The following is a 51,383-nucleotide window of genomic DNA, read 5'->3' as shown; positions in this document are numbered from 1 at the left end:
GACCAAAGCAGGTAGTTTGTATGGACTGGTATAATCCATTTCCAAGTAAACAACATAAGAATTGACGTCAAAGTCATACAGTTCATACAGGATCGACAAAGGTCGGCAGAGAATGCCCCACAAAGAAAGCTGCTTTGGGAATTAAAATAGGAAATTGGGTCACACATATGGATAAGTGAGGTGCTGGCGGTAATGGCACTATCACGTTAAGATGTTTCTTGAATCAACTCTGCATTACACACAGACTAGCTTCATAAGTGGGTCACACAATTATTTCCTTAACTATTTCACTGTACCTTTGTTTGTTTCTTTGTTTTTTATTTTGTTTTTGTTTTTGATTTTGCTAATGGGTGTGGGAATTTTTCATCTAGATTATGAAATAAAAATAAACTCACAAGGGGAAATTACGAAGAAGAAAAAGAAAGTTAATGTGGAGTATAATTATGATCCCATGGTGGCTGATCACGGCTCGAAACATTCACACACTGAAATCAAGGAGGTTGCAAAGAACACGCTGGAGAGACTTGTTTGTTTCAAGGAAAAGGCAAAAGTTACTGCAAATTCCCAAACCAGGGAAAGAAGGATTTTGAATTCTGTTGACGGGACAGGAAAGAGATATTTAAGTTTTCAGGGTGCCTCTAAGATTCAGGAGGACTTAATAGCATTTCTTAATATCATCATCAAAATTTGTTTTTGTCATCACAGTCTTCACTGCAAAAATGGCATTTCAATGATTTGCTTTTTTCTCGTTTAATAGTCTGTGGCTGCATATATCTAACTCGAGATTTCAGAAGGTGTTTCGAATGGCGTTTACGAACGTGGTCTGAAACACGATTCTTGGGGTGTTGCGTTTATCTAGAATCATATAATGGCGATTCAAGTGTTGTCACTATGGAGCTTCCTTGCGCCATTCAACTCGAGAAGTAGAGGTCAACTGAGGCACACTTTTTTATGACCAACAGCATGTACAGTATACTGTAAGTTGACCTTGGCAGCTCGGAGAAATGTGTTTCAAAATGGCATTGCATTTATCTACTCCGCAGAATGTGATCATGGTCTAGTAAAAACGCATTTCAAATTGCCCTTTGAATGATGTTTCAAATTGGCATTTCTAAACGCGTTTGAAAACACAGATGCATTTATCTATTGCTTGGAATTGCCTCAAACGCATTTGGATTGTGATTCTGCCCCAGAAAATTTTTTAGATAAACGCACCCTCTGAGAATTTTTGTTGGTATTCACATTTCCTGCAAAAGGTTTGTTATTGTGTTTAGACTTTAGTACAGACTACCCAAACACAAAAATAAATAGTTCTGCAAATGGTATTTTGTTCAAGGAAAATGTGAATGGCAAACTCCATATTCTCACAATCAAACACTCAGCTCTCACTCAGCTCATTTCTTAATCCCAAAATGCAACTTGCCAGGTCCACAACTCAGAAGCTCTGGCTCTTCTTCTGGTCGTGCACATACACGTGCAGTCTGGAGAGTCAAGGCACTTCGAATTCATTTGGCTGCTCAGTGATTCTTTTTTTCTTTTTCTTTTTCAGCATATGAGCAGTGGCAAGTGAAATCGATATTTGCATTGCGATGCAAATGAGATAAACCCTAAAGTGTCAAAGTCTGTAAAGGCTGAAATATATTTTTGTATAAAGTTTGAGCCTAAAAGGCAAATACTGATGTGCACTGGTCTTCCCCTGCTTGCAGCTGCTGAGGAAGAAGACCACTTGTCCAAGTAAACAAATACAACTTTTTTTTTCTTTTTTTTTGTGTGCAAAAGGCTTTAGAAAGGATTCACGCCAATCTACCACCTATATTCCTTTGGAGCTCCTCAGGTATGTACAATGGGGCTTACACCAGGTGCAATGTTAGTTGTCACTGGCCTTTCGCCCTATCCACTGTCTCAGCCCTTCTCCCTCTAACCCATCACCCCTCTTCCCTCCTTTAACCTGTTTATATTCCCCACTAACGATTGGTGTGGAAGCGGTCGGTAGGGGTAATTGATTAGGAAGCGCAGCGGGGGTTTCTTCAATATTCAGGAGGCAACCTCGGCACTTGACTGGGGTGACGGACCAAAACTGATGAATATCTCATGCCCCCTATGGGAGTCCATAAGACATGTCACCTACTGCAAGGTTCCTCACTCCTGCTGCTAGCATCTCTGATAGAGTTGTAGGCAGTCAGATGTACTGTTGACTTCTACACTATGGCCCAGGGCTCTGCAGAAAAGCCTTGCTTTACAGACCTACATGTAAAGCCAGTCCAAATTCCGCTCTCTGGTATAAAAGCATTTTGAAAAAGTCCAGATACACCTTAACCCTCATTGAGTCAGGAATGAATGAAAAAAAAAAAAGAAGAAGACTAGAACAAAGGGAGAGAAAACCTTGCAACAGTCACAAATGGAAGTATATCATGTAAGTGTATCATTATAATACAAATATCACAGCATGGCAATTTTGCCACTATTCTCATCTGAATAATGCAGTGGTCATTATTTGTTTTATAAGACGACAAAAGAAAAAGATTTTACAAACACACATCATTTTGCCAGTATTATTCATGATAGACACTGAGGGCATAAAACATGACTATTCCTGTTGGATTGTCATTTAATTTTACCTGTGTTTCTCTCCCTGCAGTATTTATTTTCTTTTCTTTCTTTCTTTCTTTTTTGAGTATGGAGAAGGTGTGACTCTGCACAAAGTTCTAGTTAGATATATGATTTAACATCCTACCAATCAGATGCTATATGTGACCCGCTACAACAAAAGGATCCGAAAGTCGGGAGAGGATAATTTTCTGAAAATGGCATGACATTATTCCCTTACTTTTCTACTTTAATTTAATATATAGCACAACTCATAAAAGTACTCGGTTGCGGAGATATCGATGATTATATTGGCGCATGTCAAGTGGTTGTGGAAATCAGAGTTTCGAGTAAAACGCCTTCAAAGTTTTCGTTCCACGTTATCATGATCAAGGGGAGGGGAGACAGTTTTCACCGCTTGACAATAGAAGGTATGCTCCTAGCGACCTCCGCGATGTTCATTAAAGCTTAGCACCAGCGGTATACCGACGACTAATCAGTAATCAGGATGCCACACATTGACCAATAAGATCACTCCCTTGTTGCTAGGGGCGGAGTCTAGCTGCGGCGTGAAAGCCAAATCTTCGGACACGTTTCTGTTGCGTTGAAAGTCGGAAAAACATGGCCCAGAAAACGCTGATTTCTTGCCTTTCCTTTGATCATTTAGCTTCAAAATTTCGGCAGATGATAGACAAAACATTAGACTACAAAATTATGCCAAAACCAGAATCTGATTGTTTTGACCAATTTTGATGATGTAACTTCAAACTCGATTTTCTCGGCTCAGCGTCAGCGACTTTAGGATCCTTTTGGTGCAGTGGGTCACATATTTTTTATTAGGTAACTAAAAGAAAAAACAAAAGCTTTTCCTGACCCAATCCTTTCAAAAAGTTCCGAAGTGAACAGCTTGGCGTTCCGTTGGTCTTTTTTTCTTTTTTCTTTTTTCAATTTGTGTTCAGCTTATAGCAACGTGACACATTTCAGGATGGCAGCACAGGCTGGCACAAAGGCTACAATGTAACAATGTACTTATGATATCAAATAAACCTTCAACTGCAACCACCATCATTTGATGAACATGTGGCATTGTTTCCTTGGCATCATGTACACTTTGTAATTCACACCATCAATATTGCAGTTCCCCCATTATGAGTGTACAATATCATTTTTTTTTTCAATCTTTTTTTTTTTTTTATAGTAAAATGGCCACAGGTGATTGCCCTGTGAAATAAAGTACAACTCTAGGTAACAAAATGCTTCAAAAATCATTTGTAGTTATTACTGCCACATGCAATTGTGGGTACAATTGTACTTTGGGTGGAAATTTGATGCAATAGAAACTTCCTGCCAGACAAAAGAAAAACAAAATAACATTGGGAAATTGTATCTTGGGTTCCCAAAGAGAGGAGGATAACATTTCTTTGAAAGATGTATCTTTGCCTACCACATGTACCTAGAAAGCTATCATTTAAACTCAGTTTACTTCAGAAAACAACTAATGTTTATGTGATGCTGAATTGCCATAGACTTACATTGTAATAGAATTTAGACCATTCCTGCAGACATTCCGTTAGGGAGCAGTAAAGTAAACTACGTATAAACCTGTATCAACTGCCTCGTTTAAAATCTCATAATACATACAGTACTACCGACCGGCGAACCAACAAACAACGGTGTCTGACAAATTACAGGTTTGTAGGTCAGGTCGGGTAATTATTTGTCTCTTCCACTCTAATGCTGTCCTGCAATGCGCATGCTTCCTCAATTTACGGCCTTTTCTTCAGGAATGAGCTTCGGCGAAGGATGCTTTAATTACCCAACTCACGCTCACGCTTTTCCTCTTTCACAATAGTAAACTGTCCTTTAGTTTTAATAAGGTCCACTTGAGGCGGCTTTTGATGCTGAATTGCTCCCTTTTGCCACAGTAAATGCATTCACACTGATACGGCTAGGATGAGTCATTTTACTGCATTGGCTTTCTCGCTAAAAAAAAAAAAAAATCCAAAATTCTTCGCTTCGAGGTGCATTACCGATTTTAAAGCCATTACAGCATAATAATCAAAACATTCTTTTCTCAACAGAAATAAGCAGATTCCATGACAATGTGCGGAATGGAATACAAAGACAACTTCCAGGCACATTCATCATTTTCTCTCTCTTCCTCAACCTGTTTTCCTTTTCTTTCTTTCTTTTTTAAAGAGGCAGACAGAAAGATAGACAGACAATGTGGTGTGTGGAATTAATACAAAGTCATGAATTCATACAAATCCCTGTCCGTATTTTGATTTGATGATACCCTAATGCTAACGTATATGACTCATCACCATCCTCCAAAGTGTTTTAGAGAAAGCAGCCACTCTATGTCTAATATTGACTTTCAAAGAAAGAAAAACAGGATAGAGTAAACAAATAATAATGGTAGAAATAGTGAAAAGGAACATTAGATTACAAAAAAAAGGTAATGGAAGTTGGTGATTTCCATGTATTCATAAAAAGTGGTGTAAATGGCAACCACAAATGCCAATGGGATGAGGGAGTACTGTTCGAGCACTCTCCTTTATTTTGTGCTTGCAAGAGTTGATTAGACTGAGATGTAAAAGGATTGGATTGTTCATCCCTTTTGAAGCATTTCTTTGTATTTTAGTTGTGCTAAGATTTAGCATGCTTTCACAATCAAAACACAAAGTTGGAAGGGGTGATTACAGTTAATTTCAGGACTTCCTGACAATTTCACGAGCGGTTAAATGCGCAATTGTAGAGTACAGTAATGTATGGAGAAATGTATATTCACATGTTCATTATGTCAGGATTAGAGTTATAATTTCTTGTAATTGATAGATCAAGAAACAGAACCTGCCTCGCAAAATTCACAAAAATAAAAACGTCACAAAAATATGGCACATACATGTACAGTACCAGCACACTGGACATCAATCACATGCGAGGATTCTAAAAATTAATTCTATTCTCTATACTCTAAATAAATTCTATTCAGAGTCTTTAATATATCTATCACCTCCTCCTTTCCCTTCCTTCGCTGTTTGCATACCTTCTTTTTTTCTCAGCTCAGTCCTCTGCTTCTACATCTTGCCAAAATATTTCATTTATCAATCTTTCTAAAGCCATGCCATCTGTTACTCATCAATCAATTTCTTTACATGGTATTTTTCATCTCAACATTTTTATGTGTCATCAAAGTATTCAATTTCATATCTCCTGTTACTCCTGCTTTTTTTTTTCAACATCAGGAAAACTGTGTATTCATGTCTACAAGACCCGCAACATTCAAAGCAGTATTAGATACACTGTATCCCTAACAGAGTACGATTTACTATGTTACCACAATCTCTTCTGAAAACGAGTTAAACAGATGCAACTGATCAGTTATTAAAGATGAAAAACCTTTTCAAGGGACTTTAAGAACACATACCTTGGTCCTCTCTTTAAAAAAGTTATGATATTCACCACAGTATGCATATCGGGCGTGTGTCATATGCTTGTCGTGAAGCTACATATTTGATGAGATTGCAGGAATATCATACATATATTCCCGTCGTGGTGCACTTTATGGGGTTATTCGGACCTGTCTGGAGCCATGCTCGCACTGTACATGTATTTTCTAGCCACAATATAAATCATTCAGGGAAGAATTCAATTGAAATTCCTGCGTAGAATCCCGGGCGTCCCTCGTGCTCGCAGGAGAAGTGATTAGGCGGTCCGAGGCAGCAGCTTTCCAACCCAAGATGGGAGCATTTTGTTGCCGCAAAGCATGCCTCAATGTTCACAACATTCCTGTCGATTGTTCCAAGGGGGTACAAAAAAGAGTGAGGATCTAGCTGTCCTGGAGACAGATGCCGAGCGAAAACAAACTGTGCCATGAATCTTCAAACAGCATCTGTGACATACCGATGTTGGCAATGTTGAGAGTGAAAATAATTTGCATACATTTTTGTACTTTTAAATGAAGCCAAAACTAAGGATTACAATTTCTCATCAATGATGATGGCAAAGACAAAAATGAGAGGAAAAATGATATGTTATCATTTTTGGCAGAGATTTTAAGTATGATTGTCACTGCAGCACAATAATACCATGCAATGTTATTCTCAAGACAGTACAATCTTATAGAATAGAAAGAGGAGAGGTATACAATGGAACACTGTCCACTCTTTCTGGAGAGCCTTTTTCAAACCTGAAAGTTCGGAAATATACAAAGAAAAATGTTCGTTGTATGAATTCTCTGCACCATTACTTTCTTTCTTTTTTTTTTCTTTTTTTTTTTTTTTAGCTGACAGATGCAAAAGGATCACATGGGTCCATTTCTACATGTATCCAGAAAGTTGATGGCCTTCACGAAGGAAAGATGAGTGATCCCTATGGAAATTTCATGAGCACAAACAACAAGGGAAACCTTGGTGCTGGAAATGATCCATCAAGTATTCAGATGTCGGGAGCTTGATCGGAGAGGAGTAGCTCTCAAGACGAAGGGGGGGGGGGGGGAGGAAGCAAACGAACGGCTTCGCCCTTTTCTTAGCTACACCCGGGCCTCTTTCCATTCAGCTTGCTGCTCACGCATCGCACGAGAGCAATTTGCGGCATGGCTCATGAATTATAGACGCTTGCTCCCAGCAGAAACTGATACTGGCAACAACACCGTCAACCTGTGATTACGGCCACCTCAGGAAGAGTTTGGGCATTTTCCTCACATCCAAAAGGATTTATGGATTATCTTCCAGCTGGATTCAACAACACCATTATTCAGGGAAAATAAGAAGGTTGCACAGAGTTCACATTCTGGCGGAAACTTTGTGAAACAGCTGTTTCTTTGATTGGTTTGATGGCATCACAGCGCAAACACTTCAATCTACATCCAAACTTTTGAGTTGTCAATGTGTAATCTCCTACAGCTCTCAAAGACAAGTATCATTACTATTTTTTTATGTTATTTAAGTTTTTTAGTCTTGAATAAATCACACAGCAGGCAGCCTGAAATAAAACCTAGTTTACAAAAGGCTTTCAAGATGTGCACAAAAAAAAAAAGAAAAATACATGTGGCACTGGTTCAAAGCACTTTGACTGTGTTCTGTGGAACTTTGCTCACACATTTGAATGGACCTTATTTCTATAAAACAGATAATGCACTGTGAAAGAGCATGCAGTACAGTTGAGGGCATTTTAATACAATGCTGTGTGTTGCATGACAATGCACTATATGCATTGAATGCCGGTGGCAATTCACAGAAATTTCATGCCGAAAAAAGGCCATCAGCTCCCATTCGCAAAAATTTCATGCCACAAATACAAATTGCATCTTGCTTTGATTTGTGTATTAAAAATATATTTAAATTTATGCTACCCATACGTGTATGAACAATTCCCTGCAATGGCACTACGTGTGTAGACATATTTGGAATTGTATATCAAAATAGGGGTATTGTATCAGACCACTGCTCTGCACTGAAATATATATTGAAGAGTTTTTCTCACTACCTAATACAATCATTTTTATCAAGCATCTGTGATCACGAGGAGCCACACTGGTTTACTCACTTAGTAATGGCGGACTTCACTCCGTGTGTGTGTGCTCTACACACTAATGCAACATCTTAAGTTACGGTACAAGAGGGAAATTTGCTAGCCATGAGGGGTAGCCCAGTGCCTTGCATCTCTCCACACAATTACATTGGGAGTATAGCGAGTATTCAAAACAATCTAGTACCTACACTGTACTCATTATATCAAAGCCCTTCGAAAAATATGCAAACTAGTTTTATTTTGTCAGTCAATTGATTATCCCTCAAATGCAGTCAGTGTAATATACATGTTCAATGTATTCTTCGACTTCTCTCTGTTCATAGCACTGGCTTCCTCTTCTTCTTTCCATTCCATACTGAATTCTGAAACCCCTATAGACTTGACACACAGGCCATCAAGTTCCCATAAGGAATTGGTTAATACCTTCGGAAGTCTCTAATTGTCTGTACAGCTCGGGGTCGAAGGTCATAATGTATCCACTTTATACCTTCTGCATGATAGAATGTCAGGTATTCTATAGAATACCTGACATTTGAAAAGCAAATTAATGAATTCTTGCATTGAGATGTTTTTATTAAAACTGATTGACAAATTGCCCTTCATCGATGCAAATAGCCCTTCATCGATGCAAATAAGCCTCGATTATACACTGTTGACTCCAACCAGAGTACCGTGTGTGTGTGATTTTTTTTTCTTTATTTTTTGGACATGGCTACTTCTACGAATGTACTTCATTTACGTCTATGAAGGGTAATTTGTCAATCAGCTGCAATTTACAAATAATGCAATGTTTGAACTGAGTGAGTGATGACTATTTTGTCTGGCGTTAGTATACATTGCAGATTGAGTGTGGGTTCTATTAATTTAGAATTCATTCCATGAATGTCCGTCTTTATCAATCACATCATGTATATATACACACATACATTCACATACACACACACACACACACACACACACACACACACACACACACACACACACCAGGGGTGGATCCAGGAATTCTGTAAAGAAGGGGCAATTAACAAAATTAAAGGGAAGGGGGGCACACACACCCTTCCCCCATTTTCTTTTATTTCGTTTGTTTTTAACAAAACATACAAGGGGGTGGGTGCATGTCCGGTGCGCATCCCCTGGATCCCACCACAGCACACACTCACTCCCTCTGACATACAAACGTGACCTTTGACCTGTGTAACCTGACCTCTGTCTTACCTTCTCTGACTCCTGCAGAATGAGCGAAGGAGGAGGCGAATCTCTGCCTCTCACTCTCGGACACCAATTCTCAACCTGTAGGATATCAAAGAAAGAAGAAGAGATATTACAGTAAAAGACAACAGACCCGCGGGTCTAGCGATCACCTGAGTATCGCAAGTTCACCTTTCATGCGGTCACTAATCTAAATTATTCACAGCTCTACTAAAATTTGACCAGGTATTCTCAAGTAGAAGATGAAAATGTACAATAAAAAAAAGGCCCCAAATTTTATAAGATTCCTTAATTTTGGGGGGATTGGGGCCCCCCTGGGGCCCTCTGGGTGGGGCATGGTGCCTATTTTGATAAATTGAGATCCTGACCCCCTAGGGATGCTACCTGCCAAGTTTGACGAAAATCCATCATGAGGGTTTTCAGAAAGAAGATGAAAATGTACAATTTCAGGCCCCCATTTGGACCTTCCCAACCCAACCCCCCCCCCCTCCCCCGCCCCCAAGAGGGGCACCCCTGGATCTGCCATGAACAAACTTGAAACTACAGTCATTAATGTGCTCACTCATAGTATTATCTTAGCTCTATAACTTCTGATTCTAGAGAAGATTTTTAAAGATTTCTTCATTTTGGGGGGTTTGGGGCCGCCTGGGGGTCCCCTGGGTGGGGCATGGTGCCCACTGTAACAAATTGAGATCCTAACCCCCTAGGAATGCTACCTGCCAAGTTTGGTGAAAATGGGTCATGGGGTTCTCAAGAAGAAGATGAAAATGTACAATTTAGGCCCCATTAGGACCGCTCCCCACCCCCCTCCCCTGGGTCCCAAGGGGGGCACCCCTGATTCTGCCATGAACAAACTTGAAACTACAGTCATCAATGTACTTGCTCATAGTATTAACTTAGCTCTATCACTTCTGGTTCTAGAGAAGAAGATTTTTACAGATTCCTTAATTTTGGGGGGCTTGGGCCCCTGGGGCCCCCCTGGGTGGGGCATGGTGCCCATTTTAACAAATTGAGTTCCTAACCCCCTAGGGATGCTACCTGTCAAGTTTGATGGAAATCGGTCTTGGGGTTTTCAAGAAGAAGATGAAAATGTAAAAAGTTTACGCACGACGCACGATGCACGAAGGGCGATCGCAATAGCTCACTTGAGCCTTTGGCTCAGGTGAGCTAAAAAACCCTGATTCCCAATAGAGTCCAACCCCAGTAATCCCTTCTCCAAATCTTTCTGTCATCAATCCAGACATGGACTGGTATACAATTGTCTATATTGCATATTAAATGTGAAACTTTACAGAAAGTGCTAAACAATTGAATCCTCGTGAATATACAAGGAAATGAAGAAGTCAGGATTAAAATGGCCATCACAATGGTATGATATACACACTGCATATTTTACATCAACCAAACTATTGTTGCTGGAAGGAACATAGATTTACAGGAAGGTGCATTCCCACTGACATGTCACTTCATTTCCATATCATTTGAATTATAAGACATGCAAAATATTATGTAAATCATAGGTGAATAGTAAATCAACAATGCTCTTAAGAGCAGACCTTCAATACAACCTGTTTGAAAATGTTGTGTTTGAGCATACAGCTGTATCTCCAGATATGGCTGATGGAAACTTTTCTTCTTTCCATCCATTAAAGTTCCATTTTTGATTCTTTTTATTTTCACTTCTCTTCCTGTCATGGCTAATACAACACTGGTCTGACTTTTCATGGCAACATTTTCTTCTCAACTCTTTTAGTCTATGGCTGGGTTGGAACATTTCTCAATCAGGTCTCTATTATCCTCATTTCTTAAACATGACCATTCTTTCAAAGCATCTTCATTGATTTCACATTGCACAGAAACAGTTTAAATTTCAAAATGCTATCATTTATGGTTGCCTCAGTATGTACATTGTACCTACAATGGTATTCATTGTCACTTTTGAAGTACCAGTACAATTTATTTTATGATCCAGTCTTGAAGGAATAAACAATGCAAAGCTGATTTAGGAATGACGCTGAAGCAAAGTCATTTCAGTCATGAGACCATGATTAAAGGAGACCTCCGGATGATTTTCAGATTTTTACATTTGAACAACTATAAATTAGTTATACTGAGGACAGAGTTTCAGAATTCGTGATAATTGGGATGAAGAGTAAGAATATTTTCAAAATTTAGAACAAATTGCAATGAACAAGGATGATGGCATGGCAGAGTCACCATAAGAATGCATGAGTTGGGGCTCAAGGAAGCAGAACAAAAGAAGAAGGCATGCATAGATTATACACAGGTGAACTCGCAAGCAAGCGGTATTGTAATGGAATTACACTGCTACCTTTCCGAAATATGTGAACCTTCTATGTCATCATCCTCTTCAGTGTAATTTGTTTAAGGTTTTTCAAAGTATTGTTTCTCTGCTCAAGAACCACAATAAATTCCACAAATCTATACATGGAGTTTTCGATTTATGTACTACATAATGTGAAACTATGAAAATCGTCTGGAATGTCCCTTTAACCCGTTGAAGACGGACTGATTTTGCTACAACACGCATTTCCCATAGACACCTGCCCGAGTATACTCGGGACTCGTCCTCAACGGGTTAATGACTACACTTTTACAAAACAATTTAATACCTTTCAGTTCTGACACTTTTTTTAACCCGTTTAGGACGGTTTGATTTTGCTACAACACGCATTTCCCATAGATACCTGCCCGAGTATACTCGGGACTCGTCCTCAACGGGTTAATAGAATCTGACACAATTTCTTGTTTGCATTTCACGTACTCTGACCCAACAGGATACAGCTTCTTCAACACATAGTGTTAAAGGTCCAAACCAGTAATCAATCATAGGGTACACTGAATTCAGATATAACCCGTTCCTTACAGGGACCTGGTATACCAAGTTCCTGTGGCGTCAACTGATATAGAGGAACCTGGTATATCAGGTTCCCAAAATCTAGACAGGACTGCCTGCATTTGTGGTCTATGTTCATTTTAATTTGCTGCCCAAACTATTTTGCTGGGCAGCAAAACACAAATTAACATCATATCAAAATAGCTTTGATAGAAAGATTAGAGTTCCTTCTATTATTATGTTTTCTTTCTGTATGAAAACTGCATGTATCGCCAGGCAGTACTATTTGCCTTTTTTCAAATACAGTGTGCGCTTGTTTTGCTGTAAAACTCGTATAAGGATGTACACAGCAATCATGGGTCAACCCAGTAGATACGTTTATTTGATTTCGCTGAACCCATTCAGGTGCGTCTTTTGTGTATGACAAACAAGTTTCTGAGCACATCAGCGCACGCTCTATTCATACATAGGGGCTACCTTCTGCCCCATCAATATTTCCATTGTTCAACGGCACGTATGACGTAGTTGACCGCAGAAAGGGGGGGGGGGGGGGTAAATGTACCGCTTGACTACTTTTACGAAGGTGGATTACTCTCTGTCGACCTGCAAAAAGAATCTTGTTTCGGAGCACTGAAGGCGCTCGGAGAATTGCGGGAGGAACGGGATAAATACAAATTCCATAATTTTTTTTTTTTTTTTTTTTTTTTTCAGAATTGGTTTCTTTGAATGCGGGTAAAAGAATGGCTGATGCTAAAATGCACCGCACTGTGTTGCAATACAGAGAGTGCAATGACTAATACAGTATCTAAACACACTTAATACAAACTTGATGCAGTGCAAGCTTAGTACTGGGAGCTGTATTGTACAGAGTACATGTAATATAATCATACACTAGAACATTGAACAGGCTGTATACATTGTACAAATTATATCAAAAACACACAATTTCCCATGCAGCCTGTCCGGCAGGCATCAATATCTGGTAGTATTGCAACATGGGTATCCCACAATGCCGTGCCTTTTTCAACAGTGTTTATGATCACTGCATAACTCACCTCGCTCAGGTACACCCGGAAGGAACACTCCGAGCCATCCACTCCGTAGTGAGCGTAGCACGGGTCCGATTTCCACATGTCACGCATCCACTGTCGGGCAAATGAGATATTTAAAAGAAATGGCAATTACGACTCAAATATGTGATGGTTTCATGACGTTTCCACGGAAACCGCAAAGATGACAGTGATTAATAAATTAAAGCAATTCTACATTCTTTCCTTTAACGGGACTGTACACTACTGGTTGAGGTGGGGATTCATGCTTTGAACATTCCCAAGTGAGATAATGAGAAACCTCTTTTGAAATATGAAAGAGCATGTAATTTTAAGAAGGATTCAATGTTTATTTGATGAAAATTAGTTTTCAAATGGCTGAGATATCCCAAAAAATTGATAATAATAAAAGGCGACAGGCCACGCCTTTTATCAGGATCTCTTTGTTTCACCTTGTTTTTGGATATCTCAGCCATTTCAAAATGGATTTTCATCAAATAAACTTTTGATACCCCTTAGAATTGCATGCTCTTTGACATCTCATAGAGTGGTTTCTGAATATCTCACAAAATGTAAATTCTCATCTCAACTAGAACTGTACACACCCATTAAACAGTGCAAAGTAGAAAGTGTACAATGTGTATGTCAATATTGCTGTGCTTTTATTACATGTTGTGTGTGTGTGTAATACTGTTTATGACCCCTGCAGAGAATATTTGTACATGAGGACAGCAAAAGCCGTTTTGATTTGGATACGCAGCATGAACATGTGATTCTAGTTCAGTTCAAAGTGCACTGTGCTCAAATTCCTACCAGATTTCACATGCAGAGAGTGTATCTTATACATGTAGTATTAAATACGGATTTTTATGAATTTACAAAGAATAGTAGCATTCACACAACATACAATACGTAAGCTTCAAAGTTTTAAACTTTGATGATTAGCTCACAGTTTTAAACTACTGATGCATGTCCACAAGACATCTAATTTTCAAGACTGTATTTTTGAGTTCAACTTTGTGACTAAATCACTGAAAATCACTAAAAACTGGAAGAAGGTCGATCTGAAAGCTGTCCGGAATAGGATTCCCAGAGAGATCACGCTAACTTTCCCAGAGAGGTCACGCTAACTTTTGAGTTTGTTGATTATATTATCATGTCCACAAGACACTAAACTACGAGTTGGACCTCCCCCTCCCCCAGCCCCACCCCCCCCCCCCCCCCACGGATTGTGGATAGAGATTACCTTCTGTTTGCCTTGTGAAATCATTGACAATTAAAATCTTTAAGACTGCATTAAAACTTTTGAGTGCATCTACACAGGGATAAACCACAAGCTACTCATCAAAGATCGAAAAGTAGCTAGCTACATGTAAACCTAAACTTGAGGAGCATTGTGTGAAGGAAACTACTGATACATGGGAATCTGACACAGTATTATGACATTGTATTCATCGCCTTTGGACGGCTCATTTTCATTGCAGCTTTCTCCTTTTACAATTAAGGAAGTGTAATGAATGCGAACTAGACACAAGAAGGAAATGGCAGTAGCAGTGATGAATGTTTCACATAGCATGAATACATGACATTGGGCTCAAGAAGGTATTATACATAGTGTAGATCAGAAACACACAAGATTTGTGCGGAAAGAAAGAAATAACAACAGATAAACTTTGTACAGAAACAGAAGGCAATCCATGAGCTTTCACAGATCACCTTAGCCACATTTAGTCTACTTAACAGCGCGATTTTTAAAATCGCGATATTTTTGTTCCACTGTTTACACCTGAGCAAAAGCATGGATTGCTAAGTTTGAGCTTCACGAAACATCACAATTTTTTGGTCGGTAGACGAGTGGAAGCGTGGGCTATTCATATTCACTGCAGTGCAGTCTACACTGTATTTTGCTCACAGCTAGCAGTTGGTTGGAACGTTGAGCCATTATGGCTTTTTATCAGTCCAATGCATACATAAATTTGTGTTTCTCTCAAGTGTAAACTTACGGTAAAACTATATAGCTTGCTACATTTGTATATGGGCAAGTCCAAGATAATGTCCCCTCAGATGCTCAAAATTCATCTTGATTTTACCAAAAAGTTCTTGATATCATGTTGTAGCCAAAGAGTTAAATCATATATTTCCAGCAAAGAAAATATTGAATTATGCAAATTTATGCAAGAAATATGGCCTTGATTTGCATAAATCAAAAACAAACCTTACGTATGGGACAAATTATAAATATTCATCTAAAATCAGTTGAATTTGTCCTTGACCTAGTTCCTTTATGGACATGACCCCTGTATGAGTTAGTATAATCTGCAATTGGTAAGACAAGGTCAGCACATTAATTATGCAAATTATGCACTTTCCCAGAACATAGTGTCCCATACGTAAGGATTTGAGTATGTTTTTTTAAGTTTTTCTGAAGATTTGTAACATTGACCAATCATACTTTAGGAAGTTCTAATTTATTCATTTCAACTCCAGATTAGCAAAACTAAATGAGGAAATTTAATTAGTCCTTCATCTTATAACTAATTAAAGTCTGCTTACGTATGGGACAAATGCCTTACGTATGGGACATTACATGCAAAGTGAATGGGAAAACCGCCTTTTGACATGGATGCTATATGTCCTTACATTTGTTTGGTTAATGGTTATCTTTGCACCTACTCTGAAGGATATGTCTATATATCTGCCTCTCCTACTCAGTTGACCTCAGGGAGAGTGTAAGAACAGCATTATTGAGTCATTCTATGATTAAGAAAGGAAAATAAAGAATATTCATTTATACTTGTATTTTCTTATTTTCATTACAGGCTGTGCAGCTGGTCTTAAATTAACATTCCCCGTTAACATTTTGATATTGGACATTTTCTTAATTTAGTTATCATTTTCAACTTTACCTCTCTACAAAATGACTTTGTCCAAGAATGGGATTCTCTGAGTGTCATTTTAGGTGCAGTACACTGTTCAGCATGTACCACAGGTTGTACAGCCTCAAAAGCGAAATCAAAACAATTGTGCTTATGGCGCGCATCAATGACAACATTATAGGTCTTACTGAAAAGAAAAATCACTTAAGGTGTGAGCAGGTAACTTTGTCAGTACTAGAATTGATAGCAAAGGAAAAACCTTATGAGAATACTTTTTATTTTGATATGATTGTTAATATTTCAACTGCTCACCCTCAGAATATGTCATGACTTATCAAGGTCATGAACATGATTTCTGAAAATCCTGTAAAATGAAGACTATAGTTTACATTTGCTATAAACCACAATATCAATACTGATTCTGTGGTTGGAGTGCTAAAAACACAAATTACACAAACAAATAGGGAATTCAATTTTCTTTTCTATTTTGTGTTTGAAGAGACAGATGTGCTCTGAGACACCTTCATCAACTCATACTTACTTTGTACCCCACATCTACACAATTATCAACATACATTGCAATCTGGTAGTGTATGATCAAATGAGGTTATTAGAATTTATTCAAAATTGTAATTTGCAGATCAGTGAGTTACTTAAGTGTTTCAAATCTAGATTTGAATGTGCAAATGATAATCTTTCCTGTATCACTACACAAGCATGTATGTATGCACAAAGTAACACAAATTTTGTCGTCTTTGGTTTCATAGACACGAAGCCAAGCAATTTGAAAAAAAAAAAAACAAAAAACAAACAAACAGCATTGGTACATACATTCTTCTATCTCCTTAAAATCTAAAACTTTCATTAAAATTTGATTGATTTTGCAGTTCAGCTAAAATTCACATGGCAAAACATGATGATTACAGAGCAAAATGAAGTACTCTTGTTGTTGTGTTTTGTGCTGCATTTCAAACAATTATAAAGCTTTATAAAAACTTAGACAACTTGCAAGGTAAGCCTAGAGCTACTGAAAGTACCCACTTCAAACTGTATTTGCAAATTACATTGTACATGACATTTGATTCTAAAGTTGAAATTATCAAGACTACAAATTAGTTATTGTACATGTACATGTATGCTATATCAAGGTCACAAGCTAGAATTCGCTTATTTTTTTTTCATTTGATGAAAAAATATTGACTAGAGTAATTACAAATGGGCTAGAAATAGAGTGTCAGTATACTGTATCTGTATGTGTAGACATCATGAGGACAGTGTTGATGCATGAGGGAATCCAAACTAAGACATTTGATTATAAATTGGTAATTACTTTTATTTGTTTTATTTTAGCTTTTGCTAGGTACCTGAACCGGGAAAGTACCCACCTAGAAGTCTATTTCATTTGTTACATGTTGTAGCATGATTTGTGGAACTGAATATGACACTATGGGGAAATTTAAAGTCAATCCCATGAATGCATTTGTGCACTAAAGACAAATGTCCCATACGTAAGTTGAGCCATGTCCCATACGTAAGGTGTACTTTCGTTGATTAAACCAACTTCATGAAAATATGCTTTATTCTTTTGCAGTGAAACTTTGCTGAAAGATACTTCAGTATTGTACCTTTCTTCACTTCCAAACAGAACTTGATCAGTAAGGTACTTTCAGAGAATTTTCAGTTCAAACTTTATTTTGAAAAATCCAGTTTTTCTCTGGTCCCATACGTAAGTTGGCATATTTTTCTTAATAAAACCATCAACCCAAGGTCAAATGACATCAAACTTAAACACAATATTCTTCTCAGGGATACCAGTCCTCCTGATGATAAACAATAAAATCCAAGTGCTCCTTCATTACTTTTCAGAGGTTTGAAATCTCTGAATGTCCCATACGTAAGGTGCGCGATATCTTGGACTTGCCCATATCAGATCACATACGTAGCAGGTGTGTAAAACTTCAGCTTAGTATGGGCAAGTTGATGAAAGTAGCATTCAGGAGGATCATGAAATTTTGCCCATATGTCGAAAGTGAGAAGTAAAAGGTTCGTTTTTTAGGACTGGTATTTCATCAGGCGACAGCAAGAACTCACCATTGTTTTACCGACAATTGTTACGTACTCCTGTATTCTACAAAATCAATGTATACCGAGAGCAGTATGGGTACTCCCAAAATCAACGTATTTCTGGGAGAACATTATTTTGTTAAGTTGTTATGGGGTGATGATACGTGGTTGGAGAACTTCAGGTTTGTTACTAGTTTTCATATAGGCCTACAATATAGTTTCATCAGGGTGGTGAGAGACCACGAGCCGAGGATCGGCCGTTTACCTGTACAGCATGTACCCTGTACTCTGGGCAGCGGCAGACGTACTCTCTACATGTTCCAAAGAGGGATTGGGAGCGCGCGTAAAATCCCAGTGCAAGCCGATACCAAAGGTCACGTGATGAAAAATTGCGATATTTCTACAGCTTGGGTTTACACTTGCTTAGCAACTTGCACCCAAATGTTGCCATTTTAGAAAAATCATGATTTTTTCCAAGCAAGTGTATAAATGGGCCTCTTAAATAAAGTGTCTTGGATACCACCTACTTACTGTACAGTGTCAATCCACCTCACCCGGCACTGATCCCACAAAGATTTATGTTCTGTGTGAACATACAATGTCCAATGTACAGGTGTACATTCAGTATTACGGGTTACAACACTCTGTCTGTATCATTCAGTTTCATTTTCTACAAGGTACAGTTATGCAAATACTCTGTACGAATGAGACCAGATAGATTAATTACCTGATATTAGTGTTCCTTAATGAGCCTTGCTCTTAATCAACTTACACACTGTAATTTTACCTGAGAGAATTCAGCAGGTACCTTTAATATACAATGTATGTAATGGCATTCACGGTCTAGTTTCTTGTCGCATATTTAAACATTTATATGTGACCCACTACAACAAAAGGATCCGAAAGTCACCGACGGCTGAGCCGAGAAAATCAAGTTTGAAGTCAGATCATCAAAATCGGTCAAAACCATCAAATTTCTGTTTTCGGCATAATATTGTACATAGTCTTGTGTCTCCTCTATCATCTGTCAAAATTTTGAAGCTCAATGATTAAAGGAAAGGTAAGAAATTAACGGTTTTCTGGGCCATGATTTTCCAACTTTCAACAGAACAGAAACGTGTCCGAAGATTTGGATTTAGCGCCGTAGATACACTTGTAAACTCTGTCCCTAGCAACGAGGAAGTGATTATATTGGACATGGTCTCATAAAATCATCAATATCTCCGCAACCAGGTATTTTTCTGAATTGTTTTATACATTAAATTAAAGCGGAAGAGTAAGGACACAATGTCAAGTCGTTTTCAGAAAATCGATCTCCCTTGACTTTCGGATCCTTTCGTTGTAGCAGGTCACATATATATTAAAGTCTACTGATGCTAAACTTTACTGAAATATTACATCTCAAAACACAGATCTGCAGAGCACTATCAGGCCTACACTGGCTACATTTCTTTTTTATAATTCACCTTCTTTGTTCTTTGAAAAAAAGAAGAAAAAAACACTTACCTTCATTTTAGCTTTGCAGCTTGAGAACCCATCCAGCTCGGCATCGGTAACTGCACAGTCCATGCCATTCACTACCAGTTCTAGAGTACCGCAGATAACGAGACAAAAATCACACTGAATTATCCCCCATTGTATAATGAATGTGTGGATAAAGTAATGCACTACAGACGCTGTATGTGCATTTCAAAGAAAGCTTCCAGGTATTACTGCTGAAACATTCATCATGACAATCTCAAATAACAATAACAACAATAATAATAATAATTGTGATATTGATAATAATAATAATAATAATAATAATAATAATAACAATAACAATAATAATAATAATAATAATAATAATAATAATATAATAATATAAATAATAATAATAATAATAATAATAATAACAATAATGATGATAATAATAACAATAATGATAATCATAATAATAATATATTGATGTAGATTTTGATTCATCCAGGTAGTATGCTAAAAGCGTGTAAATTAAATCTGTTCGACTGGACTTACTTGTGAAAATCACGGAGAAAACGGAGAAAAGAGTCAGGAAACTGTTTTCTCCGTGATTTTCACAAGTACAATGTAAGTCCAGTCGAACAGATTTAATTTACACGCTTTAATAATAATAATAATAATAACAATAATAATAATAACAATAATAATAATAATAATAATAATAATAATAATAATAATAATAACAACAATAATAATAATAATAATAATAATATATCTTTGCGTGGTTTGACAAAGACAGACTCTACAGATCTCTCTACACTGTACAATGTTGATCACTGTCTGGGTTTCTTTACAAGATTGTTGTTTTTTTCCCCCAGCAATGTCTGGTAAAAAATGTTGGTGTTTCTACTCGACAAACTACAAGTTGTACTTCTACAGTTTGCTACAACTACAATTATACAACAATGGCAGTGGAAAGAGTGAAAATACACAACATTTAGATGTGATAGCAAACTGTTTGTAATGAGAACTTATAATGATGATAATTAAAACAAGGATCAGTATAAAAACTGAGCACTGTCATCCTTGTTTCATCTTGCTGTACTACTTCTACACTTGTACCACTACAGTGTATTTCTAAAATGACTAAGTACTGTACAACAACATTGTAGAATGATTTAAAAAAAACAGTAAAATTTGCCATCATTATCACAGTGACTATAAAAACTCAAATACATGTACTTGTTTGTGACCTCTATACTATATTCTTCTTGTGAACGTACAGTTGACTATTTTTTTAAAGGGGATGGCTGGTAACCGATCAGTGGGAATCAGTGGGAATGCTGAGGGATGATTGTGCCAATCCTTGTGGGATTCATTTAAGAGTACATTAAATATCTACTGTTGTGTGAAAATGATTTGCTTCAGAACGGTCTCATATTCAAGTAATGTGCAGTTTAATGCCCCGTCACTGTACAGGCATGCTAACCTGGAAACATTAAACTGCACATTACTTGAATATGAGACCATTCTGAAGCAAATAATTTTCACACAACAATAGATTATAGGCCCGAATTCACGAAGGTGGTACAAATGAAACCATGGTTTAAACCATGGACAAAAACTGTGGAGTGCCAAGTGTCGCACGGAATATTTTGTTACGAAATTGGTCATTTCGTCGACAAAATTACCGTTTTGTTAACAAAATTATCATTTCGTGGACGAAGTGTTCATTTAGTTACCAAACGTTGTCATTTCGTTACAAAATAATCATATCATTGACGAAATGACTGATTTCGTAACGAAATATTCCATGCGACACTTGGCGCTCCATAGATTTTGTCCATGGTTTAAACCATGGTTTCATTTGTACCACCTTCGTGAATTCGGGCCATAATGTACTCTTAAATGAATCCCACAAGGATTGGAACAATCATCCCCCAGCATTCCCACTGATCAGTTACTAGCCATCCCCTTTAAGTTTCTTTTTTTTTTTTACTTTCTGCAATGCCATTCACCAAAATGAAGCATACACATTTTTTGAAGCAATGAAAAACGGATACACAACAGTGACTTCACAGATACACACAAGTGAATGCTTCTTGCCACATGTCCATCAAAGTACATCATATGAAAGTGTACAGTGTACCTTTGCCTTCACAACCGAAGACAGTACATGGGTTTAATAGAGTAGTTGCCCCCTCTAATCAGGACAATTAAAAGAGGTCCAAAATTATGTCATGTCTATACTCTACTTTGATATTCAAGTACAATATATGAGCTTTCACATTGCACTGTAACTTGTATGCAGGAATATCATCTACAGCACATTGCGCGTGATATACAAATAACATACAATTTCGTACAATGGACTGTGTGTATTCATTGATGACAATGTTTACATCACGTTCAATGGAAAATTTTGCTAACTAAAAAAAAAAAAACAAGAGACCCATGGGTCTAGCACTCACCTGAGTATCGCAAGTTCACCTTTCACGCAGTCACTAATCTAAATTAGTCACAGCTCTACTAAAATTTGACCAGGCATTCTCAAGTAGAAGATGAAAATGTACAATAAGGGCCCAAATTTTTGAAGATTCCTTGATTTGGGGAGATGGGGTCCCCTGGGGCCCTCTGGGTGGGGCATGGTGCCCATTTTGATAAATTGAGATCCTGACCCCCTAGGGATGCTACCTGCCAAGTTTGACGAAAATCCATCATGATGTTTTCAGGAAGAAGTTGAAAATGTATAATTCAGGCCCCCATTTGGACCTTCCCAACCCCCCCCCCCCCCCCCAAAGAGGGGCACCCCTGGATCTGCTACAACCGTATGAACAAACTTGAAACTACAGTCATTAATGTACTCACTCATAGTATTATCTTAGCTCTATAACTTCTGATTCTAGAGAAGATTTTTAAAGATTCCTTCATTTTGGGGGTTTGCCCCCCCCCCCTTAGGGGCCCCCTGGGTGAGGCATGGTGCCCATTTTAACAAATTGAGATCCTAACCCCCTAGGGATGCTACCTGCCAAGTTTGGTGAAAATGGGTCATGGGGTTCTCAAGAAAAAGATGAAAATGTACAATTTAGGCCCGATTAGGACCCCTCCCCTGGATCCCAAAGGGGGGGCAGCCCTGATTCTGCCATGAACAAACTTGAAACTACAGTCATCAATGTACTAACTCATAGTATTAACTTAGCTCTATCACTTCTGGTTCTAGAGAAGAAGATTTTTACAGATTCCTTAATTTTGGGGGGTTTAGGGGCCCCCTGGGTGGGGCATGGTGCCCATTTTAACAATTGAGTTCCTAACCCCCTAGGGATGCTATATGTACCTGCCATGTTTGATGAAAATCGGTCTGGGGTTTTCAAGAAGAAGATGAAAATGTAAAAAGTTTACTCACGACGGACGACGGACGTCTGTGAAGTAGACAAGTTTTATGTATTTAGGATTCCTGTGTTTTGCTCTGTGTTTGGATATCTCAGCCATTTTAAAACTGATTTTCATCAAATAAACTTTGGATACCTCTTATAGAATGGCATGTTCTGTATCATTTCATATGGTTTCTTGGTATCTCACAAAAAATGATAAGCCTAATCCGCATCTCCACCAATACTACACCATCCCTTTAATGTACATGTTTGCTCTAATCATTGAATAATGAGGGTGGTGAATTTTAAAGCTGTTGACATACAATGTATCATACATTACACACTGAGGGGGAAATCCCCTGCTGTAGGCATTAAATGCAGAGCACATCATGGGGTTGCAATGAGGGTTGTGGCAAAATTCTGCCTGCCTTGTGCATCTGAATAGCAACAGCACAATGGTTACCTATTCATGCTCTTTTGACCAATTCTTTCCCCTTATTTTTCTCAAAGGAAAAACCTCTTTCAGTATGCGCACTGATGCGAGAGAATATTTAAAAGCACAATTGATATTCACAGGACAAGGATTTTAAAGGAAGCAAAACAAAAAATTGAATAGTTTGTACATTTTTGTGTTGCCTGTTCCTTTATAGTCACACTGCAAGCGCAGCTGTATACACAAAGTGAATACATGAGTGAATTCATCTCTTCATAAACTGAGGAGAAATTGGCAGTGGCAGAATATGTAAAAAAGCTTTCAAAAATTCATGGTAAAGTTCACTATGGTTGGAGTATTTATTAGTTTTAATACAAGATGTTACATGTACAGTTTAGTACCCATGAAAACACATCATTCTTGAAGACTGTCAATGCTTGATGACCATCAAATTGCATGTCAGTCCACAAGTACACTAAAATTGTGAAGATAGAATGGATCTGGTAGAGATGGAACATTATCAGGAACAGGTCAGGATATTCAGTTGTAGATGATAATCATACTGCTCTTTTTAAAATCAGTCAGATTTTTCAGGAGTACATATTGACTGAAAGAAGCAACAAATGTGACCCTGCACCACAAAACACACAAAAAGTCGCCAGACATGAAATTTTAGTTAAGAGCATATTCTGAAAGAGCAGACTTTTAACTTTAAAATGATGTATAACTCAAACCAATGTGACTCTCCTAACCTACCTAAATATTGGAAAGAAGGCACACACTCAGGAAAAGTGTGTACTAAGAAAAGAGGCTCTGAAGTACAGTGTCTATTCAAGCGCTTTACTTTACCAAGCCGTGCTGGCTGTGCCATGAAGGGGACAAAAGACAGGATGTAAACCACCAGAGTAACAACAATGAAGGGATTATCAGATTGAACTGAAATTGATCATGCCTTATTAACACATTCTGTCCTTAATTAATGCCAACTTTCAAAGCAGTAGAGTTATCCCTTCAAAAGTTATAGGACTTGAAAGTGAAGAGTGTGTACAAGGTTTTTAAGAAATGAAACAGGACTCTAAAGACACACTTAATCACACTATTCTGCCAAATAATGTTCCAGAAAAACGGCTAAAAAGCACACTTTCCTGCCCATTTTATGATCTCAAATTTTAGCATAATGTAGAAGAAGACTTGCTCTTTCAGAAAATATGAAAAAGTCAACATCGGTTCGGTTGACCCTATTCACCTATATTCAGTCCTCACACAAAATCAGTGTGTGCGACTTTTTGTTCGTTTTGTGGTGCACGGTCACAAATACACGCAACTGCACACTGATGAATACGGCATCTGGTGAAATGGCTCTATTGATGGAAACATAATTGGGACATAGAATTTAATAAAAAAAGAAGAAAAGAATCTTTGTCAGTATCTCTTTATTGCACATTCTCTTTGTAGTCTTTCTTCTTCTTTTTTTCAGCCAACAATGAATGAGAGTGGTGAAGCACAAGAAATTTATATTGTAGAGTCACATGATTTGTATTAAACATTGATTAATGTCAGAGTGGTACAATAATAACACTCACTGATGATTTGGGACACATGTTATACAGCATGTATGAATGTACGTAAGCTGGCAATTTTGACAAATATCTTTTATTATGACTAACGTATGTCTCATTTGATCTAACAGTCTGAAACTTCTACCCTCCCCCCCCCCCACCCCATCCAATGTATCAATGTACGTACACAGTGAAACAGGTGTACAGTGTACTGCAGTATTTTGCATGATAATGTTTCATGCAGACACACTGTGAAATATTGTACGGTGTGACATCCTCAATACTAAGAAACTAGGGTCGTGGTAATTCAAACTGCATAAGAAATCCAATGTATGTATGCCAGATTTGATTGAGCGTACGATATGTGAAATACGATCCATCATACAGTGGTGTAAGGCTGAACTGACCCGACACATTTTGCACATGTCTCTTCCTGCTGGAGATGTACACTGTAAAGTGCATATAAAGTGCATGTCATTTTATGCACCAGAAATAGCTGTAATTGGTGAATGAGAATGGTAGCAAAGGCATTAATAGGTGGTGTATCATTACCTTGGTATTTCACCAATGAGATCTGTCCTACAAAATTACTGTGGTATTTACTAACACAGCTAAATTCTTCAACGTGTATGCAGCAAATGACTTTTGATATCAGAGTGAGTCACTGAGTTATTATGGCATTGAAAACACATCCTGCAATGCTACACCTCTGATGATCTGTTTCCCCATATCACGGACGCATCAAATCTATACATCTTTTGCTTTTTATCTTTGTCCTCCTGTATGTATCCATGCAATAGTACAGTTTGCAGCTTGAATAAAATCTTTTAATAGCAAAAGTGGTGAGGCAAGATACTAAAATCACATCATGGTTCGAGGAAAGAAAGGAAATATGAATGACATGTACAGTTTTGTATTTCACACACACATCATTGAAAACGAATGGACATTGAAGTGCATTGTAATGTATTGTATTTGATCATGAAGGTGGAAATACATGTGTATTTGATCCTTTCAATACCTGGACTTCATGGTCTCGATATACAATTACAGTGTACAATAGTTTTGTATGATCACTGATCAATTTACCTACGTACCATGTATTAATATACAGCTGTAGCAGGAGTGACTATTAACAAGTCCTCCACAATGTTTTAATGGAAACTTCAGAAAATGATGAGATAATATTTAGGGTCCAGAAATCATATTTTGAGAGATGTATAAAATAATCATAGTACACAGCAGAGCAATGACAGCAGGTCAAAGGTACAGGTCAAGTACAAACGTACTTGTAGCTAAAGATGTATGGTTTGTCAACCTCTGCATTCTTTATATCATAACATACTGGATCAATGTAAAGTGAAGACCGATCACACTATGGGGCCTATACAGACAATTATTGTGAGTGAAGTACAGTGTATTCAATGTTCATACCATTATCAATGCTCATTAAAATGCTTACCTGAAAACATATAAACTGGTCTATTTACTGGTGTACGTATAATGCGTTACAAAATGATGATAATGAATCATACAAATGTATGAAATGATGATTCTAATAGATACAGCTTCTGCAATGAGAATGATCAAATGGCAAAGGAACAACTTCAAATCAACCAAAATCATGTCATTGACAAATTCACACAAGTGTAATTGTGGTCTTGAATGAAAGGAAGCAAAAGATCAGTGTTACACCATGGACCTATACATACTTGTAGATGATGATGTATCTAACATACAATTGTATATATGAATGTATCAAGCTGATACAAAGATGATATCTTAACTGAATGTCGGCAGATGAACTTGCAATACTTTGCATGAGTGGCTTTTGAAATTTAGCAGATTGAAGCGGATTCATGATTAGAGCTTTGATACATGTACATTGCAAATGCCATAACAGAGCGATTAAAGGATGAAGTCAGCACGACATTATTGGGGAAAAATGCATGAGACTGATCTTGGCCATTTCCTACCACACACTTGTTTTGATTCACATTACAAAAATCTGTGCTTATAATATTTTGAAAGTTATATGAAGATCATTGATGAAGTCACAGTTACCTAATTATGACATCACAGATTAATTATTCCTATAATTTTGTGATGTCTAGAATAAAGATTTGGGATTTGCCCTGCCCTGCAACCAAACCAAGTGCTCTAAAAAAAAAAACACACACACAAATGTGAAGAAGAGACTAAATTATCAAAAAGTGATGAAAGCAGCTTTAAAGAATCTTCTTGTGTTCTCTTTGATGAACACCATCTTTTATCAAAATACAAGTAATGTTCTTTGAACACAACATCCCTTCACCAAAGGAGTGTTTTATTTAATACTGCAAAATTTAAGATTTACAAAACTGCAGCAACACCACAGAAATTGTTAATATCCAGTCATCATGCTCAAAAGGAGTAGCCTACACCAAGGATATTTTGCACAGCTCCGCAAATGGTAACTCTGGGCCTTACCATAACTGTTCAGCACCGCAGCTTTGCGAATGATCTCTAACCTGTCCTCCCAATCCATCAATGTCACGTTGATGCGTTCACTACCTTTGTCTGCCAACAGAAGCCCCAAGATTCACATAAATTTGTGATAACGATGTACGATGCAAGGCAGACATCTGTGACTTTAACACAAATTTCTACTTTTATCTATCTCAGTACCTCCTTTAAATGTAATAAAGTGTAGTCACTACACATTATATTGCAACTCATTTATAGCAGTCCATCAATTTATCAGTTTATATATCAATAGTCTAAATGACAATCAATTTGTCAGTATTGACCATCACTGATCACAACATATATAGGCCTAAAGTATAAATAATAAATCATGATAAAAGAGTGAATTCATCAATTGTTTAACTGATCTGTGATCTAGTAGTTCTGTAAGGCTTTTGGTGTACAAACATGTATATTATGTTCGATTACTAACATGAAGTACGATTTGCACAACAGATCATAACCTCCCTATTCAGACACATGCCATTTTATACCAAAACTTGATAATGAAATGGCGTTTAAAGAATCATCAATATAGCCGAGAAACCGTTCAGACACTAATTTCGACCATTCTGGGAAACGTCGTATAGATGTGCAGTTTCCCACTGCACATGCTGTTAAATAGTCATGAGTGACAGCTGTGGGGGTCACCTTTCGTGCGCACTCCCATCAAGCCCCACCCAGTTATACCGTTCTATGGTCGCCTTACGTTCAGACACACACGGAATACTGATTCGTTATCGAGTTCTAGTTAGAAATGATGCTCTGACCGTTGTTTCTCTATAACAATTATGTTGTTTCGTTAGTCAGCGTTCAGATGTATAAATTCATCGTATAGCTATACCGTTTTGGTACAGCTATACCGTTCTCGTATTAATTTTTTGCGTCTGAATGCCCTGATAGATTTGTAGCCATGATTTAAAGCCACACTTTCAATCTCAACAAAAGAACCTAAGACATAAGAAAAAAATAAAGTTTAGTTCTAAAGATAAAAAGCCAATTTTTCTTCAGACATTTTGGAGTACAGAAAGTGACAAGGAAGTCCTTGGTTTTCCTTGTATCTTGAGATTTTGCTGCATAGAAAAAAACAACAATAAAAGTTTGACCTTTGTTCACCATAAAAACTATTGTTCGCCAAGACTTGACTTTGATCAAGGGTGTACATGTATAATGTAAATATCAAAGGCCCTATTACCGGGCTTGTGAAAGCCCTGTATGAAACATTGTTTGATTAACATACATCTGCAATGTAGATAAAACTTGGCACATATGAAGAAATTCAGCAAAGATGCAAAAAAAAAGAAGAAGAAAAGACAGCAGTGTAAATATCAATATTGGTTCATCACACAAGTTTAAGGACTTTACTGCCCATGTCATGCATTGCCACTGATGTCTGTTCGTGGCTGAATTAGTGGGTTACTAATGACGACATTGCCGATATCAAAACAGCCTGAAATCATTGAAGGTTAATATTGGCATGAAAGGACATTTGGGCACAAGGCAGGAGCCCAAAGCAGAAAGCATCTTGAGAGGGAGAGGAGAGAGTTGTAATACTAACCACAGCTTTAAAACAGCTAGAACAGTTGTTTGTTTATCACTACACTAATCATGAACAATTGTAATTGTACTCCCATCCACTCTTGACCTTGAGTATGTACTTTGCTATTTGTCAAGCTACATGATATCCTTGAAGATGTGGAACAAATGTTAAAGTTACATGACTTTTGTCAACTTAATTCCACCAGCAGGATCAACTCCAGTGACAGTACAGAATCAACTCTGATGATATTGACACTGATAATGAACTCATGTGACATACACTGTACCCCCCCCCCTTCCCCACCACAACCACCACCACCACCACCATTACCATCACCACCTGCAGTGACCCCCCTGGTGAATAGACCCCACTCACTTCACAGAAACTGAGCGCATTCACTGATGATGTTCCACCACAGGAGGCAAAACCCGCAGCTTAGAGACACCAACACATTTTACTCAGTGCTCTTGCTACAAGACAATGCCAGTATTAAAAACAAAGACTTGCTTATCTGCATTTTAATGTCTCTAAAAGACAAAACGATGTATGTGCATGTCTTTGAGTGCAAGCTCTGAAGAAGAAAATGTGAGGGCCACTACTGGGGAGAGAGTGAAACCACTGAATTTGATGGTGCGTGAAAGGAGTGGTACATCCTCCCCTCCTGCCACTATTTACAGGGTCTTCTAACCCTCACTTTGCTTTGTTCACTGATTGGCACACACACTAGACAGGTTTCTCTGCCCACTGGCACCGATGTCTGGAAACTACAATATAATTGTGAATGAGGAAAGATTACCTAATCCCACCTAATCCCTTTTGTGTCCCAATGGCCTCCACGTTGGACGTAGGCCTCCATGTTGGACAAAGGCCCACTGCTGCACCTGCATGAATGGGCTTGAAAATTTTGCAAAGCTACAGCAGTAGGTCCAGTTTTGGAAGGGTTTAATACTGGATGCTGACAAAAAGTTTTGGCAATGTTAATTATGCAATTGACCTGTTGAGGACAGATTTCCCATAGACCCCTGCCCGAGTATACTCGAGACTCGTCCTCAACAGGTCAAGCTTTACGTAATTCCTGAGCACTTGAAGGGTTAAAGAGGAGGAACATTCCCCACTAAGGCAATCCAAACCCAGAGGTGGAACAACATGTGAATACACTGTCAATGGAAGGAGCATGTGGTGGATGATCTGTGGTTTTTAGGTCCAGCAGTTTAGAGAGGATCCATCCATGATCCTTCCAAAGAGCAAACCCACCGTCTCTTCATTCACACTTGTCTCCCGATCTCTATGGGGAAATCAGAGTGATGGGGATTTTCAGTGAAAATTCCAATTCATGGTATGAATACTTGAGCTGCAGGCCTCCCCTTTGGCCTCTTAAACTTGTTGGGTACAAGGAGAGAACTGGAGGTAGAGTCACAACTTGGGCGACAAACACTTCACGTGTGCATGTATACCCATGTTATACGCTTGTATGAGCTACATCCTCAATCAGAACCCCCCCCCCCCCCCCCCCCCCCGAGTAACCTGTAAACCCATTATACAGTAGATACCGGTACGCTGTAGCTATCTGTTAACCTGTTCCCAGCAATATTTGATGAGTGAACAGTCAGTTGTTAAAGGATGAAAAATCTGATGATTGAACAGCCTCCTTGTCCACTTTAAGACTGCTTTTAAAAAAGGATGGGGGAAAACCCAAGAATATTAACCATTGTAACCATTTTTCTGAAGCACATTTCTACTCCTGTTAGGAGTCCCTGACTGTGCAGATGCTGAAATCAAACTCCGTACTGAGCACAAACCGGAAATGTCATTCCCTACCACAGGTATGTTGCAAACTCCCCAGTGAAGTACATAGTATGTATCATTCATCAAACACGCAGCTCCCTTTTGAAGGGATCGTATAGTTTTGGTTGAGACCTAATTTCAGGTTTCTAACATTTTTTGGTAAGATAATGAGAAACCTCTTCTGAAATATGAAAGGGCATGTAATTCTATGAGGAATTCAACATTTATTTGATGAAAATCGGTTTTGAAATGGCTGATATCCAAAAAAGAGCGATTCTAATAAAGTGTGGGACCCACACTTTATTACGATCGCTTTGTTTTACTTTGTTTTTGGATGTTTCAGTCATTCCAAACCCAATTTTCATCAAATACACTTTGAATTCCTCTTAAAATGGTATGCTCTGTACTATATCATAAGTGTTTTCTTGGTATCTCGCAAAAACTTAAAAGCCCAATTCTCATCTCCACCAATACTGTACCATCCCTTTAATTCATATCTTTGTGAGAGAATCTGCACTGTTTCTTGGAAGAAGTGAGCGAAAGAAGGTCACACTCTCCATTATAATATATAAAAAAAAAAAATGGCAGCAAATCTTGATATCATAAAACCCCTCCTGTCTACAACCGGCGACAATACCTTGAAAAATTATGTTTGGTAAAAATGTGATAATAAGCTGTATTCAAAGTTTGCTTTCAAAAGTACGAATGCAGGAAACACACATGTTTCTAATCATGGATTCACTCACATTCGTTTGGCAGTCTGAAAGGGCTCCTAGAGGCTCAGAGACAAGTGTGAATGCAGGGCACGCTATGAGGGGATATATTTGTAGAACTTGTATCCAATTTTCTCAGTGGCCATACAGCGGGCACAAAATCAACCATTCCTAAAACTCATGTCCACGTAACAGTAAATTATGTACAAATTGTACCTTGAACAAAAAAAAAAGATGGCAGGTGGCATACATTTAAACCCATCATTCTTAACTCGTGGCCCAACAGAAATTCATGATGTAATATTAAAGAAAATTCTCTTCTTCCACACCTCTCCGTTGGCAACTGAATCAATGAAATAAACAGGTATACATGTATTGAATTTGACAACTCCCCTACCTGTAAAGGAAAAGCAGTATTAAAGCTTTGAATGTGAGGTTCAGGAGTGTATTGCATGAGAGAGTGATGCCATGCTCATAAAGAAATCAAAACACACTTACCATTCAGTATAGCTATCGTTTCCTTTCCTATTAACAGAAAGATATGAGCGCGTACAAATGTATGACATTATTAACATCAATTTCTCAGCCCTCTTCTTTAATAGCTAGAAAGTACATTAAAGGGAGAATGATGAAACAGATCCTAATCAAGTGATTGGCCGAGAGTGTGCATAATGACCAGGCATTTATATTGTCTAACATTAAATTCTGGTTAAATCAGCACACTTCAGGTCTCGATGCATAGTTGGTCTACGTGAATGGTAGTGATTTCACTATTTTGTTTTACCCGCAAAGATGGCTGCTGCTGAATCTTATCAAATGACAAGGATCTACTTTATAATATGATACACATCATTTGGTTACTGCACTGGCATAATTACCCACATTCAGTATCTTTGAAACAGTCCAAACACCCTCGGCTATCTTGGCTATCGTCTTGGGCAAGTTTTGTTCCAAAGGTTACCTTTTGTAGGTGACTCTTACTAACGCCCTTGCTGATGTGTATTATCTGTATAGAAAAATTGAGTACCATCTGGCAAGGATTGTTCTTTTTTGCTATACAGGTACTACAGATACACCACTCATAAACACTATCACCATCTCAAAACTTCTCACCTACAAGTACATCATCTCATTTTTTACCAGGTTGACACTCAATAGTGATACATCACTGGATGCAATCATGTATGGGACTTTAGTCCTAAACACAACTCTAGAGAGAAAGACCAGGGAGGTGACAGTGTAGATCACCGACGGAGATTTTACCTTGCTATAGAAACTGAAATCAATTCCTGGAAAGCAACAGCAATCACTCCACAAAAACTCTGACAACGAGGAAAAGCATCTGACACTTACACTCTTGATTGTTTTTTTTTTTTATGTTTTACTTTTGATTTGCTGGAGTCACATTCTGGGGCATTTGTGATGTTGCATGTTTGCATTATATTGTATAAAGAGTTTAAATGCAAAAATCAATCTATCCATTTTTATCAACAGGAGATATTTGAGATTTAAGCTGTTGAAAAACAAAGAAAATAATTAGAATATATAAGTGATCATTTTCACGATATCTTCAAGAATATTTGTTTTGTAACAAGTGCAGTACAATTGAAAATATATATATTTTTGAATTTGTCACTGTCCGTCACAAAACCAACAAAAAAAGTTACATGCCCTGATTTTCTATAGGTGAAATACGTGAATAGGTCAGCCTACATGTTAACAATCTTAAGTTGTTCATATTTTCTAAAAACGCAATTCTTGGGATTATAAAAAGAATGGGAAATTGTGCTTTCAGCATTTTTTCTACGATTTTGCATTTTTTCTACTTTTTTGCAGACTAGTGTGACCAGGTGTACATCAGGGTATAAAAAGAGGCCACTTTTTATTTCTTTAAAAAACCTTTTAATACAGACTCTTCAATATCTACTCTAATAACTTTGGAGAGGGTGGTGCTACTGCTTTGAAAGTTGATATTTAAAGTCATGGATAGAATGCATTAAATAAACCCACTGAGGATGGGCTGATTTTGCTACAACATGCATTTCCCATAGACACTGGCCCAAGCATACTCAGGACTCATCCTCAGCCGGGGTTATCAGTAGAGCCTGCTCAATTTCAGGTTAATCTAATAATCCCTTTATTGTTGTTGGATACAGTTTTACATCCTGTTTTGGTCCTATTCACTGCACAGAGCATGGCTTGGTAAGATTAAGTGCTTGAATAAACCCTAATACTTAACCCATGGAGGACGGTTCCGGAGCATACTTGGGCAGGTGTCTTTGGGAGTATGCGTGTTGTAATAAAATCAGTCTGTCCTTAATGGGTTAATAAAAATCTCTTCTCTCAGTACACATTTTTCCTGAGCGAGCTTTCTTTCCAGTATCTACATACATGTAGGTTTAAAAGGACAGTCCATTTGAATTGAGTTTTACATCATTTTAAAACTCAAGTCTGCTATTATAAAATCTGCTCTAAACTAGAAAATCCATATCTATTGAATTTTTGTTGGTTTTGTGATACAGGATCATGTTTTGTAATGACCTCTATTTAAAAAAAAGAAAGAAAAGAAATGGCATAAGACTTCGGTTTTTGCATTCAAACTCTTAATACTGTTTCAATAAACCAGGGGGGTGTTTCATGAAGCTGTTCATAAAGTTACAAACAAGTTACGAGCAACAGGTGATCAGTTCTTGTGCTGAATAATTGAAATTCTGATAAGAATAGCACATCAGAACTGATCACCAGTCATTCTTAAGTCGTTTGTACACTTACATGTACGAACAGCTTTTTGAAACAGGGCCCTGACCTATCACAGATGTTCTAGACAAAACTGCAGGGAAGAGGTACTCACTCTTGGCACTGTCCACGCCCTCCTTGGAATCGCCCCCCTTGTGACCGTCCCCTCCACCGCCCTCCTGGTTTTCTCCATTCTGCCCCTCCTTGCCGTTGGTAGAATTCCTCAGGAAACCCTGGGTGCCGTTGACTATCACATTGTCCACTTTCTTCTCCAGCTTGCCCAGTCTCTCCAGGATGCTATCTAGTAACACTGCCATGGTCTTTTTCAGGTCTGTGGGAGATGGACATTCAAACAGAAAAGTGGACAGACAGACAGGGACAAGAAGAGAAATGGAAAGAAGCAGAAAAACAGAGAAGTTCAAGTCCAAGATCAATGAATGTTTATTATCCATTTTTAGATCATTCACTACCAAAGCATGTACACAAGTATCTTTGTTTGCATTACCACAGATAAGTACAGTGTACAGCTGTACACAACTTAAGTTTAATACATGTACAGGTTGTACATTGTATTCCAGTTTCTACTGACAAAACAATGGTCACAGACTTTTTGTATTAAAAAAAAAAAAATAATAATAAAAAGATACACCTTTAGTATCATACCATGCCTAGGCAACCTTTTCAACAAAAATTCACAATCCAAGAATTAAACCAAGTTCTGCTACATTTGTCTATGGATATTTTCCCCGAACCATTCAAAGCCTACAAGTATTAATCTAAATTATGTAAAACTAATGAGGTATTAAATCCTTTCTACATCCTGTAGGCTGCAGCCTGCATGGGCACCTTCCAGACACTAGCCCATCTGTAGGTCTCGTCAACAAGCATTGACCAAACAGCACATAGCTGTGTAATTAACGAGATAAATACTGCAGCTCACCAGGGTAACGGCACTTAATGATCATCAGGCTCCTCTTAGAACGAAGCCCCGAAACTCCTCACATTTGTACATAAGTAAACCTATTGTATTGCATGCACAGAGTTAACGGGAATTCCTTATTTCAATGTAATCACCTTCTGGAATCTGTACACTCACGACGTCCTCTTCACAATGACTCATCAAGGAATGATTTTCCTGGTATGGCATTGCAATTTGTTTCAGATGCATTTTTTATATGACTCCACTATACAAAATTTCTTGTGTGTAGCAGTTTTTTTTTTTTTTTTTTTCTAAATACACGTAGGACTGTAATTGATCAAAGTATTTGCTAATCAAATTTGAGAAGTAAAATTATTCCCTGCTCATACATGTACATTATCAAACAACTTTTTGTATTTAAATTTGAGTTTTGGTTTGTTTTTTTTTTATGTTAAAGGGACTGTACAGTACTGGTTGAGGTGGGGATTCATGTTTTGAACATTCCTAAGTGAGATATTAATGAAAAGCCTCTTATGAAATATGAAAGAGCATGTAATTTTAAGAAGGATTCAACATTTATTTGACGAAAATTGGTTTTCAAATGGCTGAGATCCAAAAAAGTGCTAATAATAAAAGGTGACATGCCACAACTTTATTAGGATTTCTTTGTTTCACCTTGTTTTTGGATATCTCAGCCATTTCAAAACCGATTTTCATCAAATAAACTTTTGATACCCCTTAGAACTGCATGCTCTTTGACATCTCATAGAGTGGTTTCTGAATATCTCGCAAAACGTTAACCCGTTGAGAACGAGTCCCGAGTATACTCGGGCAGGTGTCTATGGGAAATGTGTGTTGTAGCAAACTCAGTCCGTCCTCAACGGGTTAAAAGCTAAATCCTCACCTCGACCAGAACTGTACACACCCTTTGAAATGAGAAATATGCATTTTTACTGCAAGTATACACTACAAAATGGACAATAAAAAATTTCAAATGTAGTATATGTGCACTGCCAAACTTTTTTTACAATTTTATGTGTTTCACTTTTCACTTTAACCTTTGTTCAAATCAGGGGAAACTTAGGATGCACACATGATACCTTGTACACTGTACAAGTGCTACAACATATTCTTCTTACTGTTTGGTAGCTTTAAGGAAGAATTTTATGGTTAGGAAATGTCATGTTGAGTATAGATGATCAAGATTACAGCTACCTATAGATGCCCATGTAGGATTCTATACTGTAAGCATGCATCATTCCAAATTATAATTGAATGGTACTCAGGATTGAGTGGTGCAAGATTTTTATAGCATCTACAAGAACTTCTACATGTATTACACTTTTGTACAGGGTACACACATGTACTTGTAACCAGTGTTGAGACAAGCAACTTTTCTATCCAATGCATGCAACAGTGTGCATATTATAGATCTACATTTTTACCAGCAAAGCAAGCATATGCATACAGGCCTAATTGCAGCAAATTATATATTGACAGTACTTTATTAATGTGATGCGGAAGTCAAAAGTTCAATTTGATACATTGTAAAGTCACGCAACACTTGTGCAGAAAAACAGGGTACAACTACAATCAAACATTTTTTACATGAATAAATTCTATCCCACACTCAGTGAGCAACTTGGACAATACAATCATCAGGCGTATCCCCACATAATGACATAACAACTCCTCCTACAATGAGCAAACCAATGAAATACAAAAACTCAAATGATGACAGGCTATGATTTTTGGTTTTCTTTGTTGTCATTGCTCATTGATGATGTACAATTTGTGCACAACCACAATGTACATTTTTTAACTTATTAAAGTTCGATTTACTCAGATGCACACATACTTACGGTATGTACACATTGTATGTGCACACTCTATGAAATTACATACCTGCCAACATTTCAAGATGAAATATCTTACTCGTGGATTGCAAAAATCTTATTTCATATGCAAACTGAAGTTAAAAATCTTACTTTCGGTCAAATCTTCAGAAAATACACATGAAAGGTACATGTATATAAATATCTAAATATTTTTCAAAAATCTGATTTCTCTGACAGAAAATCTGATTTTTCTATTTTTAACGTAAAAAATCTTACTGAATCTGATAAAATCTTACTAGTTGGCAAGTATGAAATTACACAAACTATGTGCACTTTTCATACTGAATTGAACGATGCACGAGTACACAATAGGGGAGTATTGAAACCTACCATTTCAGTAAAGATGAATCCTGTTCAAAATCTTTGAATTAGATTCTTGACCATTTTGAAGAAGAAACAAAAACCCCGATTCACTACTTCAAAATAGTTCTAAAATGTGAGTGAAGGGTAGAAACAACCAATTGATGTAAAAAATTGAATCAGTATAATCCATGTTTATTATTACATCACACTGTAAATAAACAAAATGTAAACAATGTTATAATAAGAATGTTTCAAGACTAAACTGTCTACGGTTGCGGTTTAATGAGAAAAATAGTGATACATTGTATCTCCTTATATTTTAGGCTTTATTGCAAAATTGTTACAAGGTAAGATGTTTTGTGATACAACTGACCTACTTGTATATGCATCAAATGTGATATCTTGAACATTTTTTTTAATCTAAATACACTGCTCCCAATGGTAAACGGTACCTTTAAGGATAACGCACATTTAAATAGTGCAGCTACTGTGCAACTATCCATGCCTGAAGAACTTTGTCAGTCTTTACAGTTTTATGACAATGTCTATATTGTAAAGTCTGCATTTTCACTATTGTTTTGTGTCCATATTTTAATATGTATGCACAATTGAGTCATTTGAGTGTACAAGGTGTGCTGAATTACATGTAATACAGGGTTGTGTGGAGGGGTGGGGGTATATCACTGGCATCCAATGCATTATAGTGATGTACACAAACTTATATGTACAGTGTACATGTAATTTCGCAAAGCTTGGCTTTTGCAAAATTTGCGGAAGTTAAAATGCATATTATTCAATGAAAATTTTTGGTCTCACAGGAGGATGCCCTTTAGAGGCAGCAAGCGTCAAGCCCTCCCCCTGGCCCTACTCACATTCCCAAAATGATACATTGTAGCATTGAAAGCGATAACCCTCACCACCCCCCTCGCTCCCCCCCCCCCAAAAAAAAAGAATGCGACATGAAAACAAACAGAATATAGAGAGATGCGTAGCAGACAAGACACTTAGTGTCAGACCCTGTTAAACTACTCTCTTGATAATAAAACCTTTCTCCTCTATGTTTCTGTATTGCAGGTACTCAATTAAACTGTGTACAAAATTTTACGCTTATCTCAGAGTATCATGGGAAGATTCCACAGGGAATCAAACTTGTTACACTGGTCGACTAAAGATTTTCTTTCAAATCAGTGAATGAGCCTCACTTGCATTTCTCCCCTCATCAGGGGGGCATTTCATGAAGCGTTTTGTCGGATATTTCATCTGACAAAATGTCAAAAGCTACTGAAATCCATGCATCTGACTGGCTGAGGGCAAATTTTGTCCGACAAGTTGTCGGACAAAATGCTTCATGAAATGCCCCCCCCCCCCCTGCTCTTCTGCGCTGAAAGTACCCCACTGTAGTAGGCCTAAATGTTATGGCGCATGCAAAAATGGTCGCAAGACACTGTCGGCATGCTGACCTTCGCTTTTCACCTCATGGGAGTTTACCCACGATGCCTTTCTCACTGCAGCATCATGTGGGAATTCCCAGACCTAGCAACAGTTAAAGGGATAGTACAGTATTGGTAGAGATGAGAATTGGGCTTTTAACTTTTTGCAAGATACCAAGAAAACGTTTATGAAATAGTACAGTGTATGTGAACATACCATTTTAGGAGGAATTCAAAGTTTATTTGATGAAAATCGGGTTTGGAATGGCTGAGACATCCAAAAATAAAGTAAAACAAAGCGATCGTGATAAAGTGTGGGTCCCACACTTTATTAGAATCGCTCTTTTTTGGATATCTCAGCCATTTCAAAACCAATTTTCATCAAATAAACATTGAATTCCCCATAGAATTACATGCTCTTTCATATTTCATAAAAGGTTTCTCATTATCTCGCCAAAAAAATGTTAGAAACCTGACATTAGGTCTCAACCAAAACTATACAATCCCTTTAAAAGGAGTTTACGAGGGACGGTTCGAGGGTAGCATATCTGAAAAGTCATCCAGCATTTTGCCTGGATTTCTCCTGTGAGATCTTTTCTACAACGAGATCTCCTAGGTTCACCTGAGTGCACTGGTGAAATTTGCTACAAGAGAGCATGAAAGGGGTAGGGCCTAGTACATGTATACTCAGTAGTAGCAGGGAGGTGGTACCGGTATCTTCCCACCTCCCTGGTAGCAGAGTGCCTGTGACAGAATGCTAGTCTACTAAATTCAAACCTTTCACTCGCTCTGAGATGGAAAGCAGAAAGCAATAAATGTGCATATTTGGAGTTGTACAGCTCTGGCACATCTTTGTATTAAAAAAAAAATAATAATAACGATAAAAAACAAATATGCAGTGAAATTAATTAATTACCATGCTGTACAAGTGGTACAATAAAGGCTTTAAAGTCAGACTAACATGCATACTGGCCATTTGAAGGAGATTAGAGAAGTTGAACAAAATGGTTTCAAAGACAATAGGCCCATTTACAATTGCTTGGAAATATCGCGATTTTTCTAAAATCGCGACATTTGGGTGCAAGTTGCTAAGCAACTACACCCAAACGCCCTCGAAACATCGCCAGAAAAATCGCCAGCCGGAGTGCGATTTTTTGAAACATCGCGAAGTTTGAGGCGAAGTTTGAGGCGAAGTTAGCGAGTGTAAACCCAAGCTGCAGAAATATCATGATTTTTCATCACGTGACTTTCGGTATCGGATTGCACCGGGAGTTTACGCGCGCTCCCGATCCCTCTTTGGAACGTGTAGAGAGTATGTACGTCGGTCACTGGCCAGAGTACTAAGTACACAGTACAGTGTACAGGTCTAAACGGCCGATCCTCGATCGGCTCGTGGTCTCTCACCTCACTCTCCCTGCCTGATGAAACTAGTACGTGAAAACTACTACTAGTAGCAAACCTGAAGTTCTCCAACCACGTATCATCACCCCATGACGACTTAACAAAATAATGTTCTCCCAGAAATGCGTTGATTGTGGGAGTGCCCATATTGCTCTCGATATACGTTGTTTGTGGAATACAGTAGTACAGGTACGTAACAAGTGTGAGTTCTTGCTGTCGCCTGATATTATCAGTCCTAACTTCCAAGTCCTACTTCTCATGCACTTTCGTCATATCGGCGAAATTTCATGATCCTCCTGAATGCTGCTGTCATCAACTTTTCCATACTTAGATGAAGTTTTACACACCTAGTACGTATTTGATCTAATATAGCAAGCTATAAACCGTAAGTAAACAGTCTCGAGAAGCACAAATTTATGTGTGCATCGGTGCATTGTACTGATAAAAAGCCCTGGCTCAACGTTCCAACCAGCTAGCTGTGATCAAAATATACTGCACTGCAGTGAAAACGAACAGAATAGCGCGCGCTTCCACTCAGCTGCCATGTTGAAAAAGAGGTAAATTACGCATGCGCACTACCGAAAAAAAAAATCGCGATGTTTCATGAAGCTCAAACTTCGCATGCTTGTGCGCAAGTGTAAACGGTGGAACCAAAATATCATGATTTTTAAAATTGCGATGTTACAACGTAGTAAGTGTAAATGCGGCTAATTAGATGCATCTCTTTTAAATACTTTTGGGCCTTGGGGGTATCTATTAAAATTCCTCCAGCTCAGCTTTTGAATAATTAAGTGTTTGTGACGTACAGTACAAAGTATGCTTGTACAATTGCATCTTTACAAACGCAGTACAGTCTTCTGTTGTTGTTGCTGATGTTGTTTGAGTTTGAGTTTATTTGTTTAAGTTTTTTGGCATGCATTTTTATCAATTGAAAACAGAATCAACGAGCCATCATGCATAGCTTCAAACTGGTAACGCTGTACCTGTTGCGTGCATTTCACTACTGCTCTCTACGTAATCTGGAAGGAGAGGGCAGTTGCCCTCAAATCTTTGTTTGTTTATTTGTTTGTTTGCTTGTTTCACTATTTTGCACCACCTGACAGTGTACGCTGGAATTAATAATTTAGCACTTAGCTATATTTTTGCAGTGAACAGTAATACATTGTAGCAAACACTGCGTTTATTTAATGCTTTACAAACTTCCTAATCAGAAGATTTATAAAAAAGATTTACTGATTACCGGTAATAATGTATTGTAGTGAAATGCCAAACAGGCAGTTGCCAAGACACTACTGTATAATATACATATTTTTTTCTATAAAAGTCAGTTTAAAAGCCACTAAATCTCTTGGCAGAGTGAAAGCCAGAGCAAAAAATGAATATTATCCTAAAATTTGTGTGTACTACTGTAGACTCCCAAGAATTTGAAGGAGCCGTGTAAGTGGGAGCATTATACAGCTGTAGGTAATACTCACTTTTTTAACAAGTTTCATTTGGTGCAACCGTGTATAAAAATCATTAGGTTCTGCAGTCTGGCATGTCTCCGATTGGACCACTGGACCAATAACATAGTATGATTACACACAACACTGCTCCACTAAACTCTGGAATCAAACCCGGATCATTTGGATTCGGAAGCAGGGCACTACCCACTGAGCCAAATCACTGCCCAGCGAAATTACCCCCTCCCCCCATCAACATCATAAATCTGACACTATTCATCAAGTCTTGCTGAAACCTGATCTAAATATATCAGGGGTCGCACTTAACTTTTTTTTTTTTTTTTTGAACTAGCCGGGCGGACTACTTAGAATCAGTTTTGATACTGTAGCAATATTTTGGCTAGCCAGATGGAATAGTAACTTCAGAATTTTATGATTTTTAGCTAGTCCGACGTGATTTCAGGTGACCAATGGCCAGCGGAACATCGCCAATTTCGAACCCTGCATATTAGATTGCTTTTTATACAGCTGCTGAATTTCAACCGAATAAAACTGTTACGTTATTGTCCTTTCTATTAACCCGTTGAGGACAGAATGATTTTGCTGTAACACATATTTCTCATAGACACCTGCCCGGCTTCTCTCGGAACTTGTCTTCAACGGGTGAAGGACAAATGCGAAGCTTTTGATATTATGACTATGAGCACACCAATACAGTATTCATCGCATAATCGGGCATCTGATAATCGGGAACCTCGCTTAAATGACATACGCTTCCCAGAAACATTTCCAATGCACGTTATTTTCACTGGATAATCGGGCGGGGACCTCTGATAAACGGGACAATTTTTCTTCAAGCGATCTTTGATTTTGTTGATATTTTACACAAAAAATCTACCAAAGTACCACAACAATATTTCAAAGATTCCCTATCAGTTGTCGTTTACATCAAACTTACAAAGCAAGCTTCGGACTGGTGTGTTTTGACCTCTGTCCATCCAGTACACGTACATTTCAGCTCACTGCCCGCCTTCGCTTTTCTGTACATTGTGTATATATGGCGAGCCAGATCGCTACAACACATGTGCAGTGCAGTGATCGCGGCAAGTAAACAATCAAGCCGTGATGATTGAATGATTGAAGGACTTTTCATTGACGTTCTCACATCAGTTCTGGGTAATCATTTCCCATGGTAACTTGTGGATATGTATTTATACAGAATGCCCTACGTGTCCAAGAATTCTACGAATGTTTAAGAAAGTGCTAGCTTTTAATCCACATATTTTGTGTTCGAAGAGAGGTGACAGAAGAAGAACCCGGTTGCGATTACACTACATCATTGCGAGAATGCAGGGACAGCTAGAGGGTCGCGCCGAGGGGTAGCGTGGTTGTGTATTCATGTACATGTACAGTACGTGAGTATGCATGTGTTGTTTGTGTGTGTGTGCACTACATAATGTACATGTCGTATGCCATTAGTGTATGGTGAGTGCTCATCGCGAAATCGGGCACCCCGCTTAAAGGGGCCGTGTTTGCTACTCCCAACCTGTCCCGATTATGCGATGAATACTGTACTACACTCACCATAACTTGAGTAGGACTCCGGTAAATTCTGTCCTCCACCTTGCTCTTCCGCCAATGCCTTGACATAGCGCTTGCTCAGGTCCAAAATCTGTTCTTTGAGTTTCTCGCTCTCGGGGACATCCGGCTCCGCGCGGAAGAGGGTGAAGGTGAAGAGTGTGTACGTCCAGAGGAGCATCGTGAGGAACACGAAGACGCCGAAGCGGCGCGACAAGATGGGGGCAGGTACAAGACATCTTTTGTTTCTGGCTTGATTTCTCATACTTCTCACAGTCTGAAGAGCACACCGGAAGAGGGGTGCTGTACTACCTTCTCAGCGTCAATGGGAATCTCTGACCTGCCGGCTGCACTTTCTTACACATGCTCACATTTCTTTCAAAAGCACTTCATCCCAAGTATCACCTGTGGTAACACATTTTGGTTGCATGGAAACCTACAAGTACTATTAAAGTAGATCAAGACACAGAAAACTTAAAGATCTTTCTTTTACTAGTGGCTTTTATATTATCCTCCAGGTGTGAGAGAAAAAGGGTATTGTCACCTTTTCAATCTATCATAATAATGATAAAATGAAGGAAAATCCAAGAAAAACAAGTGCCATGGCACCCTGCCTTAAATCATTTCTTAATACCCTTGTGATAGTGTTGCACAGATTTACAGTGATCTTTAATAAAGGAATGCAGTGGACTAGATGAGGAAAGAAGAAGTGTGACCTGTCACTTTCTCTGAAATCCACTAATGGCTGGTGACTGATGATTTAGGGAGCTATCTTGGCTGCAACCAAATTCAGCACGAGGTTTAACAGAGAAGTAAGTGATGTGGCGGTGAGCTGGTTTTAGCCGCAGGCCTTGCTCAACACCTCGGCATGTGGCGTTTCTTGGGACAGATAAGATCCTTGGCTGTGTTACCCGTACTCCCGGGACAATTCGTATGATGTGTTGCGCTACTCCAAGCGTTTGCCCTGATTTCAAACCTCTCTTTCTTGTGGACAGCTATATCAGATGGTTAGCATCTCCCCATATCCATTCTGGGCAAATCTGTTTAAAAAAAACACAAACAAACAAAAAAATAAACAAAACACACACAGGCATTAATAACGAATAAAGCCAACCACAAAACAAAAAACTAGAAATCTACGAAATAAATACAAATGATGGGAAAGTCAAAAGCATCACACATTTAGTATCTTGTCAAGAGAACAAGAACATCGCTTGGAAAAGTAAGGAAAATGTGCAAAGTACATGATTTTCTTGCTCACAGGATTCTCTTCTTGAGAAGAATGGCTTTTATAAATTACCAGTACTTGATCTTGCTGCACAAGTCTATCATCCAGCCCAAGTTGTGCCTTATCACTTAATAGAGGTTGATCAGGTACAGTGTCTTCTTAATTCTTCAATCACTGGACATGTTATGATCTTAAGCACCCATCCGTGCCTCCCATAACACATGCACACGAAACATCGCATTCACTGACACTGCTATGTACACTGTAATGCATGCACTTTTATACAGTATGTAGGCTACAGTTAAAGTGGGCATTTTTGTGGTTAGGAAATTTTTGCACATTTCGCACAACCTGAAGCTACATATGTAGCGTGTAAATAAAAAGGGTATGTGAATATTTTTTGTATGCCATATGTAGTTAATATCCTGATTCCGCAGAATGAAAAACATGCAAAATTCATCTTACCCCGTCGAGTGTAAAAAAATTACTCACACGAAAATATCCACTTTTACAGTACTTCTTCTTCGGTAATCTGCATCCTTAACTCGTTGAGGACGGGCTGATTTTGCTACACAATGCATTTTCCATAGACTCCTGCCGGAGTATACTTGGAACTCATCCTCAATGGGTTAATCCAGAAGCATGCAATACTGGTAGAATTAAACAGACTAGAACCTAAAATATGATGCACATACACAGGTGACTAATCCTGAATGCCCGACTATACTGCTCTGCTGTGCATGTATAATTCCATGAATACCAACTGCTCATGTGTGCATGCACCATCTACACTGAAAACAGTGTATTGTAGGCTGATAAATCTGCCTCTTGTTCGGTGGCCTCTTGTGTACGGATTGGTAATTAATACAGTCTGCGCGGCTGCGCCTGCTGACTGTATTATTGGTGCCAATCCATACATTTAACAAGAGGCCACAGAAAAAGAGACACATTTATCAGTCTAGAGACAGTGGAGCGCCCCTGGCCCTGGGCTGGGTAAACCTTGTAAGGGCTCGATATGCAGTAGTGCTATACCTTGTATGTACGATACTTTGTTATCACTCTATGCTATCACATGTTTGTATGCTGCCCATGTATGAAGGCTGATGTACGGAAGGAAACGACACAGGTGAATAGGACGGTCTCACGAATGGCTGGGCATTTAAGCGGTGGTTTTGGAATTGGAGCCCTGAATAAAGGTTGCATTTGTGGGATGTTGCCCATTTATATCCTGTTTGAAATCTAGTGTGGATTCTGAACCCTTTCAACCTTACCACATTATATCATTTGTGACCCATGAAAACAAAAGGATCCAGAAGTCGCTGACAGCTGAGCCGAGAAAATAGAGTTTGAAGTCAGATCGTCAAAAAGATCAGATTTCTGTTTCTGGCACTTTGTAGTCTAATGTGTCATCTATCATCTGCCAAACTTTTGCAGCTACTAAATGATCAAAGGAAAGACAAGGAATTAGCGTTTTTCTGGGCCACGATTTTCCGACTTCCAGTGGAACAGAAATGTGTCCGAAGACTTGGATTTAGCGCTGCAGCTTGACTCCGCCCCTAGCAACGAGGGAGTGATCTTATTGGTCAGTGCGTGGCATCCTGGTTACTGATTGGCCGTGCGTAGACCGCTGGAGCTAAGCTTGAATGAACATCGCAGAGGTTGCTAGGAGCATACCTTCTAAAGCCAAAAGGTCGAACTGTCTTGCTTCAATTCCCCTCGATCATGATAGCGTTGGAGGAAAAGCTTTGAAGGCAGTTTTCTCTACACGCTGATTGAAAACCACTCGACATATGCTAATAAAATCATTGATATATTCGCAACCGAGTACTTTTATGAGTTGTATTGTACATAAAATTAAAGTGGAATAATAAGGGAATAATGTCATGCCATTTCCAGAAAATTGTCCTCCCCCGACTTTCGGATCCTTTTGTTGTAGCGGGTCACATTTAATTTACTGCTTCAGTGCCTGTGCATGCATACGCCACCCACTGCAGTTTCACCTCAAGTTCATCACGATTGAGTCTACCCTCAAAATGTACACACAACTACAAAAAAAAAAAAAACACACAAACAAACAAGTGTTAATAAAGCAAGTTATTACATTTCACTTCTGCCAGACCGTGACAATTCAGATGCAAGTAACGGTTAGGTGTCAGCCTAGTTTAGTTAGAATCCCAAGTGTTTGAGTTTAAACTTTAGGTTGTGAAATATTTGCTCAATTAATTATGAGAACTAGACCTAACTGTTAGACCTAGGACTATCCGTTTATTAGCCGTTTCTACAATGTATTTAACCATGGTTAGATGTACCTCAGCAGCCATCAAAACTCAAAATAAAAATGGCAACTTACAACAATAATGAAAGATTCAAATGCAAAGCGAAATAAGGTAATTAAAGGTTCATCAATATTCATGATGTAGTTTCTTTAATAGATCCTAAATAAGTATTATTAGGTCTTCGGCCTATGTACTCTTAACGTTACGTCGTAGATCCTCGTAGGCCTACTGACCATCACCATCGGGTGGTAACGGTGCAAAACTGCACAGATGTAGGCCTACCGGTACGACTGTACAGTAGACAGTCGGTAAACACTGCTTTCTTCAAGAAACCATTTACCCTCCTCGAGATCTATTGAATGGCTCTCGTCTAAAATAAACAAAAAATAAATAGATACAAGTCTGAATACGTACCTAGAAGCGTGTTTCCGCCCTGTGGTGACAGTATCTAGAAATGTTTTTTTCCGGATAGTAATTTTAGATATGAACACAGCAAGAAAATTGTACTGATCCACACATCATTCACTGCCCGTACTCTCCCTAACGTTACACTGCTAGAAAAGTGGTCGTTGTCCTTACAGTACAATGCATCACCCATCCCCACTGCTAGCCTGCCTGCACTGAAGCCATAGCGCTAGCCAGCAGACTTCCGTGCTAGCTGCTCGCTCGTCCGTTCCTGCGTCGTCGTCCGTACAGGCAGCAGCACACAGATTGTACCCCTCTAAAATCTCTTTGACCCTTGTCCCCTCCTATACAGTACTCGAATAGCCGGGTTCAGTGTATGCCAATCTGTGTGTGCACACACTATGCACTTTTCCGGGGGGGGGGGGGGGGGGGGGGGGCATGGGGGGGGGGCATGGGGGGGGGGGAGAGAGAAAAGAAAAAAAAATTATTTCTTCCCCGTGCGCCTCCCTGGATCTGCCACTGTAATTCCATTTACAATAGCATTTACAACAATCATGTTTTGTGTCCAAATAGACCAACTTCACTTCAATCCTTCTATCTTTAATGTTTATTTCACTTTACTTTATGGGAGGGTATGATTTATTGTCGTTCTACTCTCTAATCATTAATTTTATATAGACGAAAACTTATCGTGGCGAAAACATATTGAGTGTGTCTCTTCCTCAATGAGGAAAACAATTGGAATCATATTTAGAATTAGACAACTTGTACCTAGACAAATCTTACAATTATTATACAACACTCTTATCCTTCCGCGTATGTCTCATGGACTAGAAGTTTGGGGATGTACATACCACTCATATCTTCAATCTATATTTTTGTTACAAAAGAAATTAGTGCGTGCAATCTGTTTCAAAGGACCTAGGGAGCATACTGGCCCTTTATTTCATCGTTTACAAATGCTAGATGTTTACAGACTATACCAATTTGTAATTGGAACTGTAATGTTTGACCTAATCCATCATACTTTACCGCATGATATCTCTGATTATTGTTTTGAAATTGACCATAAGCATGAAATATGAATTATAAATCAATAAGAATCAGATCTGAAACAGGTAAACACGCCTTGTCATATGCAGGCAGTGTAATTTGGAGAGGATTTCCTTATTATGTCAAAAAGATAAACACCCGTAATGCTTTTCGGATATCATTGCGAAAATATCTGTTATCAATATAACAATGATCCCCTATGAAAACATGTAAATAATTATGTACATAAATACGTTATATTATAATCTATATCATTGAAAGGACTAGCCTCGACTAGCCTGCACGCTATTGCCAGTTCTTTTTGCCAAACTATAACTATTAATTGTTGTGACTTTGTTGACGATGTTTGTTTGTTTATTTGGTAAATAAATCTCATTTCATTTCATTTTCATTTCATTTAATTTAATTCATTTCATTTTAGTTTGAATTGATCCTCGCCCTATGGGCAGACTACAATTTTAAAAGTACTCAAGACTGCAAAATATGGAGTTACATACTATATTGAAATGAAATATATAGGGAAAAATAATAAATGAGAAATAGGCAGAGTATATAAATGAATAATAAGTTGCAACTACATACCTAGACTGCATTTTCATTTTATTATATTTTCCCTCACAATGTATTATCATTTTCAACAAAGAAATGCAAAAAACACTTAAATTCGTGCATTACTTGTACAATTTCTACATGTAGACCCTATGTCGAAATATAATACAAACACATATATTGTAAATATTGAAAATGGAGGGGAAGCTACGGAGCAGTGCTCGTCAAACCAGGGCCCTTGTTTATCCACTTTTTATAATCACTATTTTTGTTTTATCATCACTATTTCTTATTTTATCATCATTATTTTTATTTTAGCTTTCACTCTTTGCAAGTGTGACAAGGCAGTGGGAATATCAGCTCTGTATAGAATGTAGCATTCTTTTCTTTTCTTTTTAATCTGATGTGGAATGTTTCATTAAATGCAAAAGATTTATACATCATTTAACATCCTGCAATTTACTTTGCGACGTTAATGCCGTCATGCCACTGGAAGTCGGAATCTACTCCCTGCCCGAGTGAAAACTCCCATGACTTAGAATTCATTGGGGGGGTGGGGGGGTGGGGGGGGTAACCTTTGTAAACAAATCTATTCTTTCAGGCAAGTTGGTTTCCATGGTTAAAAGCATGACAGGCTTATTACATATTTATTTCATACACTTCAACACCCTACTAATTTTGCATGACAACAGTTAGGCCTAGGCAGTGTTTACTAGCCATCATGATCTGAATAAAGATCGTTCAGTTATGTCTATATGGACGGGAAGTCCGGTGTAAAGACAACCTATCCCCAGAAGCTACTGTAGATTGCACTAAGTGCAATAATAGCTCCATACCCCCAAACCTAAACTTTGCAAAAGACAAATACTTTTCGTTTTTCAAACTATTTCTTCATATAGTGTCGTGTAGACTTAATTTCCACGCGTTCTTGAAACGTATATAAGTGAGCATGCGCAAACGATGACGTATAATTCGCCAAAAATAAACAAACATAATTTATTTCTACTGCGACTTGTCCTCAAAAACCCTTTCATGAGCCACTGGGGCACAAACTAGTGTCACTAGCAGTATAGCTGCAGCCCCACCACTATCTTGTGACTTCGAAGTGGCTCGCAGGCTGCACCGAGTGTCTTGACTGAGGACCCAAAGAGTAATCTCTGCTGTGGTCCATGGTTGGACGCATGATTGCCAAAAGGGGGCGTCATTTCATAATTGGTTTGATAAACATCGGCCAACACGCAGCATTATTATCCATTTATTTGTTAGAGCCCAAATACAAGTGTTATTTTGTCGACGCACCTCATAACCTCCGACCCACTTAGAAAGTTTGTTGACCTCGACAATATTTTTTGCCGAGGCGACCAATATTTAAGATATTGGACGGCAAGAGGGGGATTCCCCAAAGTTTTTATGAACTGCACCGTGATTGGTTGAGATAAATATACGAGATGGCCTGAAATAATTATGAAGTAAAAACGTCTGTGATTGGTCAATCACGAATTAACTAAAACATCGGGTTTTTTTTTTTTTTTTAATTCTGTGTTTATACAAACAAATTCATATATTAATTGGTTAATTCGACGTTGATCTAAGTTTCCTTTGGAATGTACATCAAAATACATAGATCACATAGATCTGGAATGAAGTGGATTACTTGCACTGAAGAGTGTACCATACCCCATGTCAGGATCAAGTACAGTAGGAGACCATACAGCACTCAGAGACAGAAAGGGTAAGTGAAAATATTCTTTGCTAAAATCCTCTGTAGGATAATAATGATAATATTGGATGTCCTATTTTCGGTCAATACAAGGAAATATTCGACTCGCTAAGCAAAATATTGGACTCGTCTTTGACTCATCCAATATTTGTGCATAGCTCGTCCAATATTTCCTTGGTATTAACCTCAAGGCCATCCAATATTATATTAATATTGTATTTCATGGGTTATCTGATCTCAGTCTTTATTCGACTTTCTAGAGTGTTGTTGTTAGAAACAACAGAACAAGGTAAACATAATGACATGTGAACAATATGTAAGGCCTATTTTGTAAAGAGTCCACTTGTTATACATTGGCCATGTTCTCTTACCGACGATAAAATGAATAAAGCATTGTAAATCAGACAACAAATTGGTAAACGCAAGAGACTGTCACCTACAATGAATTCACATTGGATGACAACAACTCTACAAGGATAAGAAAAAATGCACGGGTCACAAGGGATGTTATGGCATAAGCAGAAACCAATCCGACATCTCGGGACATGGTGTGATCATTCATCAAGCATTGCTTTTAGTTGGTTCCATCATATTTCACACTTTTCTTTTCTTTTCTTTCTTTTCTTTATTTTTAGTGGAAAAATGAGCAAAGAAAATGGACTCCATCAGGATTCGACCCGAGACCTCCGGATTGCTAGCCCGGTGCTCTACCAACTGAGCTATAGAAAGCGCTAGCAGTGTTCGTCCATTTTTGTAACGGACCTAAGTTTTGGTTCCTCCATTAATTTACACAATGTTGGCCTTGTGTTGTAGATTCGCCCAATATCATTGCATTTATTTTTTAATAAATAACGATTTTCTTATGTTTTGAATAATTGTAATCCGATGATTTTGATTTTGTT

The 51,383-nt window shown here is 38.2% G+C and overlaps 1 protein-coding gene across 1 annotated transcript; it reads right to left on the bottom strand.

The window, feature by feature from the left end:
• Positions 1–9,336: 9,336 nt before the first annotated feature.
• LOC140245952 (alpha-1,6-mannosylglycoprotein 6-beta-N-acetylglucosaminyltransferase A-like) lies at positions 9,337–43,515 on the bottom strand (the record flags this gene model as incomplete). Its single annotated transcript, XM_072325412.1, has 7 exons — positions 43,257–43,515; positions 34,395–34,610; positions 32,042–32,068; positions 27,470–27,559; positions 19,683–19,762; positions 13,243–13,332; positions 9,337–9,411 (listed from the first exon to the last, which is right to left on the bottom strand). Coding segments are annotated over exons 1-7 (837 nt in total), but the record flags the coding sequence as incomplete, so codon positions are not given.
• Positions 43,516–51,383: the final 7,868 nt, after the last annotated feature.

Source organism: Diadema setosum, unplaced genomic scaffold (assembly GCF_964275005.1).
Source record: "Diadema setosum unplaced genomic scaffold, eeDiaSeto1 scaffold_83, whole genome shotgun sequence".
Taxonomy (NCBI): domain Eukaryota; kingdom Metazoa; phylum Echinodermata; class Echinoidea; order Diadematoida; family Diadematidae; genus Diadema; species Diadema setosum.
This window is presented reverse-complemented; position numbering and strand designations above follow the sequence as displayed.